This window comes from Sebastes fasciatus, chromosome 9, assembly GCF_043250625.1.
Source record: "Sebastes fasciatus isolate fSebFas1 chromosome 9, fSebFas1.pri, whole genome shotgun sequence".
Lineage (NCBI taxonomy): Eukaryota > Metazoa > Chordata > Actinopteri > Perciformes > Sebastidae > Sebastes > Sebastes fasciatus.
Genome location: NC_133803.1, coordinates 33,251,526 through 33,323,290, shown reverse-complemented (window position 1 = coordinate 33,323,290; position 71,765 = coordinate 33,251,526). Strand labels below are relative to the sequence as shown.

Genomic DNA, 71,765 nt, shown 5'->3' with positions numbered 1-71,765 from the left:
ACAGTATAATATTTCAAACAACATACATGCAAACATTAAAAACACATAAAACACACAGTATCAAAACAAAATGTTCAGAACTGTGTTGGTGACATAAAAACATATTTTCTATTGTATAAAAAGGAAATGATGCTTTATTTATATATATATAACATGTACCTGAGCAGCATGTTAGTCTCCAGAGTGTTAGAGTACGTGAGGTTGAGGGCCGTCTCGTTGTGTTTTAGGAAGTTCAAGAACTCGTTGGAGTCGAGCTCTGAATCCCCGTTATCGTACGTCTGTAACACACAAACACACCGTTAGATTTTAAATATCTCATCAGCTCGTCATTTCTCATTTTGTCCGAACCTTTAAAAACAGCAATAATTATTGTGTATTTTAGTGAAAAGTTGTGACCTTGAAGTACGTCTGCAGGTAATTGTCTGAGGTCACGTTGGAGGTCACGTTGTTAGATTGAACCTCCTCCTTAATCCACTGGATCACTCTCTCTCTCAGCCAATCACGATCAGACAGGAAACACACGACTACACGCACAAATACAATTATTAATGCAAGTTCTCTTAAGGCAGATTTAACATTTCTTTATAATTCTGTAATAAGCTGCAGACTTACTGGGGCTCACATCTGTGTTCGTTGGTTTCTCTGCAAATAAAAACACACAGACGACTGTCACAACTCATATACAGCTTTACCTGTCTGCAGGTGTGTGTATGATGTACTTAAAGGGCAGATTTAGGTTACCAAAGTAAGCTAATCAATAAGGTTATGAATAATGTGAATGCTAGCACTTGCTGAGTCAACATTTGGAAATGACTGAAAGGGTTAGTTGGGATTTTTTGAAGTGGGGTTGTATGTTTACTCCTGTGTTCTGAGAGGTAAAATTACTGTTTTAGTGAATGGAGTCTGGTGGCTTTGAAGTGAGCGATATAACAGCTTCAGTTCTCAGAAAGGGCTGTCTGACGGCGAGGTAAAGCAGCTGTGGATGGGGGCAGCAGAACAACCTAAAAAAATCAATATCAGTTTAAGTGTACGCTATATTTAGAACATTTTCACCGCTTCACCTCGCCTTCAGACGGCCCTTTCTGACGAGTAACTGAAGCCGTTAACTCGTTGTCTTCAAAGCCACCAGACTCCATTCACAAAAACAGTAATTTTAGTTACTGGTCTATCGCTGCAATTAGTTTGTCTGCGCTATTGTGTGACTTTCAGTTCAGTTTTTTATTTGTGCATGTAATAAAATAAAACAAAAGAGAAGAGACATACAATAACATAAATAAATGCACAGGTTGGTTGAAAAAAAACTCTGAGGGCTTGTACAAAAAAAACGTGCAAACATTGACATTAAATTATTATAATTTACAAACAGATTTAAATATTTTTAAAATATTTAAAAGAAAGAAAATTATATTATTTCTAAACAAGAAAATACTAGAGATAAAAAAAAATGGAAGGAAACTCCCAGATTATTTTGTGTGACTTTCTGATCTGAACTAACGTGGCGTCCACGGCAGTACGTTGCTTATCTTCCTGCCGGTACTCCTGTCTGCTTCGCCAAACTGGGAGCACGCCGACCGACATCTAAGCTACCGTATGTAACGTTAATACTGACTATAAGGATGTATATACTGTACATGTAGCAGCGTCATCATGCAGAAACCTACATCAGGTCACCATGTGGGGAAAGACGCTAAAACAGATGCACTTTGACCAAAATTTGGATGTTCAGATTTGAATAGATATGAAACACCCCTGGGAAGATACAGGATGATATAATGAAATAATGGATCCACCCTTTAAAGAGTGTGTATTTGTGTTTGTACGGACCCAAACAGTGTCCTCTGTGCTCCACATGTATCTTGGTCTGGGTGCTGCAGGCGTCTCTGTGCAGCTCACAGTGATTCCTGTAGGATCTGCCATTGCTGCCACACACCCAGTGCTCCTTCACATCACACTGCTGCAGAGGAAGAGGAGGGTCAACACAACAACACATCGATGCAGATACAGTCTCTGCTGAACAGTGGTCAACAGCTACTTGTACTTTAGTGTTTTCTTCTACTCCACTACATCTCAGAGGGAAATATTGTACTTTTTACTCCACTACATTTATGTGATAGATTTAGTTACAAGTTACTTTACAGATTCGATTTCTGTACACAAAACAGTCGCGAGACAAAACAAACATTGTGAAGGCGTCACTTTGGATCATTGTGACAGAATTTATCACTATTTTCTGAATTTTCTGCAGTCAATTAATGGAGAAAATAATCATCCATAATTAAAATAATCTTAGTTAATAGTTCAAAAGTAGCTCCAGCTCAACCAACTACAACAGTAACATCCTGCTTTTATATTAATGCACGAGTAATAACAATCTAATGATAGAATATATAATAGTAGAAGAGTCACAGGGGACATTTTTATACATTTAATACTTTAAGTACATTTTCCTGAAGGACATTAACATGTAACAGAGTATTTTATACAGTGTGGTATTAGAACTTTTACTGAAGTAAAGAATCTGAATATTCCTCCACCAGCGGTATTCAACAGTTTTTACCTGTAAACAGCGACACACTGGTTCTCCTCTGTCGGTCGATACGCACTCTCGACCTGCACCGCAGGAAGTCCTGGCACACACCGACTGATCCTGACGCACACACACACACACACACACACGCACACGCACGCACACACACACACACACACACACACACACACACACACACACACACACACACACAAACACACACACACACACACACACACACACACACACACACACACACACACACACACACAAACACACACACACACACACACAGATTTATCACATTCTCATGGTATTTCTCTTTTATATAGTAAACAATGAAACAAAGTGAGAAGTGTGCGTTTCAGACTCCAGATGGTGACCTTTAACCTCCCACTGAGAGAGACCCACACCGCTTTGAATGACAATGACTCTCTCAACACACACACACACACACACACACACTCACACACACACACACACACACACACACACACACACACACACACACTTATTATTATTGAGGCAGCTGGACAGCAGAGCAACTCTTTTTTTTTTTTTTTAAAAGCTGGATCTTATTTTTTCGTCAAACCTCTCTGAAACAGATTTAACAAATAACTGAATGTTGTAACCTTCATGTCGTATTTATTGCAGATCTGTTGTTTTAGACTTTATTACACGGACCGTTTTTTTTTAATACTTGATTCTGATTGGTCAATCACAGCGTTTTACGGTCTGCTATTTCTTTGCAGCAGACCTGTATATGCTATGTATAACTGACCGTTGCTATGTATAACAGGCCGTTGTATAACAGACCGTTGCTATGTATAACAGATCGTTGCTATGTATAGCAGACCGTTGCTATGTATAACAAGCCGTTGCTATGTATAACAGACCGTTGCTATGTATAACAGACCGTTGCTATGTATAACAGGCAGTTACTATGTATAGCAGACCGTTGCCATGTATAACAGACCGTTGCTATGTATAACAGACCGTTGCTATGGCTGCAGTTCTAATGTCGGACTCTGGAGGACCGTTTTTGTGTCAAATTATTGATTTCCTCAGTAAGTAGCTGTGTAATAAGCGGGATAATGTTCAGCTAGCGGGTCATTGTTGTGAAATAAACCCCTTCAGGGCGATGCAACAGTGACCGGCTCGCTGTATATTATCCCCTACGTAATATATAATAGACTAGGTGTACCTAATAAACTGGCAGCGGACACACTTTAACACACTTTAGATTAGAAACATAGATTATCCTAAACAGATGTTCACATTCCTGTGTACTTACAGGTCAGCAAACCCGACACACACACACACACATGCATGTTGGTACTTGTGAGGACCCTCGGTGACATTTATCATCATAACTACATGTCTGACTCTGACGACTACTTCAACCTAAAACTATTTATAATCTGAAGCTAAACGGCCCAGAGAAGAAGAGATTATAATTTATTAAAACGTCTTAACCCCCAGGGACTAAAACCCAACAGAAAGATGATACAAGAACGAGCACAAGAGAAACATCTGCCGCCTCCAGCTGACATCTGCTGCTCCGCTAACCTGCTGTTAGAGCAACCAGCTGACTGCAGCAGAACACACTTTAGTGGTGTGTTGGTGTAATTATAACCTGACCTGTGAAACTGTTTCTCCTCCTCGTTTTTAATCTTTTGTCCTCTCAGTGTGTCTCTTTCCTCTCGTCCTCCCTCACTCTCACTTTTCATCCCCCATTCATCCTCATTATTCTCTCTACTTATGCTTCCCATTTTTCCCTTCATCACTTCTCCATCTATTCTTTCTGTTGCCGTTTTTATGTTTATTTTTTGGCCCTTTCTCTCTATTTACTCTTTCTCAGTACTCCAATGGCGCGTTGAAGCATCAACCAATCATATGTTTTTGTTTCACCCTGTTCCGTTCCATCTAAAAGAAATGCCGTTAGACAGTTCCCAGTGCTGTTTAACAACGTAATACACCAACGGGCGCTCGAGCAACTCTTCAACGGTGACTCAGCGTCAATGTAACTGGCCACGCTGGCCGTTTAGGTGCTTTTGTCGCTTGTAGTTTGAACATAGCCACAGTATAACCAAAATACCATTACTAACGTTTCTGCTTTGATTTTGCATTTTGTGACTCAAAGGTGATAAAACAGCTGCAGAGGAAACAACGGAGTGTGTTTAAACCTGAATTACAGCTGTAGGGGCTGAGATTAGAGATTAGAGATGAGCTGCTGACAGCCATAATCACACACATACCTGAGGACCTGCTCACCTCCTTTCAAAAACAGTTTTCAATCGTGCAGCCCGTCGACCTAAAGACTCGCTGCAGGCGATGTTCCACATTTATCTCTTTTTCCTCAGAGGTCAGAGGTCAGAGGTCAGACGTCAACATCCGTCTTTTCTACAGTGACAACTTGTGATGGATTTATTTCAATCTTTGATGAAAAGAAAATTGGAAATGCCATTGCTGGAATTATGTTTTAACCCTGACCCCGGACTCATCAGAGCTCCTGAAACACTCCGGTGTTTTCAGACTTTCTCACGGTTTGTCTTTATTATCTGCATTTAATCTTTGTTTGTATTTAATAGCATCCTCCTGTTTTCATGTTTAGCTGCTCAGAGATACAGACATAATGGGAAGCTCTTTATCAACCTGCTCAGCTGTACTTGAATGTAAACACAATGCAGTGAATATTTTAATGCTCATATTGATGGTCATGATTAGTTAAAGTAAACATTAACACACAGTGTTGTACTGAGTTTACCTTGGCCAGAGGAGAAGAGGAGACGGGAGGAGAGGAGAGGAGCAGCTGCAGCAGGAGCACCGAGACGGTCAACATCTGGAGAGGAGAGGAGACAAGAGGAGAGGAAATGTTAGATTAACTAATTAATTAATTAATTAATTAATCATCTATCTAATATAAGGAAAATATTTACAATTTTAACAATAGTTACTACTCATTTTACTCATGCTACCACTACTACTACTACTACATTTGTTACCATGAATACTAATAATACTACTACTAATAATAATAAAGCAGCCGTACCGTGGCAGTTAATCTATCAGTCAGCATTAAAACGAATGTCAGGATCCAGTATCTCTCCTCAGTGTTTGATCAGCTGTCAAAAGTAATCATTAACCCAGTCAATCAATCAATCAATCAATCAATTAATCAATCAGGTGGTGAAGTCATATCCAAATGTCCAAATTATGTCAGAATGGATCCATTTAGATGAAGAGTTTATATCCAGCCAACGATCAGAGAAGCCGTCTGCTTGGATCTGAAACAACGTCTGAGTTACAACAAGAGGAGGAGGAGGAAGAGGAGGAGGAGGAGGAAGAGGAGGAGGAGGAAGAGGAGGAGGAGGAGGAAGAGGAGGAGGAGGAGGAAGAGGAGGAGGAGGAAGAGGAGGGATGCTGGGGGAGAAAGGAGACCAGCTGTCCAGAGTCACACACCAAACCCCCCCTCCACTCTGACACACTCTGGAGCTCTGCTTTATGAAGAAGTTAAAGACACGCGACCAGCTGACATGTTCAGACAGCGTTACAACCGAGGGGAGAGGAGGTGAAGGTCTTTGATGTCATATTTACTGTTACAGTTTTTCTCGATTGTTTACACACATTTTCTGAAAGCATGCCTCATACTCTCAGAACTCTACACACAAATCCAAAAACACACACACAATGGGCAAAACCCCTCAATTCTCCTGCAAAATTAAACTTTACATTCAAAACAATGTTATTTCTTCTCAAAATGGTATTTTGTTTTCAAATGACACACACAAACCATCATATGAATAGACATTTATAAGAACCAGTTGAACACTGATGTGCTCAATGTAAAACACTATGATGAATGGAAAACACTTCTTCTCCATTCATCATAATGACTTAGGCCCTTTTTTTGTTCAGTGTTACACTTACTACAGACAGTACATACATTACTACAGACAGTACATACATTACTACAGACAGTACATACATTACTACAGACAGTACATACATTACTACAGACAGTACATACATAAGTGTGTTGTAAAATATTTTAGAATATTGTTTTTATACTCAGAACACACAAATACACGGTAACAAATATATTTTATTTTCCCCACAAAAACAATGTACACAGTGAACATCCCAACCAACACAAAGTTGCACATACAGTGGTCTACATACAAAACAACAGAAGAATTTACTGTATACAGTTACAGTAAAAACAACTATTTTGCATCCTCTCTTCTGTTTCGGTCTGGCCACAGCACCTCATCCACATCACAAGCAATGTTTTCCCTGGCCAAGCAGCGGGGGAAATATCGCTTAGCATGTCGAATCCAGCCATGAAAAGCATCAACTGATTGCTAATTGTAACACTGTGTGACAGGTGTTTGCCCATGTGATGAGTCAGTGTGCATAGTAGGGCAATTGACTTTAGAATTTTGAATGACAGTGTGTTCCTTGTGAAAACGAGATTTTCTTCATGAAAATTGTGCCAAATGCAGAGAATTGTGTGTAGTGTTCTGAAAAAAGTGTGTTTTAGAACTGCAATTTGAGTGTAAAGCAGGAATTGTGCTTGTAGTTTAGCAGAATTGGTTCAGGGGGTTGGTGCATGAGTTACATGTTGTGGTCATTGTGTGTCAAGTACCAGTATTTGTGTGTAAACAATTGAGAAAAACTGTAAATACCACAATGCCATTATCCAATTTAGGAAAGAGGAGAGGAAAGAGGAGAGGAGAGGAGAGGAGAGGAGAGGAGAGGAGAGGAGAGGAGAGGAGAGGAGAGGAGAGGAGAGGAAAGAGGAGAGGAGAGGAGGGAAGAGGAGGGGTGAAGAGAGGAGAGGAAAGAGGAGAGGAGAAGAGAGGAGAGGAGAGGAAAGAGAAGAGGAGAGGAGAGGAGACGAAAGAGGAGAGGAGGAGAGGAGACGAAAGAGGAGAGGAGGAGAGGAGAGGAGAGGAGAGGAGAGGAGAGGAGAGGAGAGGAGAGGAGAGGAGAGGAGAGGAGAGGAGAGGAGAGGAGAGGAAAGAGGAGAGGAGAGGAGGGAAGAGGAGGGGTGAAGAGAGGAGAGGAAAGAGGAGAGGAGAAGAGAGGAGAGGAGAGGAAAGAGAAGAGGAGAGGAGAGGAGACGAAAGAGGAGAGGAGGAGAGGAGACGAAAGAGGAGAGGAGAGGAGAGGAGAGGAGAGGAGAGGAGAGGAGAGGAGAGGAGGGGAGGGGAGGGGAGAGGAGAGGAGAGGAGAGGAGAGGAGAGGAGAGGAGAGGAGAGGAGAGGAGAGAGGAGAGGAGAGGAGAGGAGAGGAGAGGAGAGGAGGGGAGACGAAAGAGGAGAGGAGAGGAGAGGAGAGGAGAGGAGAGGAGAGGAGAGGAGAGGAGAGGAGAGGAGAGGAGGGGAGAGGAATATATATAAATATATATATTGTTGTATTCAGGCGTTTAGGAGCATCATATTTTTTTGGCTGCCATACCACTGGAAAAGAGACACTTGTAATCATTCAATTGTTAAAGTATAAATGGGATTTAAACCCTCTAACAGCTCTGTTGTAGTGTCGCCCTGTAACCAGCAGAGGACGGAGTCACCATGTTTATTCCCATCAAAACTTTCTCTCTCTTAACACACATGCATTTAAAGGGTTGATTAATACGGCCTGGCCTCAGGTTCATCTTTCGATAAATTAAATTGGCATTTATTTGATTAAACATAACCACAATATAAACACAGTTTTGAAAGTCTTTGACACAGGGCTCCTTCTACGAGATTAGGTAGTAACGCAGTAACGGCTGCCTTATTTTACAGATGTTATCCTCACACATCGTCCTTCAATGACTCTCTTTGTCCTCTCTCTGTGTGTCGTCTCTGTTTCTCAGTTTGTCGAGTCAAGTTCAACCTCAGAGCGTTTTTTCCTCACTTTTGCTCTCTGGTGTGACAGTCAGCTGTGTGTCAGACAATGAGGCTCAGATAAACCCACCCGTCTGGTGTGCGCTCTGACACCAATGGTGCGCTTCCTAAAAATAGATCAGAGAGGTCAGCCAGAGTGTGTGCACGTCTTCTGCTTTGTGTGTGTGTGGGGGGGCTCTTTTAAGGGAAGGTATGTTATGAGCTTAATGCAAGATGATAACAGAGGTGTGATGCATGCAAAGACACTGAAATGTGTCCACACACACACTTAGGTGAGGTGTGAGAGCAGTAGAGGAGATGATGACAAGAACTTAAAGTCTGCTCACACTCTCTTTGTGTCTCCACATCGTTGAATCTCTGGTTCAACGAGTTTCAGAACACAAGACATGATCCATTATTGTCGTCGTATCGAGTGAAATAAAACACACACATACGCATAAACTGCTGCAACGTATCCTCAACGGTTCATATGATATCTTACGTAAAGATATTCCTCATTGTTCTGTGCATTTTCCAAAGAATGTAGGTTAGTTAGGTTTAGGAAAAGATGGTGCTTTGGGCTGAAATATCTACGGAAGTTACGTAACTTAAGAACGGATGTTACGTGAGAAATAAATCAACTTTGACTTCTGGTTTCACATGGGAGAGAAAGTCTGGTGTTGTTTCTCCTCCCCTCCTCCCTACGCGGAGTTTGTCACTCTTTATACTTCCTGGTACACACATTGATTTCGTGGGATATATATGAATTATAGTGCATTGCTTTTAGTCGGTATAGCTACGAATGGTGTATGAGAACAGCCTGAGTGCTGCAACATCATTTAAAAATATATATATAATTTTTATTACCAATTATTGTTTTATCATTCTTCTATAAAGCTAGGGGTGGTAATCTCACTAGCTCCAAAAGTCACTAAATCTTGCAAAAAGAAGTAGTCTGTTGCTTCAGGCCTCCCTCCCAAAACACTCCCCCACTATTATTAATATGAACATAAACATATCATAATGAACGTGAACGGCGAACACGGCTATTGTTAGAACTCACAGCTGTTAAACTAGCAGCTTGTGGAAAACTCTGGGCACCCTAGAGGGCACCTTATCATGTTTTATCTACCATGTGGGCATCCCTATTTATTACTGCTAAACTGTCATCAATTATTGCAGGTTCTGAATGAGTCAAATATTCTAAATTCTGCATGATCAACCTGATTGTACAAATAACAAGAAAATTAAAGTCAACACATTTGTTGGATCATATTTCTTCCAATTTCACCTCCAGATGCTAAATAGTTTCACACAGAGTTTCATTGTGACGGTTTTATGAGTTTGGCACAAGCTCCTTTCACCGGAAGCTGTTTGGAACAAGATGAAGTCTTTTTTAAAATCAATCCTGTGGTGTCACGCACTTCGTGATGAGCGTTAACTGCTGTTTAAAAGTCCCGCTTTGTTAAAAAAAAGTCATGAGTTGCAAGAAGAACGTTTTTTTTTTTAATTACAATTAAAAATGATATAAATCTTTCTAAGAATAATTCCCGGTGTTTTTTGGTGTCCTCAATTAACCCAGACGAGGGTCACTGTGTTCATGTTCATTAAATGTGTTAGATTGTTATTATGAGTTTCATGAAAACCTGCTGAAGTGGAACTGAACCAGCAGTTCGTTAGTTCAGTGTTTGACACAAATTCCTTACATCTGAAAGAAACTAAAGTTATTTATGTATTGTTCTTCATCTTTGGTGTCACATGGTGTAACCACAGATTCACATGAATTGAGAGGAACTCTGCTCTTCACTACAACACACACATAAACACACACAAAAAAACACACACTGATATTGGCCCTGAGGAAACCAGAGCGCATTTGACACTATCACAAGTTCTCTGGAAAGAATACAGAGCCTCCTCAGATTCTCCATGCTGATAAAAGAAGCCTAGAGCATCTTAATACCTCATAATCAGTAACCCCTCTGTCATCTTGCAGTTATGAATGGTCGGAACTTCACTGCACAGTAAGAGTATTATATATTCACTAATACTTTGTTAAATAACTTTCTTTATTTTTAGGAAATAATAGAACTTTAAGTTCTAGATTAACTGAACTGAACTTGAATTGAAGCAATAAAACCCTGCTTCTGCAGGTGCTCTGACCAACCAGCAGGAGGAAACAATCCCTCACTGGCTTCCCACATTATAACTGACGATTGTGTTTGCTGGAATCACATGTGGCCTACTGCAGAACATACTGCATACTGCGTTCCTCAGTAGTATGCAATATGAAACAGTAAAAGCGATGTATTAAGCAGTATGCTAGGTCAGGCTTTAGCCTTTAAACCAGCTCTTAAAGCACTGGACAAAAAAAACAACTTGTACCACTATTACAATATTATTGAAAAATACAACTTAGATTTTTTTTCCGTTTTTGACCAGTGTTTGTTTACTTTATAAGATACTACAGGTTTGAACTATTTATTCTAACAGCTCATAGTGAAGTGAGACAAACAGGATCATCAACGAGGGGAGACGGGAAATATAACATATTGATCCACAACATTTACTCAAACAGCTTTTTCAGTTACAGCAAATAAACAGTGGACTGATCTCCCTCCAGATATTAGAGTCATGTTAAAAAGGGTTGTGTTGTCTCAACAGGTATCTCTTCCCTCGCCACTCTGCTGCTCTGTAGCCGGCTGGCGAGCGAGCTACGCCGGTGGGCGATGTGGAGCTTTTCATCTCCAAAAAGGCAGATAATCACAGGTTCCTGTTAGTTTTATAATGGAGATTTGTGTTGTGATATTTAAACAAACCATGCAAAGTAGATAGAGCAAGAGCAACACGACCTCCCCTCCACACTAAGTAGATAGAGCCAGAGCAACACAACCTCCTCTCCACGCCAAGTAGAGCCAGAGCAACACAACCTCCTCTCCACACTAAGTAGATAGAGCCAGAGCAACACAACCTCCTCTCCACGCCAAGTAGATAGAGCCAGAGCAACACAACCTCCTCTCCACGCCAAGTAGAGCCAGAGCAACACAACCTCCTCTCCACGCCAAGTAGAGCCAGAGCAACACAACCTCCTCTTCACGCCAAGTAGATAGAGCCAGAACATCAGACAGTCTGATTCTGTGGTGGCCTTTAAATCCAAACTCAAAACCCATCTTTTGCCCTAACTTTCTATTAGTTAGCTAGTTATTCTTTTATTATTCGGCTGGCGGGTCGGTCTCAGTCTCAATATATAATTGAAACCTAATAGTCTTGCCGACGAGAATAATATTAATTTTAGGCCACTGCCTCTCAATAACCCTCTGTTGTTATGTTCCACAAGCACTGCTGTGTGCCTCATCTGTTTCTTGACTTAAATGTAAGTTTCTCACACCAATAAAAGTGACCAAACAGGAATAGAGCGACACGGAGGAATGCATGACTGGGACCTGCAGCCATTGTGTCCTAATACAATATCTGACTTCCTTTAGATGGTAGACATCACAAACACACACATGCATGCATAAGAGTTGAATAGCAGGCAGCGAGGCACCAGGCCCACTTCCTCCGCTGTAGGGGACAAAGAGAGGGAGAGGGAGAGAGAGAGAGAGAAGGAAGGAGGAGGCTGGTACAAACTAGAGTCTCACACACATTTCAGGTCAGTCCTCTGGACACAAACTGCTCTCATCTGTCTGCTGCTGCTGGACCGACTGTCTCACCGTCAACCCGACTCAGTGAACTCTTCTCAGTGCATCTGTCTGTCTCTCAACATCTCAGTCAGACAATTAACTTGGACAACAACAGACAAACTTGTGACTGGAGGAAGACGAGTAAACAACTGGAAGACATCTGGACCAAAACCACCTCACATACAAACATCTACTGCTGCTGGTCGCTGAGGATCAGTGGAAGGAAGGAGGAAGTGCCTTGCTCAAAGGCACCTCAACAATAGCTGCAGACACTTTACCAACATTGTCAAGATTTTCTCAGGTCAACTGTCATCTTAAATCAGGTAAAGTGTGTGAATGCATCGGCTATATGTCGCACTTCTCTTCTGCCTTTCTTCTGCTTTTTTTTGGACATTCTTCAGAATTATATATTCTCTAATTTTAGGGTTAAATATGTACCTACATTTAATATCACAAATTTCAAGTCATGTTCGTTTTTCCTCATAAACAGCAACCTCTTCACTGAAACTCTCCAATGCTCAATGGCATACGGTATGAGGCCTATAAATCAATGCTTTACTATAAAAAATATATATATTTTACGCCAATAAAAACATTTAATTGCAGGAATAAGATGATAGAAAAGCATCCTAAATCAGGTAAAGTGTGTGCACGCGGCAGACATATATGGGACTTTTCTTTTCTGCATTTTTTCCTGAAATTCTTCATAATTATATATTCTCTAATTTTAGGTTGAATAGTTACTCATATTGAATATCACAAATTTGTTTTTCCTCATTAATTTTATCCCGGCCATCTGAAACAGCAAACTCTCCACTGAAACTCTCCAATGCATCTTTCAATGCTCAATGGTATACTGTGTGAGGCTTATAAATCAACAAAAAATGACATTTTACTCTTGTAAAAACATTTAAATGCAGGAATAAGATGTACAAAGAAGATAGAAAACAATCAAGGTAGCTATAATCAGGAGGGAGCCGCTGTCATAATAAACCAAGCGCACCTTAAATATCTGATATTCGATCAAAAAACTGATTAATTTCAGTGACAGACAGGTCGTTTTCACAACATATAATGTGTTAAAAAAGGCGCAGGTCTGAAAAACAAACCTTGTGAATGTTTCAGGAATTACTGTTAGAAAAACCGGCTACTTTGGGTGTTTATGAACGAGATTTAAGAGCTTTACAGAGCAGACTACGTCTCCAAGTTTGGAGTAAAATAAGGAAATTAAAAATAAATAAATTCAACTATTTTATTTATATTTGTTGGTTTTGTTTCTTTTGATTAATGTCACACACGTTTATCAGTTTTGCCAGTTTGCGGTTGCGGAATATTAATAGTTATAGGTTATAAATAAAGTTTATTATCAGATTAAAAACATCCTCAGGTCTGAGAGAAGTCAGTTGAAGTCATTAATTATTATTATTAACAAGTAGAGGAAATATGTGTGTGTGTTTGTGTGTGTTTGTGTGTGTTTGTGTGCACGTTATCGAGACAGGATGCAGAACAATACTGAGCGCTGGATAATGGGCACGCACACACACACATGCACGCAAAAGGTCAGGCGAAAGTCTATACAAGGAAGTAATATTGTTATTAATGATGCTGGGAGCACTTGTGAGGACATAAATCCACACACACACACACACACACACACATAGTTTGTTCAAAGCCTTTGGGTTTCACAAAAACAGGAAGGGAAGGGCATTTACGGGGCGTTGAATAAGGGGCACGCCAAAAAATATCAGAATTTACGCTCTTAAATTCTCTCAAGATAGTTTTCTTTACTTTCTTTTTACTGGTGTTTTCAGGTTAAAGAAAAATAAAGAACTAGCGTTGGTTTCAGCCGAGTAGATTTTCTTTAACTACAATTTGTCATTTTTTGTCTGTATTTCAAAATGACAGAAAAGAAAATACAAAAAATAACATGTTTCATTTGTGATTTATATGTAAATGGTCTTAGATTTACAGTATTTTTTGTAATCACAATCGTAATTATCTGTATTTAAGCTTTTCTTGATAATTTTTAAAGATAATTATTCTGTTTTTTAGAGGTTTATTACTCTATTTCAACAATTAAACAATTCATTTATGTTATAAGAAAAGGATTTCATGGAATTCTAAAAATATTTCTTGTAAAAATACAGATTTTTTTTGCAAAACTTCTGAATTAATGTAAATTTGGGCATTTGCAACATGAAATTACATGTTTCATTTGTGATTTATATGTAAATGGTCTTAGATTTACGGTGTATGACTATTCTAACAATAAATATATGTTAAAAGTAAAATATTTCTTTACAGTAATAAAGGCTAATTATATAAAGATAATTACTGTTTTTTTTACAGTTTATTTATGTTAATTAACGGACAGTATTTTCCTGTTTTTTAACAACCGCCCCTGCTGCCGGAAAATTTCCGTTATTTTACACCTTTTTTTTGTTACAGTGTAGCCAGACAAGTTACATCCTTTAAAGGGATAGTTCGGGTGTTTTTAAGTGTGGTTGTATGAGGTACTTATCCAAGGTCAGTGTATTACCTACAGTAGATGGAGTTTGGAGAAACAGACAGGAGTAGCAGCACGGGAGCAAAGTAACGTCCTGCTGTGGATGGATTTTAGACACCTAAAAAAATCTATATCAGGTTAACCTCTGAAGCCCTATAGGTGCTAGAAGGTGTGGTTCACCTACAGACATACCCAAAAATAAACAAGAATAGCTCCACAACTACCAGGTCTATCTGTGTGATCCTGGTCTCTATGGAAAGGTAAGACCTCAGAGAATTCATCCCCAGTGTCAGTAACATTGAGACTGTTACTATGCCTATATATAGTATACTGTGATGAACCAAAGGACAAATTGACATTTTTATCCTGGTCTAAAATGTTTTCTAGATTAGACAGTGGATAACACCATTATAGCAATGATGCCACTGAATTCAAAACACCCAAACTATCCCTTTAAAGTATATAATCCATTTGACCGTTGCTATGTATAACAGACCGTTGCTATGTATAACAGACCGTTGCTACGTATAACAGACCATTGCTATGTATAACAGGCCGTTGCTATCTATAACAGATCGTTGCTACGTATAACAGGCCGTTGCTATCTATAACAGATCGTTGCTACGTATAACAGGCCGTTGCTATCTATAACAGATCGTTGCTACGTATAACAGACCGTTGCTATGTATAACAGGCCGTTGCTATGTATAACAGACCACACAGTTCAGATGTCGGACTCTGGCGGACCGTTTTTGTGTCAAAATATTGATTCAGTAAGTAGCCGTGTAATGGCTGGATAAGCGGGATAATGTTCAGCTAGCGGGTCATTGTTATGAAAGAATCCCCGTTGTATATATCCCTTACTTCATTGACAGTTGCGATCTGGTCGCTCTTTGATGCCGGGTTTGCCTGCAGCCACTTCCGTGTGACGGCTTTCTTGCTCTCAACCAAAAGTAGCATGAGATTGTTCGGGATTTTTCCCAGGCATAATGTGACCCAAGATAAAGTTTTACGACTTTTTCTTTTCCCGCAGGCAGGTTAGGCTCATCTTATCTCATCTTGGTTTTTCCATGAGAAATTAGGACGGTTTGTACAATGCATCTTCTGAAACAGACTTTAAAAACTGAACACCACAGTAAGAAGGTTATGAATACAAGTTGAAGACAAGACAAGATGTTAGTATGCCACTAAAACAGTGAATAATTCTGCTGCAGCCTGTTAAAGGGAGTTAAAAAAACCTTTTCCACCGCAGGAACATTCCCCAGGAACTTTCCCCAGGAACTAGGAACCTTTTGAGGAACTCATTGCACTTCGACCGCAGGGATCAGGGTCTAGGAAGTACTCTAGTATCAGTTTAGGACGAGGAGAGAGCATTTCAGTAAAGTTAGGCTCTGCTGTCAGCTTCCCGACTCACTTTAAAAAAGACAGAAAAAGAGAGAGAGATCGCGAGAGGTGAGCGGTCGAAGAAGGAGACAGCACGGCGTTTTTTATTTAAGTAAATTATTATCTGATTGTTTCAAGGAGGTATCAAACGGACGCTCTTAGTTTAATTTCATTCATTACATCCAATGTGCATCAGCATATCGAGGACGGAACCTGCCAAAATAAAAACATAAATGAATAAATGAATAAATAAATAAATAAATACATAAATACATAAATAAATTACTTGATAAATAAATAAACAATTATTACTTTAAAATTAGAAAAAATAATATTAAAAATAAATGTTGCCATAAATTAATTGATAAAATGTGACATAAATTTATATTTCTGTTTTAATTTGCTTTTTTTTATTTATTTTTTTTATTCTTCCATTTGTTTATGTCACATTACAAGTCATTATCAGTTAATTAATGACTCAATTTATTTTAAATATTAATTTATCAACTTAAAGGCATATTTATTTATTCATTTATTTTTTATTTTGGCAGCTTCCATCTTCCATACATCAGTAAATATTATGCAGCAGTAAATATCATCTCAGTGAGACAAAACTTAAGGTTTATTTTGTTTTAGATAAAACGTGCAGACACAGTGAACCGCAGGCTGCAGAGTGAGTTTACCGCTGTGACCACCAGCAGCACTCGTCTCATGTCATGTTGTTTTTAATCTTTAAAGGTCTTTAGACCGCTTTTAGTTCTTTGAAAAGAAGTGCCGGGACTAAAAATTCTTGGTGGAAACCCGGCTATAGTCCCACTCCACTGAAAAATATGTTCTGCTTATTGCTGAGTCACTTGGTGGTTTGATCTTCACTCTGCAGAGTTTGACATTCATCTGCTGAAGGAGGAAACTTTAAGCCTCAGTTCAAGACGTGCACGTACAAGCACGATTTTATCACATTACTTGTTAGCCGATCATGGTCCAGAATGCAACACACACAAGTGTGATGAGGAAACTCGAAACCTCCTGTACACACAAACACATAATTGACTTTTCAGTGAAGTAGACATGTTGAGTCCGGCAGTTAAATATGTTCTTCTCGACTTTTTGATGAGGATGACATTTTAAATCAAGATAACAAGGTAAATAAAAAGACACAAATTATTATTCAAAGCAAATTATTTTCATGACTTTAAAAGGTTTATAGTGGTTTGATTAGAAAGAGAGTGAGAACTGCAGTTTAGTTGTTCAGTGAATGTAAAAACAAAATGAAAGAAATAAAACAGCGCTAAACAACTAAGTGGAAAAGAGCTTAATCACATTAATATCTGAGTATGTAATTGATTAATTTGATCACACCGATAATAATTTTGTTCTTTGGTTTTGTGCCATTCTTTCGCCTCTCAATAATCTAAATAATCTACCCTACGCTGGTGTGTTGTCCAGGTATCTCAAGAGACTTCTTGGTTAAATAAATAAAATAAAGAAACTAATTAAATTATGGGGCTGCTTTAAAAACGTTCAGCTGTCTTACAGAGAGAGTTGGAATCTACAGGACATACTCTGCAGTAAATCTTATTTCAATACATTTAACCTTTTAGTCTAAAAAAAAACCCTTAAATCTATATAAAGAATGTATGCATTTTTTGTTTTGTTTTGTTCGACCACTCCGACCCTTCAGGACTAAAATGTCCCCATTGAAACCACAATTTTAGATCCCACGGCCGTTACAGCATCATGCGTTCTATTATATCAGTTTTTTAATCTAGAGCTTCAACATTGTATTTTTTACTTTTTTCCACAAGATTGACTCATTTTCTCCTGATTGCCATGTGGGGCTAATAGGTGCTATTTTCCTGGTTTCCACGAAGGGGCATCGCTGCTGTATTATGGAGCGCTGCAGCATTTCATTCAATGCATCAAATTCAATGTTGTTGCTAATCATTGACAAATCCCAGACAGTGAATAAAAATCCCCCTAGTATTTAATATACAGAAAATAATTCAATGTGTTCTTCATAAAAACCAAAGAGCGACATATAAGGAAGGAAACTGCATCCTCGATTACGTTTCTAGGGAAATATATTTTCTCCAGGATTACGGTCACATCTTCAAACTGTTGGTTAACGTTGTAAACTGAAACAAAACAAAACAAAAATGCAACAAAACTACTTGGTTAGGTTCAGTAAAAAAACATCATAGTTTGGCTTAAAATGACTAAATAAGTGAACACTGACTTTTAGTGTCACACGGGGCACGAACAGCGGCGTCCTGGGGTAAAGTACTGTGTTTGTTTGACCCATCCACCACCCTTGTTATACTCGTTATTAAACCACGTAACTTTCAATAACAATATTATTCCACATAATTCATTAACGGACGCTCGATATACTACGTCACTGGCTCTGCGTGTCGCTCGTTGTAATACGTAATTCGCTGTGATCTTCCGTGGACTAGATAAGAGTAAATAAGAATGCAGTTTAGTTGTATGGGAACAGCAAGAGCTGGCTTGCAAGTGCAACTTTGGCCAATTGGTAAAGGAGACTAAATGCTCTGTTGGATTATCTGTCTCAAACAACTTAAAAAAAAAATCTGTACGAGAACAAGAGAAGAGTAGGCAACATAATATATGAAAATTTCCTCTTACGTCGTCATGAATACCAAACACAACGTCACCAGAACGTCACATACAGTCAGATAACCATGACATTTACGGAGCACATTCACATCCCCAAAGAGACAAACTATTTAAATTGTACTGACTCATTGCACTTTGTCTCAGGACAAACATTTATTTAACTCTATCTCTGTTTCAAAAATATATATATATCTATATTTATTTTATCATGATTTTGTTTTTTTCTTACCATAACTTTCACATTGTTCGGTGTAACAAACATTGAAGCCTCTAGGAACTGCTGGCCAAGACTTCTAGTGTTGTTTGTATTTCACAGAGAAAAGAATAGTAGTAGTGATACACACTGCATGCATAAACATACCCATATATATCCACATGGACGGAGACAGACTGTGTGTGTGTGTGTGTGTGTGTGTGTGTGTGTGTGTGTGTGTGTGTGTGTGTGTGTGTGTGTGTGTGTGTGTGTGTGTGTGTGTGTTACAGTAGACGTCTAGTTCTCCTTCCCCGGAGACGGGCGTAGGGGAGTGTGGGAACCGATGGTGAAGCTAAACTAAGACGTGGGCACAGACATATTTATTAATGGGGTCAGGGTCGGGCTGGAGAGAAGGTCACGGGGTCAAGATAAGACAAGAACACACACACACACACACACACACATACACTTGCTAACCACCATCACACACCAACTAGCAACAACCAGTACTAACTATATTCTTAAATAGTTTGTTCACTTCTCAAGTTTCAACCAAATTTCGTGTACATTTCTAACGCATTTTCAGAAAATTGGCACAAGACAATGCAAGTTAACGTGTTTCCATCCACTATTATTATGTGAGTATTAGGAGTTCATGGAATAAACAGCTGGTGGAGCTAATTCTCAAGTCAGGTGGCTTTAATTCACTGAAGAAGAAGAAAAAGAAGAGGGCACAACGAGATGACATAATCAAAAGCGCATCTGACAAAACCTCGAACGAACGAAAACAACGTGGAAGACGAGATGGAAATATGACGTCTACGTTTGTTTCATGTGTTAGTTTGAGGAACGTTACAGTTTCCTGATTTTTTTTCAAACTTTTTTTTCAGACATTTTTCGGACTTTGTTTTTCAAATTTATAATTCAGACATTTTTTCAGACTTTTTTTTTTTTACCTTTTTCAGATATTGTTTAGACTTTTGTTTTCCAACATTTTTCAGACATTTTTCAGAATTTCTTTTTCAAACTTTTTTTCAGACATTTTTGAGACTTTTTTTAAAAATATTTTTTCAGACATTTTTCGGACATTTTTTTTCAAAATATTTTTTAAAACTTTTTTTTCAGACTTTTTTCAAACTTGTTTTTTTCAAACTTTTTTTTCAGACATTTATTTCAGACTTTTTTTTTTTTTTTTTTACCTTTTCCAGACATTGTTTAGACTTTTGTCTTCCAACATTCTTCAAACTTTTGTTTTCAAACTTATTTTTCGGACTTTTTTTTTCAAACTTATAATTCAGACTTATTTTTTTTTTTTTACCTTTTCCAGACATTGTTTAGACTTTTGTCTTCCAACACTCTTCAAACTTATTTTTCGGACTTTTTTTTTCAAACTTATAATTCAGACATTTTTTCAGACTTTTTTTTTTTTTTTTTTACCTTTTTCAGACATTGTTTAGACTTTTGTTTTCCAACATTTTTCAGCCATTTTTCGGACTTTTTTTTTCAAACTTTTTTTCAGACATTTTTCGGACTTTTTTTTTCAAACCTTTTTTTCAGACATTTTTCGGACATTTTTCGGACTTTTTTTTCAAACCTTTTTTTCAGACTTTTTTTTTTTTTTTTTTACCTTTTTCAGACATTTTTCAAACTTTTTTTCAGACATTTATCGGACATTTTTTTTCAAAATATTTTTTCAAACTTTTTTTTCAGACATTTTTCAGACATTCTTTGAGGGACAACGATCTTACAAGTTAAAGGCGTTTTCTACGAACGCTCTACACACATTTCTAGAAGCAGTAGTTCTTAGTGAGAGCACACCGTCCGTCTGTGGTGGTGCTCAAGATGACGCTGAGTACGCTTTAAAGTAACGTATGCATATTGAACCGTCTGTAAGCCGTGCTTTAAAAAATATACATCACAAAGCACAACGACACAAAGAAAGGTTTCACAATGAAAAAGAAGCTGAATGTGCAATAAACTCTGTACAGCTTTCTGCTGGGGATGTTAATAATTAACCGTTAACCACAATTAAGAATATTGACTGATCAATGCTATCGGTTAAACGGTTAAAAGAACCATTAAAAATGTAATAAAAAATTGAGCAAAACTCAGAGTCACTTAAAGGAGAATAGCTGTATATAATAGTAGTTTATAGCTAGAGTGAAGCTACTTTTTCTATGGTGTTCCTCAAGGTCTTGGTGTCTTAATGTGGTATTTTGGAGGGATTATTGATCATTTTGATCAATCATCGATTGGTAATTTTTTCTTTAATTTAGCATCAAATCTGTGTAACACATGATATCAATCCAAAAATTGCTGCAACAACTTATGAGGTATAATAGAGCATGGGGATGACCATCATACAGTATACTTTTATCATAATGTTCTAAGCCCTTATACACTTTCACAATTTATAATAAATTAATTAATCCATGTTTATTTCTGATTTCTGACTAGAATAACTTGCCACACAGTGCTGAGCAGCATCTCAAATTAATCACCATGTTCGAAGCTTTCAGATGATGTACACCACTTGTATGTGACGTCTGCTGTTGACCTGCTATCTCCCACTAAAGACTCCCCTTAATCCCCTAAAAAAGACAAAAACGAGTCTATTGTGGCTCTCAGAGGGTTAATAGTTAATATGTACACCTCTTATGCTTAAAAAGATTGGCAAGATGGATTTTAGGGTTTTATTTTTATTTTTTGGTTTATGATTTTAAGGTCACTTTAAGATGCTTTTAGCTTTAGTCTTTTTCAGGAACATTATCACCTCATACATACAATTTTGTCTTTTGTTAAAATAAACCACACATGAGATTACGATAAATCTTAAATCTGACCCCGCTGCAGACATGAAACCTGTCTGTGCTCTGTGTTCCTCAGGTGAATCGTGTACCTGCAGAGTGACTGCTGAGAGATAAATAATAACAACAAAGGAGCTGTAAGCGGTCATGGCAGACTGGAGCCTGCTGGGAAACTTCCTGGAGGAAGTTCAGGAGCATTCTACCTCTGTTGGCAAGGTTACGACACACACAGACACACATACACATACACACATACACGCATGTACACACTGCACACAGTGCATGCCAGCCAGGCTGCACGGCACCAGTCTGACCTGATGTATACACACATATTTCACAAATCATCCTGTTTATTTTGTGTATCCTGACCCATGGTGTCTGTACTCCTCCTCGAATAATAAGCAGATATAAAGTTTATGTTAGTAGACTAAGTCTTAAAATAATGTAAAATAACAACATTTACATAGATTTTATGTAACTCTCTCTAAAATAATATCAATAACTATTCATCTTATCTTAAATTCATATTTTAAGGGTGTCACAAGAGTCCTTAATAATTTCTCAGTATGCATTATTTCTAAAAAAACAAACAAAACCTTTTCCTGCACATCTACACTCACATTTTTTCAGCTTTTTATGACATTTTAACATCTTATTACAGAAGTTCCTACACAAAAAGTCCTGATTATTATCCATATTTCCATCTCCTATAGCCTATTATTGTTTCTGAAGGTTTCGTATATCTGTCTGTGTTGTGTTTGGCTCCACAGGTGTGGCTGACCATCCTGTTTATCTTCCGTATCCTGGTGCTCGGGACCGCCGCCGAGTCGACGTGGGGAGACGAACAGGAAGACTTCAACTGTGACACCGAGCAGCCGGGCTGCGAGAACGTTTGTTACGACCGAGCCTTCCCTATAGCTCATATACGATACTGGGTAATATACCATCTTATGTCATGTGATGAAAACAGAGACAAAATGATCTCAACTGATTTAAAGGGTCGTCCTGGTTGTTAACTACAAGTCACATACTCATTACTTACCAAGTTTTAAGACTGATTTGCTTCTCTCCTTGCAGCATGTTCTCCTTTCATTTCAGTACAGAAAATGAACATGTAGCTACTGGGTCCTAGTTTTTGTTGCTGTTGTTGTTGTTGTTGTTATCACTTCTAACATTAAGTCCTTTTTTTCAAACGTATGCCGGGTTCAGACAACACAAAATTAGATGGTCGCTGTATCAGATTAGGTGATTATGTAAGGGATAATGCCCATTATCAGGAATTAATGGACAACGGCGGTTGTTTCTGCAAAGTCCATTAATTCCTGATTATGGACACCTCGAAGGGCATTATACCACTTATACCAAGGTCACTCGCCAAAAAAAACAAAAATGAAGACCGTTAATTTATATTTTCATGCGTTTTGCAAACAAAATGTAAAGTTTTTTACAAGCCATAACTCCGTTTCCCTGGCAACACCTGAGGGTTTGCTAAACAATCATTTCCATTCCATAATGTTCTTATGCAATGGGTCTGTAAAAAGGGTCTATTATTGGGCTGATATCGTGTATCTGAACCTGGTATTAGGCTATCTTTGTGCAGGGAATCTTTCATGAAGATGCATTTAAACAAACTCCAATATTTCCAATCTTATTTTCAACAGAAAAACAACCAAATTTAATTTTTCAACTTGCACCAGTATTGCCACGCGACTGAATCCTCATGTTAAACCCTCTGTAAGTGATTTTCATACTAAACTGGCTGCAATGAGAGACAAATCCTCCTCTAATTGAAACATGAAAGACCGAAACATTAACATACCGAACATGAAGCAGCGTGGTGAAGCGTTCATTCAGTGTCCTGGAAGTTGGAATCTGGACATCATGAACAAACAAAAAGAACAAAACAAAACAAATTTGCAACACAATTATTATCAGAATCTGGGTGTAGTAATTACACAGTGATGTAAAGTAGTTTACAATTGTAGTTCACAATGTAAAATTGTTGGTTTAGTCCTTTAATTTCAATAACCTTTAATTAAACTGTGTTTTAAATCATAAATCTGTCTGATCTCCTCCCAGGTGCTCCAGATCGTGTTTGTGTCCACTCCCAGTCTGATCTACATGGGCCACGCCGTGCACACTGTTCGCAGAGAGGAGAAGACGAGGAACAGAGAGGAGGAGGAGGATGGAGAGGGAGGAGAGAGAGAGGAGGACACAGGAGGAGGTGACGGAGGAGGGGGAGGAGGAAGAAAAGAGAAACAGGGGAGGAAAGGAGAGAAGGACAGAGAAAAGGAGGAGGATAAAGGTCAATCAGCAGGTCGGGTCCGTCTGAGGGGAGCGCTGCTGCAGACTTACATCCTGAGTATCCTGATACGAAGCATCATGGAGGTACATACGTCATATCTGTTCCGTATCCGTCAACCAAAACAAACCGCAGCGAGCCGACACGAGAAAGTAGAAGACGTTGGACGGTCAGCGTAGATACGACCTGCACCCTCACATGTTATATCCAGCGTGGTAAACACTACACATCCAGTAAAGGATGGAAACACTTTGGGTTTCACACATTGACAGGAAAAGCAGAGCTAGACTTCACGGCTAAAGCTGCATGCTAACTCTGTCACGGACAGGAAACGATATTGTATCGCGGTAACGTGCGGTCGAGCCGGCCGTCGCTCTCGTCTCCGTGGTCAAATGGGCCGACGCTTCAACTGTAGAGCATCCATATACTGACTTTTATGTTCTCTGCATTGAAACGGCCCCGATGGAGCTGACCATGGATGGATAAAGAGAACTGGGGTGACGGGAGAGCTAGAGACCACCTTGGAGAAGTTAGAGGAAGTAGACATGTGTGACTACGTTTGCTTTTCAAAATAAGGTGTTAACAAAGGGAACTGTTTATACAAAATACATCTATGGAAACAAGATTGATGGATTATATTCACCAGAAGTATAAAACATTACATGTCCTTTATAAATTAAAAAGAAAATACCACTAATTTGTGGAAGAAATGTCTTTATTCTTTGCCCGACAACCATTTTTTCAGTATTAATTTATATATTTGCCGAAGTAAAAGTCCCTAGAAGTGTATGATTCAACTTTTTCCCATGGTCTAGTGTTAAAAAAGTTAACAAAAATCACAATAAATCGCAATATTGAATTGCAATACATATCGAATCGGCACCAAAGTATCGTGATAGTATTGAATAGGGAGATAGGTGAATTGCCCGAGCCCTACTATTTCTACATATAAAACTTGCAGTAAGTGAAAGCTGCTGACTGTGATTTGACCTCCATACAGGTGGTGTTTCTGATTCTCCAGTACTTCATGTATGGAGTCTTCCTCCATCCTCTGTATGTCTGCAAGGTAAAACCAGAAGTCCAAATGAATTCATTCTACGTATAAAACACTGATATTCAGGACCAACATAGTCATATTATCTCCCTCTCTCTCTCTCTCTCTCTCTCTCTCTCTCTCTCTCCCTCAGGCCTGGCCGTGTCCACATCCAGTGAACTGTTACGTCTCCAGACCAACAGAGAAAAACGTCTTCATAGTGTTCATGATGGCCGTGTCGGCCGTCTCTCTGGTCCTCAGTGTGATCGAACTGCATCACCTGGCGTGGAGACACTGCTGCAGGTACGTCTATGTGTGTTGTTCTTGAACACGTTTGGGAGAAGTTTACGTTTAAAAGACCAAAATATATATAAAATAATAATGTAATACAACGTTACTGCAGGTGTTTTCCAGATGAAAACTAACTAATGGACCCGCCCTTTAAGTACCATTTTTTAGGTACTTGAGTCCATTTTCTGCTCCTTTGTACTTCCCTTAACTACCGTTTGGAGTGTGCATGCTCTTTATTGATTGGTCAACGTTACAGTATTGTCATGTTTGTCCATATTAACTTATTGAGGTTTGAGTTTAACAACAACAAAACAGCCTGCGGTTGCAGCGCTTCACAGCTTCTCACACATTATTTATATAGCCAAGTAATAACAGCTCCCTTTCTTTACTGAACAAGCAAGCATTGTCTCATTTTGATCAAGAACAAAATATAAAAGGTTCAAGCCTGAAAGCTGACTCTCAAATTTAACCAAAATAAATGAATAGCTTCCTTTAAAAGGGTGAAATCAACAGTGATGAATATGCAATATTTAGAGGAAGGGGAACTCCACAGATTTTACACATACAAGTCAGTTTACTCACCATGAGGGGCACTATTCAGTGAAGACAATTGTTTAATGTTGTCTGTCCCTCTGGGGAGGCTTTGTTAAGTCAGAGGAAATAAATAAATCTGATGATGGTTATCAGGGTGATCTTGGTTTGAGCTTTGAGAGTTCAAATTTATAACAGAAAGCCTGTGTTACAAGCCGAGCCATGGGCATTTATCAGGCAGGGAGGGTCCAACAAAAAGACACTGTAAACTTTATTTCAATCAGTAAACATAATGTGACCTCTGCATGTAAGTATGAGGGGCAGTGGGCTGCTGTGAAGCGCCCGGGGGAGCAACTCGGGGTTCAGTGTCTCGCTCAATAAACTTCGATATGCAGACAGGAACCGGGAATCAGAACGCCAACCTTGTGATTAAACAGCCCAGTCGCACAGCAGTTTGTGAAATAGTCACGAAATTAAACGTATTGATTCGTGCACATAGACACGAATTAAAAAAAATTTTTCTCGTGATGGTCAGCATATAATCAATTCTGATGTAATCCACATATGTGAACCGGGAAGTATAGCGAGCAACGAACGCCGCATAGGGAGGAAGTTGAGGTGGATGCGTTGGTCAAAAAACACAAGACTTTCGCCCAGGAGGAGTGTTTGTGTACCGCGTGAAACTGCAAGTCTGAGTTGATTTATTTGTCACATAACTTCTGTACTTAAGTTACAGCTCTTCCGGAGTTATTTTAACCCAAACCGCGACCTTTTCCTAAACCTAATTTGTCTTATTTTGAAAAAACTGGAACAGAATTTGACAGATGTTTCAAAAAACACAGGACTTTGCTCTATCCTGAGCAACAGCCGCCCCGATAGTGTTAGTTGTATGAATGGACTCTGTAGTTTTGCAGTGAAGGTCAGGATGCAGTGTAGTATAGAGGGTAGAAAGGCTCTTTTGTAGAACTGGATAACAAAAGCTCTTGCAACATCTTTTCCCACAAATATTTTAAGGCTTCAGTGATTCAGCTTTTACTTCCTGTGATTAAACGTAAAAGCCCAACTGTCCGAGAATAAAGAAAAAACCCTGAAGAGCTGAAACGTGACGCTTCTTCTGGGAATGAAAAGCCAACTTTGTGTCATTAAAGGGATAGTTTGGGTGTTATGAAGTGGGGTTGTATGAGGTTATCCATAATCAGTGTATGACGGTTGGGTTCTACAAGAGCACAGACTGTTTCACAACCTCTTGTTTCAGTTCATATTACAGTTAAAACATTATGTTTACTAATCTAACTGTTTATGTTGAGATCTGCTGACTGACTGAATCTCTTCGTTACAGGCGCCGTTTCTTCAGGAAGAAGGCCATCGCTCGCGCTAACGCGGCGCTGGCCCGGCAGCTCTCTCTGTCTCCTCCACCGCCGTCAACCCCGCCTCCAGACTTCAACCAGTGCGTTATTGGCTCCACACACTTCCTGCCCCTCCCGTTCCCCAACCACCGCCTCGCCAACCAACAAAACTCAGAGAACATGGCCACCGAGAAGCACAAGATGGCCACCGCCGCCGCCGAGGAGGTGAACCACCTCCAGATGAGCTGCTACTCGCCCGGGTGGCAGGCGACCGCTAACAATGCGATCCAAGACGGCGGATACCTGAGGACGGACAGTAACTCCTACAGCCCTGGGAGCCGGGACATCAGCTGCCCTCCTCAGGTCCAGAACGGCGGCCCAGACGGGCTGGTGCTTTGCCCGAACGGAGGGCTCTGTCAGAAGGACAAACGGAGATTCAGCAAAACCAGCGGAACGAGTAGCCGAACGAGCAGCCGAACGAGAGCAGACGACCTCTCTGTTTAGAAAGAAAGAAACACCTGCTAAATAAACTGAGACATGTTTTACTTTTTAATGCCTGAACATATGCACATAATACACATTTAAGACAGCCGGAGGAATCATCCAACCCATTTAGCATGAACACTATCTCCATCTCTGAAACGCTTTGCCGATATTACACTTTCTGACTGACTTTACTGGAGGATAGTTAACTATAGGCATCCAAAGATTTATACGCCCTCATTTTATCTTTACAGCGCTGCCGTTGGCCACCAGCCCAGCCAACTTTCTCAACTAACACTGGTGATCCTGGAGAGTGAGTGACAGCAGGCTACATATTGAGAGAAACTAGTATTTAATACAAGCCAACACTAGGGATGTTAATAATTAATCGTTTAACCGTTAACCGACATTAAGCATTTTAACTGTCTATCGGTTAAAACGGTTAAAAGAAATGTTAATAATTAATTAAAAAGCTGAGAAAAACTCGTCATATAAAGGAGAAAAGCTGGTCCACCTTAAGAGAGTCTGAACCGGCGTTACAGATACAGGAAGTTGGCTCCCGTCTATAGCTCGCTTGAGCCTCGTAGCATTTATTCACCGACAAATAAACTGTACACACCCTGTCTGCTACACCTACGTTCACAGCTAGAACGCCACCGACAACACACACACAGTCTGTCGGAAACTCGCTGAAGTTACGCTGCGCTGACAGACTGTATGTGTGTGACTACGGGGAGCTTGACTCTACCGGCAGAGCTACAGATACTAACATAGCACAAACACACACATGGTTTGTTGGACAATCGCTATCGTTACTCCGGGCAGACACACAGCGGACAACCTGCTAAACTAAACTAAATGCGCGGTGGACACTTTTACTGGGAAAGTGGCTGCATGTCCGCGACACTACACAAAGCACCGTGGCTGCTAAGTTAACGCTCCCGGACGGTGAACTGGGGACTCAGTTGTCTGTTGTGCTCGCTCATTGTGCACGAGGGTCGGTTATCGGTTAAGAACATTTTTCAAAATTTGCATCCCTACCAACAATACTTGCTAGCCAGCGTTAACTAACGTGTTAAGAGAATTATTCTGCCGCCACTTAACGCCCCGCCCACAAAATTACACACGAAAAGCCTAAAATCATGACACACAGAAATGTCACGCTATTTATAGGCCTACGCCTTCCCATGAGATCCTGTTGGGTTGCAAAATATTTGACTCATGCTGTACTAGATCATCTGCTGTAATGTTGATGGAGGCTGATTTTAGCAGATAACAGTGTTTGCCGATCACTCTGTTGCTGAACTTAAAGCAAATGTTCTCTCCAAAGGACGATTTCTGACAAATATTCCTTCATGTGAAGGTTTTTGAGGTTGTTGTTGTTTGAGCTGTTCCATAGCGATGTTGTTAAGCAAACTGTTATTTACATCTGATCGACTGATTTACATATCTTGAATCTACCCAGGAAATTAACAACTGAGCCTCATCACATGTGTGGAAGTCACAACACACTGGAGGATGTTGGGAACTTTACGACCCCTCAAGCAGCCGATGTTTTACCTGTGGACTGAGCCTATAAACTTAATGATTTACTGGCTGAACTTCACTGTCGTTGGACAGCGTTGACTTCTTCATTTTCCAGTGAAGTAACTGGTATCATTTTGTTAAACTGTTGTTGTTATTAGCGCTCAGTAAGATTAGTTTATCACAATTTTCACCGTATATCCAAGATTCTTGTTTTGAGTTTTAATGGTTTTACTGGATGCAGATGTTTCGTTTCATATTGAATTACAAATGCCGATTGCATCTTCACACCAGCATATTTTTTACCGTTTCTTATGTTATGTCTAAAAGTTATGTTCAAATATCTCATATGTGACCTAAGATTTTACACTTTAGTCAGTTTGGATGACTACTGGTGAGTTTCTACTGCACTGTATTATGGTATCATTACTCATTATGGCTATGAACACATCTGGAAACACAACAAACTACAATCTGAAATGCAGGTTGTGTGTTTTAGTTGCAGATTGTACTGTAGTGTAACAAATGACACTGAATACTATTATCAGTGATACTTTTACAATGTTGGATATTTCCTATATATATTGTAGTTTTATATTTATTATTCCACTTCAATAATGTGAATGTTTTAAAAGCTTTGCAGATAAAACTATGCTAGACCCGTTGGACCTGTTCTGTCTCTAAAATGATTATTTGCACTTGTGCTTTTCCTACTGTAACATGTCGAAATCTTTCCTGTGGGAAAAAAATGCCTTTTGCTGTTGCATCAAACACGGTGTTATTTAAACCCAATCTTTTTCTAAACCTAACTAGGTAGTTTTATTTTGAAAAGACTGGAGCAGAAATTGACACGTGCTTCACGTGTTGCTGTACATTCGTAGGAAAAAGCATGAAAATATGTTGCTGATAGTCACTGAGCGTCACGAAAAAAAGGGAAATTCATGTCTATGAACAAGAATCAAATAGATTAAATGATGCGACTATTTCACGAGCTGCAGTGAGACTGTGTTGTGTCATTTGACATGCAGTTTGAGGGGGGTAACGACGCCCAATTAATCAGCTGTACGAACAATGATCTGGCTTTTGGACGATCAGATGGATTTCTGGCAGGTCAGAAGTTTTGGTTTGCTGTCTTGCAGTTCCACGGTCAGATTTCCCGCATGACCGCTGTCAAAAGATCTACAACAGTGTAGTGTTGTGATATTTGTAGATCAGCCAGTGTTAGTGTGGAGCATCATTATGGCCACTAGAGAGACCACACTGCATCACCTGAAGCTTCATATTTCCTCTTCTGACTGAGTGACGAACTAAAGAGCTGGTTCTCATGGCAGAGGTCCAGCGTGGACCAGCATCTGATGGGAGACTTCCCAGTAAGGTCATCTGGATACGTCAGGAATGTTTGGGAACTGCAACGCTGATTGGTTTTCTGTTTTCTTTCCCTTTTTTCCTCTCCTCTTCTCCCATCTGTGGCACACCACAATCCTCTGTATGGGCGAGGGGACTCTCCACATGATACTGTATGTTGAATAGTGAACCATTATCATGTTTGACAATTGATGAAACCACCAGCTAAAATTAACAACATAAAATGACAAGAGGTCAATAACATTATAAGTGAAAAATAACCTACATAAAATTAAAAGTGAAAGAGAAAATGGTAAGTACACTTACAAAAAAGAAGTGTATTCAAGTGTTCCATTACTTTTTTAAACTTAAAATAAGAGAGTATACTGTACTTTCAGTTTACTTTTTATGTACCTATCAGAGATATACTTAACAAAATTATACTTAAGTATACATGGCTTGTACCGGCAAGTATACAGAAAAGTCTAAGTGTACTTGGCTTATACTGAAAAGTTTACAGAAAAGTATATTTGGCTAAGTACTATAAGTTCACTTAAAGAAGTATACTTGCAGTAAAAACTATTAAACTAGTAGTTTACAGAGAATTTACCTTAAAGCGTACTTTCATAAACTAAAAAGTGGGCTACAAGTATATATCTAGTAAACTAACAGTATACCGATAAGTTCACTTGTAGTATAATTGCAGTACAAAATATAACTTGGATGTAAACTAGTTGTGAACTCAGAGTTTACTACTCTAAAATTTAAAGTATACTTAAAAGTGTACTTTTATAAATTAAAAAGTGGGCCAATTTAGTCTCAAGAAGTATTCAAGTAGTACACTTACAAGTATACTACTAGTGCATTGATATAAGTATACTTATTACATAAAGTATACTTGGGACTTGAACTATACTTAAGTTTACTTCATAAAATAAACTTAGTATACTTCTTTTTTGTTCTTTTTAATTATTCATTTGAGGAAGAATAATCATTCAATATTTAAAAAAGAAAAAGGAAACTTTGTATAAAATGATAAATGAAAATTGTGAGATGGCAAAATATGGCAAAGCTTTAATTTAAAGTGGCAACATGAATGGAAAAGAAGACCATATGTAATAGAAATGAAAAATTAACTACTTAACCTACTTGGAAAAGCTTCAGTTGAAAACTATAATATAATTTCAGTAGTTAGATAAAAGATGTAAAACAAGAACATTAGTGAAATTAAATGAGTTATCTGAGCTGTAATCCTCCACAAAAACTGCTGTTAGGTCAAATTAGTTCAGTTATGTGGACAGCGGTGTCCTCTGGTGACCGAATATATAACTGCAGCATTAAAATGACCTCCTGTCATCCACAGTCCTGTATTCTGGTCATGTGTCAGCTGTACTTATATCTCAGGAGGGAGACCCTTGTTTACAGCTGGCTCTGTGTGTGTTGACAATGTCATTTTTGATATCATATGTCATATCAGATCTGAGCCACACAAACATAACACGCTTTCACCTGGGATGCTGGGACCTGGGATATCTATATTTCAAAGTAATAACATACATTTTATTGTGAAACACCCACTTGGATCACTAAGTCCTCATTCTTATGGTCCAATTTGTCTCCACGGAAATTGTGAAATCTTGGAAAAAAAAACTCACTTCCTTCATTTGTCTTATTTAAAATCCCTTATCTTAAAACAAGTAATGCTATAGTAATGTGCTTTTCTTTACATTGATATAGTTGTTGTTGCAGGTGTCTGGTTTGTAAATGTGAATTAATCCTGATATAATATATTTGACTGAAGCTTATCATCACCTAAAGGTTATTATTCATCCTGAGCATGGCTGATTTCTCTCCTGTCCTTGGTTCACTCTTGTTTTGCAGACTACCTTTATTTTTATCTGTCGCCACCTGTTGATCTTGTCTTCCTGATGATGTCTGTGATCTTAACTCAACTGCCTCTGGGTCTTATTTCCTGCTAGCTCTGAAAACACAGTTATTCTGTCCTTCATAACAATAGAGTCAGTGCTAATGTGTAATACCCATTTTTACCACCTGGTATCAGTAACTCTCCATCAGTCTGGTTGCTGTGTGTAGAAACCACTGAAGGAGAAAGACCTTTAACACCACTGTGATCCTCAGAGATACTTTATAGATATAATAAACTGCAGTTATGGCTTTGTGCACATGGAAAAACATGTAGAGTAATTACAGGTATAAAAAAATTATTTACCCAAGTACTGTATCCTACTTTCTGCTGCGCTATACCTCTACTCCACTACATTTATCATTTATTTGATAACTTGAGTTACTAGTTAAATTATACAAAATATATATAGTAGTAGTAAAGTATATATATATATATATATATGTATATATATATATATATGTTTATAGACTGAAGCTGTGCGATTGTTTGAAATAGTTTCTGTGAGCCGAGTGGACGCACGACTGAGAAAAGGACCTGGAATTTATCGCTTTGTTTTTCTTTACTTTACTTTACTTTACTACTACTACTACTTTAGTTACTAGTTATTAAATAATACAAAATATAATCACAAATACTATATATGTATATATTACACATACACACACACATATATACACATATGAATTGAATTAATTAATTGAATTTAATAATACAAAATATAAACATAAATAATATATATACTAGATATATTTTATATATATATATACATATATGTGTGTATATATACATATATACACACATGTTAAATAAAAATAAATAATAACAAATATTATTAATATAATCATTATATATATATATATATATATATATATATATATTATCAATACGAATTTATTGATCGCCAGGGGGGAAATTCTCATAAAATATATAGATACATATTCACATATATACAGTATGTATTGAAATATAAACTAGCCCCACATTTACCTGCTGCAATATTAAAGTGATGTAGACATTAATACATTATAATATTTATAATCCAATAATATAATAAACTAAAATAAATTAGTACTTTTACTTGTAATTAAGTATTTTACACTGTGGTACTACTACATTTACATTACGTCTTCCACCACATATTAAAATTGAAAAAGGAGGAGCATAATAATCCTCAACAGCTGCTTATCTTAATTATAGTTTTCTGCAGATTAGATCCTCATATATGTTCATGAGTTTACAGCCTGACAACACAAACATTAACGTTTACTCTGCAGCCAGGCAGCCAGGTAGGCGCTGTGTGTGAAGACAGAGCCAGACTGATCCGGTCACGTCTCTGCTGCTGACCGAGCTTTGATCGACGGGGAGACGTGAACCCAGACCGCCTTTAGCTGGCTCAGTTCCTAGAAAGACTTCATGGAGGATTACATAACGGATTCGGTGTATGACCAGGTGTGGCTGTCAGAGAGCGACTCGAGTCCAACTCAGCCCGAAGGGATGAAATCAACTTTGCACTGATTGTATTTACACAGAACAAAGGTGCAACGTTAAACAAGGTGGAGCTCTAAGCTTCTTAACCAGGAAACAATTAAGACTCCAAACAGGTTTATCCTGTTTAAACAGTCAGTGGAGGATCAGATTTATCTCAATACACAACAATCAGGACCGGCCAGTCTGGAGGTCAACAAACCCTAAACTTCAACAGCTGCAGAGACAATTGCAGAGAATTGCTATTTGTAATATCAGATTTTACTGTTTAACACTTAACAAACACGTTTAAATGAAGAGAGAGACAGTCTTGTTTACATTTCTGGACGTATTTTCCTTTTAATTGATCCTTCATCCATCCTGTCCACAACCACACAACATAGCATTTATAGTATTGTTGTTTCTGTGCATACAGTGTTTTTGCTGTGTACATCGACAGCAAGCAGCCCCATCAAAACATTTTACAGATGCAGTCTGTCAGATTACAGTAAAATAAGTTAAAAAGATACGACTTCTTTCAGGCCTGTGAAACCAGGTAAATAACAAAATCTTCCTTCACTTTCAGATGGCGCCCTCCATAGTTTGTCTGTGTGAAACGGCAGCTCCACGACGTTAGGCATGGTGTGCGTATGCCAGCTGATTTCACACTCAGCATGGTGCTGGTTTTGAAGGCATTCATATATATCTATATACCCCACAATTCTTAGCTGTACGGAGAAAGATAACAGTGTGTCACTCTTAGCACAAATTAAAAAACAACTCGTACCGAGTCTGATGACTGACGGGAGGTTAAAATCTCAGAGGGGCTGCTTCAGTAATTAACAGATCTGTTTGGACGCAACAAGAGGTTTTGTCCAAACATTTAATGTAGGATCTAAAGAGCATTCATGGCAAATGGCAGTTTCTCACCATTAATATATAAGTGTAGACGAGAGGGATTCACCTCTTCTGAGGTTAGGAACTCCAGTTGGCATGAAAGCTGGCAGTAGATAGAGTCAGCAGCAGTTAACCACCAAATATCCAAAAGATTTCCACCCTGTTTCACTCTGATGTAGCTAATATTAGGTTACTTTTTTATAGTAATAGTTTTAAAAATGACGTTGATGGCGGATGGCTCTGCTAGCAGAAAGTACCAGACATGTGATTTCACGGAAAAACAGAATTAAATGAATTAATTAAAATAAGGAGATTAGATTTTTTTCTCCTCATAATACAGATTCACAAAAAAAAGTAGTTTTATGTTTGGCCATTTGAACGATTGCTAGCACCCTGACCTTAAAGAGGAAGTGACACCAGCTGTGAGCTCACCGGCTCACAAGAGGCGCCACTTTTCTAACCTTAGACGACATAAATTAACCTTTAGTGCAAATGACTAAACATAAAACCGTATATATTTAGCATGTGCAAGCCTAAAAATAACAAAAAAATAAAATATCACATTAAATATTCAGATTTTAATGATTACTTCATGATGTCGCCGATTTTAGGTATGCGACGAGGTCCGTGCGCTCGCCCTTCTTTTTGATGCCGGCGAAGATCATTTTGGTTCCAGGAATGTACTTCTTGGGGTTCTCCAGGTACTCCATCAAGGTGGCATCGCCCCACTCAATACCTGAGAACAGACAGGTGATCAGTGATGAAAGCAGGATTTAATCAGGTCAGCTAAGAAGAGATCTGACCTCCATGCTAGGGCTGTCAAAGTTAACAAGATAATAATGCGTTAACGCAAATTTGTTTTAACGCAACTAATTTCTTTAACGAAACTTGCAATTCTTAGGTTGAAACTAGTAAACCAGATGAATCCATCGGTACCAACCATATCGTACTAGCTTGTTGAGAAGGAGGTTAAATAACGCTCCAAACTTGCATTCAATTTTGGCGAGGAAAAACTGTCATGTCCATTTTCTAAGGGGTCCCTTAACCTCTGACCTTATTCGATTGACAGCCCTAATAAGGATAAGAGACCAGATATCAGTGGCTAAAGCGCCACCAACATGTAATCTTTAAAAGCCTTTAAAAACAGTACGATACAAAAGTAAAACTAAATTATTTCTATTGTCATATTTAATGTCTCTACAGAAATGACTTGTGTTGAACCATAAAAATATTATAAATATACATACTATTATAACTATTTACTTATTTATTTATTACATTTTTTAGCCCGGTAACTTATTAATTAAATAATTACATTTAAGAAGCTGGAATCAGAGTTTTTTACTTTTTTTCTTAAAACATTACTGAAACCGATTAATCGATTATAAAAATAGTTGGTGATTAATTTAATAGTTGACAACTACTCAATTAATCGTTGCAACTCTCATATGAGTGTTAGTCGACTAAGAAGTTTTTTAGTCGAGGACAACAACAAACATTTATGTACCATTATTACACAGAAAGTTTTAAACTCCAGACAACCCCCTCTTCTCTTGATCTATATCCAAGGTGGAGGGTTATTCAACGCCTCATTTCACCACTAGTGAACTGACCTTTACTCTTGTTGGCGTCTGTGTACGAGTAGCCCTCCGCCTGGCCGGTCTTGCGTCCGAACAGACCCCAGAGGTTTGGGCCCACCTTGTGCTTGCCCCCGTTCTCTACTGTGTGGCACTGGGCACACTTCTGGACAAAGGCCTTCTTTCCTTTAGCAATGTCTCCCATAATCAGCTGCATAAACACACAAAGTGAAAGAAAAACAAGTTAGTTATGACAATGTGTAATAGTCTAAAATGTGTGGTCCATAAATACAACTGCCTCCTCTTCTATTCATAGACCTGGCAGGAAGCTCATCCACTGCCTAAGTCTGACCGACGCCATCTTGTGAAGGTCATTTAAGGTGACAACTTTTATCTGCACCTGTAGCAGCGCTTTCTTTACACTACATACTCGTGACATTCAACATGAGCACTGACTGGCAGCCTGCCGAGGTCATTTCAAGGAAGTCTAGACCAGAAAGCTGCAGAGGAAACAGACTCATTCAGAGAGACTCTCCCGCTGTATCATCGGTAACAGAGTCTCATTCCTCCCGAGCACCAGCAGCCTCAGCTCGGGTTACTTCACTAGAGAAGCTGCCAGGCTGGTGGAGTAAACACGGTGTGTTTTAACAGTATGAGGGGTTTAGCTTTAATGTGTCAAAGGGGAGCAACAACATTAATGGACTTAGCTAATGATACAGGTGTTACACTAAAATGTGTTACCTTGCTGTTCTTGACAGGGAAGCCTTTACAAAGCGTGAATAACTAGCTAATAAAGGCTCGTTAAATGAGCTTGATTTCCGTCTACAATCAGTGGACGTTTCCAGTGTAAAACAGTTAATTGTTTTATATAAAAATAAAAGTTTCAATGTCCCCAGGAGTCATTTAAAAGGAGTACAAACTGTTACACCTGCTGTCCTAACCCGACTGTCAACTCTGACACTGATTTCTAGGAAAAGCTTGGACCCAAAAGCCATTTACAACATATTTTAAATAAAGAAACTAAGTTATAGATAGATAGATAGATAGATAGATAGTAACTTTATTGATCCAGAGGGAAATTAAAGTTTCCAGCATCACAGTTCCATAGAGCAAAACATGTTAGTAAAAAGGCACAAGTAAGTAATACAGAGTATACAAAATACACCAGATATAAAAATACAAGGAGATGAAGAAAACTGTTAAAACTGAATATAGTGCAGAGTAACAGCTGTGATACACGAATATTAAAAAAAGTGAGTATAGTGCAGAAGAGACTGTTAAAAGTGAGTATAGTGCAGAAGAGACTGTTAAAAGTGAGTATAGTGCAGAAGAGACTGTAAAGGTGAGTATAGTGCAGAAGAGACTGTTAAAAGTGAGTATAGTGCAGAAGAGACTGTTAAAAGTGAGTATAGTGCAGAAGAGACTGTTAAAAGTGAGTATAGTGCAGGAGAGACTGTTAAAAGTGAGTATAGTGCAGGGTAACTTCAGTAGCTTAGTCTATGAAAGTGCACTGTATGCATTATTATCTGTCCTGCAGACTGTCCTCTTTATGTATAAATAATGCTTTATTATGGACAGGTAGTCATGTTAGCTGGTCGTTATCTAGCTGACAGAAACAGTTATAACATCTATCTAACTGTCATTTACTCATCTTGCATCTTATAAACCACCACAGGGCTCAGAGAGGCTCATATATTAAAGAGGCTCCACTCTCAAATGGGAATGATTTAATAAGAAGGTAAAGTTAGTAAAAGTACCATATCCTTATAAACCATAAAGCACATATAGGCTCATATATTCTACCAGTTTAAATAAAAGAAGGTAAAGTTACAGCCCAGACAGCCTCTAAACAGCCTGACTCCCATCCTCCTCATCAAGGACACACAGCTCAAAGTGAAAGCAGCTCCACTGACAGCTAGCTTCTATTAGAGCTCACTGATACCGTTAGCTCAGCATGCTAGCAGGTTAGCTTAGCATGCTAGCACCGTTAGCCCTGATGTGTCACCTCTCCAGGCTTCAAGGATGCTTCAATGTCGGCGTCCTGAATATCCACACAGACACACCTTAACCGACTACAGTATACACCAGGAACCAGCTTAAATATATACACATTTACACTATGATTAAATCACTGCATTACTCTTAATAACAGGTTAATTAACCCTTTTAATTAACGCAATGAGAGCAGTCAGCACGCTATTCTCCAACATGGACGCGACCGTTAGTAACCCGTAGTAACCGTTAGTTAGTAACCGTTAGTTAGTAGCCGTTAGTAGCCGTTTGTAGCCGTTAGTTACCGTAAGAGCTCAGCATCTCCTCTGTTTTAAACACCTTCTGCATCATTTATAACAATATAACCACAACACCAGCCTCTATTAGATACAGCAGTTTAATATGTAGTTTAATACTCTACCTTTAGATTATAATCCTTGGTGTTAGAGTGTCTCCGGAGCGGTGACAGACAGCTTCTCTGGCAGGTGATCTTAGAGTGTGTCTGACGGACTGAAGAAGGTCACTATATGAGAGGCACCGGCTAATGACGTCATCATCCAGTCACGCGTCGGAGCGCGTAGTCCGTTAGATTCCGGGCCGAGTCCCATTTCTACAAACATGTTTCATCACCCGACTCCTTGTACTTACATTTCTCTAAAAATCGCTTGATTTTGAGGACACAAAAGCTCAAATACACACTACTACTGATAGTTTAGAATTTAATGTTGCATATACGTCGCTAGTCTCGTAGAAGATGAGACAAGGATCCATGTTAGGAAGCGGTAAATGTGTTTTGGAACTGGTCCCCGCATCTTGTCGCATTCCCCAGCTTCCTTTGTGGAGCAGAAGGCACCTGCTGCTATAGCAGCCTTATAAGGAACTATATAACCCATATACATTAAAATGTACATTTATTTACTGTTATTATGGACAGACTGAAATATATCATATTTAAGCTATACATAACTTTTAGGTTGCCAATTATATTTGTTGAATATATAGTCTTTAATGCACATTTGTATATTATAATTTAGTCTTTAATGTACATTTTTAGATTAAAATTGAGTCTTTAATGTACATTTTTAGATTAAAATTTACAGTCTTTGATGAACATTTTTAGATTATAATTTACAGTCTTTAATGCACATTTTTAGATTATAATTGAGTCTTTAATGTACATTTTTAGATTAAAATGTAGTCTTTGATGAACATTTTTAGATTATAATTTACAGTCTTTAATGCACATTTTTAGATTATAATTGAGTCTTTAATGTACATTTTTAGATTAAAATTTACAGTCTTTGATGAACATTTTTAGATTATAATTTAGTCTTTAATGTACATTTTTAGATTAAAATGTACAGTCTTTGATGAACATTTTTAGATTATAATTTAGTCTTTAATGTACATTTTTAGATTATAATTTAGTCTTTAATGTACATTTTTAGATTAAAATGTACAGTCTTTAATGTACATTTTTAGGTTATAATGTACAGTCTTTAATGTACATTTTTAGGTTATAATGTACAGTCTTTAATGTACATTTTTAGATTAAAATGTACAGTCTTTAATGTACATTTTTAGGTTATAATGTACAGTCTTTAATGCATTTTTACATTATAATTTACAGTCTTTAATGCACATTTTTACATTATAATTTACAGTCTTTAATGTAATTTTTTTGTAATATGTACCTATATTCAGTCACGTTATGCACATATTGTAATATGTACATATCTGTCACTGTAAATATAAATCCTACTCAGTGTACATATAGTATATAGACACCTTCACATGTACATACTGTACATAATCATCCAGTCCATGTATATCCATCCAGTATGTATTTCTTTGCACTATTTGTATTATTTACAACTTCCATAACTCTTGACGTGTTTAATGACATTTTATTTTTTCATTTTTATATTCTGTGTAAGTACATTGAGAGAGCTGCATAAAACCAAAGTCAAATTCCATGTATGTTTATATTTGGCAAAATAAACCTGATTCTGATTTCACATAAAATAACTTCAGAAATCTGTAGTACGTCCCCATAACTAACCTTTTAAAAGCAGGAAGAGACATTTTGACTATATCACAATGACAATAATGATAGTGTAATAGTACTTCAGTAATAGTAAAATAAACATGTATACATGCAGCACCACTCTAGAGCAAAGTTCTTCACAATAAAAGACACTAGTAAGACATGAATTACAGACAACATATAAGAGCAATAAATATGATTTAATAAAACTTAACAAAGGCGAGTCTAAACATGTCTTTAAAGGTGACCACTGTGTCTTCAGACAAAAGGGAGACAGTTAGGAGTCACTAAAGCCCTTTAGTTTTCAATCTGGGTAAGAGTTCAATTGAGGTTTTTGGTAGGATTGTCTTTATAAAACCTCTTCTGTCTATAGATTAAACTGTGCTTCATACACTTTCACTGTCATTTTTTCTTAATGCAGTTGTTGGCAATATTTTACTTTATATATGTGCCACTAATCACAATAAAGATATAATCTAAACACATGTCCTCAAAGAGGTCACTCAGAACTAAACACACACACAAACAAACACACACACAGACACACACACATGGCATATGGTGGCACAGATATAGATCATTCCAGACCCTCACACGACAAACAAGTCACGAGCCTCTGACGCCATATCATCAGCTGACTGCCTTATGTATGTGTTAGTGGGTGAATCAATGACGTAATATCATTAATCCAGTATATAAGGGTGTGACAGCAACTATTTGTAAGTCCCAGCAATTAAATTTTGGATTTATGTTAAAATTTTCAGTGCAATGCCACTTTTTGTCATGTCCCACAACTGTGTTCTCAATGTTGAAACACATTCCTTACCGAGACACTGACAAATTCAATATTAAAAGTTTTATTCAAAGCCAACATGGTGACCCTCAAAACAAGGTTAAGATCACCTTTTCTTCTTCTTTTTCTTACCATACAGCTTAGTAACATTTAAAAAAATGACTTAATATTACTGTTGGATTCAAATATATTAGATACTAAGAATCAAAGCTAACGTAGCAGACCTTGCTAGCTGCCATTTATCTGCAATATATTAAAAATGACATTTCCAAAACATGTCTTTAAGGACATTAGAATTGTAATATCTGTCATAAAACACAACATTTTTTATATATTTTTTCTGACATCTTTGGTTACTGTCTAAATTGTTCAGGGTGAGAAAATCATAAAATCCCCTATTTTTAAAAAATGTTTTTAATATTTATAATTTACACACAGCTTGATGAAAATGAAGTTATGTCTTAAAAATATAATAGAAATTAAAAATTCTAAATGCATAAAATTAAGTGATGAAAACCATAAAAAATATACATGTTACAGATTAAAATCTTAACTTTATGTACCTGTTTCTATTTATTACATACTGATTGCTAAAATTGAAATTCATAGAGGTTGATTTTCTATAATTTGGGAGACAAAAAATTATAATAATAATAATAAAAAAAAAAAATATATATATATATAGTGCTTATATATAGCCAATTCATTAAATGTATTTATTTGACACAGACATACACTATTTTCTTACCTGTAACCTATTGTAAAATACCCTGTGATAGGCCTATGGTTCAGATACTCAGATGATTTATTTATTTAACATGAGTTACAAAAGCTCTCTGCAGCATCCTTTTGTAACTGAGGACAGCAGAGTGCAGTTATATATCACTATGGCTGCTGCTCTCCCTCCAGTCCACCAGGTGGCAGTAAACCTTCACTAGCTTATATAGAATGTTCGCGGTCTTCTAGAATCAGCTACAGTGACGGCTTCAAAACTATGGGAATTTACAGAACTAACTTACTACACATTGCCAAGATACAGAAGCTATTCGTGAAATGTTGTAATCACCATATTCTCCTTTCAGTATATTACCTACATCCTACACATAACGTTTTCTAATTCACACCTAGCTTTTCATTTGAAAACGCCATGATGATCAGCCACAGTTCAGGAGGAAACAGGAAGTTCCGAGGTGTACATGAAGGCAGCACCAACGGCCGGTTCAGTCCAGCAGGAAGAAGAAGAAGCAGAAGAGGAAGAAGGAACAAAGATGGAGGAGTATCCAGCCAGCGCGAACACTAAGCAAACAGAGAACCTCGACGACCCGCCCAACAGCCGGCTGTTCGCGGTCACCAGCCGCTCCATCACGGAGGATGATATCCGGGAGAGCTTCTCGGTGTTCGGAGAGGTGCAGGGTGTCTGGGTGGTGAAGGATAAACAGACTAAAGAGTCTAAAGGGATCGCGTATGTGAAGTTCTCCAAGTCCTCTCACGCCTGTCTGGCCATGGAGGAGATGCACGGCAAGGTGGTGCTGGAGGGGACCAAACCCATCAAGGTACGGGTCAACTGAGAGGTTATCTAGTACCAAAACAATGTGATGTTAACGTTTAGAGAGTTTCAGGTTAAACGATGTAATTATAACATATTAGCTTTAGCTTCTGTACCACTGTGACGTATCTATCAGGGAAACGCTGTGATTGGTGGAGATGGCTGTAAATCAAATCCCTCGCATTTGATTGGACCTCTAATGAAAAGTGGGCGGGCTTAAGAGAGCTACAGAAGACTGCTGTTGGTGCAGTTTTGGGTTAATGTTTGTAAACATCCCTGTGCAGCATTAAAACATTAGAAACTGTTTTACAGAAGACAAAAGACAGGGATTAGATATAAATACTTATACTGATCTTTTAACACATATTTAGCATATGATAAATTAACAAGTAACCCAGGGACACAGGATTAAAACTATGAAAATATATTTTTCATGTCACTGTAAAATCAATATTTTTTTTGTATACGATAATACCATAATACTTTATTGTCAGAAAAGTCTGAAATTTGTTTTGCAACATCACAAAAAGGACAAAGACAAAAAACAAGGATATATACATTTAAACATTACAATCATAGAAGACGATATTCAGGGCCCTTCAACGTACATTTGATCTGGGATTAGGCTCCATATTTAGTTTTAGGATTGACTGGTGTACAAAAGAGTGCTTCAGTCTAACCTTATTAAATCATGGAACCCTCTATCTCCGATTTGATGGTAACACTTCATATTCACTGTTCAAAACATGGTTGGGGTCAGAGACGATGGTGTTAGCCAGCCTTAAAATGTTATTATGATAGGCTGATTCATAGAATTTCTCAAGGGGTTGACCTACAGTATCTTGCTGAATGTTTAATTAAGTTGCAGTTGTAACCATTTGCTTTCCTTCTCTGCTTGGTTGTGTAGGTGTTTATCGCCCAGTCACGGTCTTCAACAAAACACAGAGACGTTGAGGATGAGGAGCTGACCAGGATCTTTGTCATGATCCCCAAGTCTTTCTCAGAGGAGGACCTTAAAAACACATTCAAAGTAACTATACCCATTTTCTTTCTGCCTTTACCATCGTCTTTATGTTAAATAAAGACTACAATGCATACTTGCCAACTCCCGGGGGACTCCCGTTTTTCATTGCCCTCTCCTGGTTTCCTCCCGGGATCACAATCCTCCCGCATTTCTCACAAGTCATTTTTTCCACCATGATCCCACATAACCAGTTTAGCAGGATAAATACAAATCTATTTATCTCTGGCTTTGTTTGTCTGTCTCTTTCAGGAGTATGGTGATATTGAGTACTGCGTCATCATCAAGAATAAGACCACAGGGGAAAGTAAAGGACTAGGCTACGTGAGATACTACAAACCCTCCCAAGCTGCCATCGCTATAGAGAACTGTGACAAAAGTAAGATGGTGTTAACTTCTCTTACTGGTTCATTATTTGTGGTAGAAGTAGCCGCAGGAAAAAAAGTACTGGGAGACTTTATATGTCTACATATTTATAACTGAATTTATACTCTACAGTTAACATCATATTTAGTGTTTTTCTCACCGATGTGGACGATTTAGTCTCTCAGAACTGTGTGATTGATGATGATGATGGTGGTGTTATTAGGTTACAGAGCCATCCTGGCTGAGCCTCGCACCAAGAATACAGCACAAGAAGACTACTCTGGTGGAGCGCCCAGAGGGGATTACATGGGCGGCGGCGGTGGTGGCGGCGGCGGAGGCTGCAACGACCCAAACCAGTATGCCTTCCCTATGGGTAAGCAGTTTGACATCCTAATTCAGTATTTCTTTTGTTATATCCTTTTGTTCATCTCTTTCAAGCCCATGACCAACACTTTAGTCAGTCAGGCATAAGACACATCATTGCTGTATTTTGTGTCTGCTGTCAGATGAACATTATACTTAATAGCACCTGGGCATTATGATGAGTAGCTCTTATTTAAATGTACCCTGGTGGGGTTTCTTTTTACCTTAAGCATCTCTGTGGAGCAACAGTGTTTTTATGAGTAGCTCCCTGTTTTCCTGCCAATTACTTCACATTATTCCACTGATCTACAGGTGGCGGTAACGCGCCCAGAAACTCGGCAAAGACGAGGCTCAGGCAGGAGAGAAGACTGCTAGCAAGTAATCATAGATATAAACAATGTAGGCTACAAATGAGCACTCTGTTGGGGAACCGGAACATGAATAACTAGAAGTGAAAGATGTTACCATAGATGTATATACATAGATACCGGTTCAACCCGTTGCTGCGATACGTCAGTGTCACTGCCATATTCTATGTAATCAACAGAATGTTGTAGTTTATTCTGAATTCTTCAGTGGAGGGATGCAAGAACAGGGCTAATGTGGGACCGACGGCTAGTTCTAGTTAATAACCTGGCAGCTACATTTTGAACCAACTGTAAGTGTGTAAATCAATAATTCAAGATCCGTAGAAGACGAGATACATCGGATTTTTGGGATATTTTTTAGCAGTGGAAAACAGGATTGGATGAGCTTAGTAACACGACGGTCAAAGGTCATTCTTATAAGAGTCCTAAGCGCCTCTAGTGTGAATCCATTTGGGAATCCCTTACTGTAGTCGTCTCCGTCCTGTTCTTGACCCTGGTGTCTCCCTACAGCTGACCCTGGCAACTACCAGTCAATGGACTACCGCTCTTCCGGTGGTGGTGGCGGCGGTGGCGGCGGTGGTGGCGGCGGCGGCAGCGGTGACTTCACGCGGTGCCTGATGTTGTCAACGCGGGCTGCGCTCACCCAGGAGCAGATTTTTGCTCTCTTTGACCTCATTCCTTGCATGGAGTACTGTGAGCTGCAGAGAGACTCTTATGGAATGAGCAAAGGTTAGTGATTAAACACCTGGGCGCTACAATCTCATAATTTAAATACATTTTCCTGACAGGTCAAACTTTTTTTGGAACAAAAAATGACTTTCTTGATTGTAATATAAGCTCAAGTCATTTTTATAGTTTGTAATTAATGCAGTCTGTGGATGTTGATGTGTTCCAGCTGTTTATTATGCTGACTGTAAACTTAAAACTTCTCCTCAGGTCATGCTTTGATTCGCTACGGTAACCTTGGATCAGCGGTTTACGCCAAGGAAAAGCTGAATGGCTTCGAATATCCACCTGGCAACAGACTGGTAGTCAACTTTGTTGACGACGGAGAGGACCGCGGCAGGTAAAAACACACACACACACACACACATGCATGTATATACACCTTACACTTACTGTGTGTCTGTGGAAGTTAATGGAGGCATGCAGCAGAAATGACCTTTTAAAGTTAATATATTAATATAAAAATGATTAACTGTAACCTCTTCCCGTCTTCTGGGTCAAGTTTTATTTGTTGTCAAATATTCCTGAGTGAATGTGACGCTTATCCCCGTGGGCCACAGTGACCGGCCAGTTGTTTTCCAGGAACAAGAAGTTTTTATAGTAAACAAGGAAGTACGTAGTGGAAGAAGTCAAAGTTGTTAAGCCGTAGAGGAAAACCCCACATAAACTGTTAACCGTGTTAACAAAATATTGTTCAGAAAGCATCCGGGGCAGAAACAGGAGTCAGGAAAATATCACTAAATGTACACTAAGATTATTTTTATGGTAATTTTAAACCCCTCACACAAATGCACCACTTTAAATCTGGTGTTTACCAGAGATGTGCTCATAAGTTTCTTAGAAAGAAAGAATCATTCTGCATTAAAAAAGCATAAAATAAACGACTAATCGACCAAAGAAATCTCAGTCAACTTAAACCAAAACGACCGATTAGTCTACTGAGAAGGGGCAGCTCTAGTTAGTATACAGCCCAGTTTGAAGTAGTTTGGTTACACGACAACAACTTCACCAGTACAAACCGTTGAACCTCAACTTGAAACATACTTTGTGCTTGTGTTTGTGTGCAGCCCCGTAGGTCGGATGGCCATGCAGTTTGTTGCGACTCAGATGATGTCTGCACCGTGGAACGCACCCTCCTCCAGCCAGGGAATGAAACCTCCCGTAAGTATATTAAATCAACGCCTGGTTTACAAAGTTGCATCAGTTGTATTGTATTATCCTGAGTTAGATCAACTCGGAAGTTATTTTTAAGACTATTACAGAGAAAAAGGAGATTTCTGTACACAAATACCACATGTGCAATGTTTTTTTATTCATCTGCAAAAAGACCTATTGATTATATTTCATTAGAATTCGGTCAGATTTATGATAAAGAAAAAAAAACTACTGCAAAATTTGACTAATTGTAATAATTTTTTTAGAAACTAAACTTATCATAGAAAACAACTCGCCCTACATACAGGAATAACAACTCAAGGTTGATTACTGCTCGAGGTCATTAATGATCCCCCAGGCCTCCTCCTTCCACCAATAGCCTTTTTAAAGATTAAATGATTAATGAAGTAAAAGTTGGTCATTACACAGTGTTTACCACATTGAACCGATGTTCATGAGGATCATACAATATATGACCAATTATTAGGTGTAAAAAACTAAAAATGTTGAAGCTGAATCATTGATCGTGGGTGTGTTTGTCGGTATCCTCCAGAATTTCTCCGTCTCCCCGATGCCCCGGATCCAGACGGACGTCAGCCTGCCCCCTCTGAAGAAGCTCGCCCCACCTGAGAGCAAGACGAAGGAGCGCTTGTTTGTGGTGTTCAGCCCCTCCCCGCTGCCCCCAGATGTGCTGGAGGACGTTTTCTGGTAAACCTCTCATTCACTGACTCAGAATTTTACTTAATTATAACAATATAGGTCTAAAAATAGGTTCAATTGATCACGACTCTAAACTTAGTCGCCACAAATGACTGTGGATGAGCGCATCAAGCTAAATGCTCTTAAGCTGTGTTCAGACAAAGAGCGAAGCAAATTTTCGCCTCGCCTCGTGAGTTGGAACATCGGTATCATTTGTGTTCATTCGCACTAAAAAACCAAACACTGTCTTGTCTGGGTTCATAACATCACCCGGTCAGTACCAGACTATGCAGCTGCTCCATCAACCCTCAACATAAAGTCATCTAGGCATAAAAACAGCAGCAACGTTGTTGTTTGTACCACAGACAGTCTGTGGTTTCTACACAGAGTTTGGTCCGGTCTCTGTACAGATAAGATGTACTATCGTAGTACTGGGTGACCGATATTATTTTCTTCCATGACTGATTCAACAACGTCCGTGACGACAGGAGGAGAATCTCAACGCTGATAAGCTTTCACGACACAGCATTTCTCGCTTGAGTTGAAATATTTAAACTCCCAAGAATACGTGCATTTTGCGTGTTGCCTGCCGTGAATTTGCGTCTACTTGCCATACTTTTTATGTAATTGCATGTGCAAAAAGTTCACTTCGCTCTTTGTGTGAATGTGCTGCGCTGACAATATACTTACAAAATGATGCTCCAGACAATCAGCATTTACTTCCTATCTCCCTCTTCCCTCTGTAGTCGCTTCGGTTCCCTTATTGAGGTCCATTTGGTTCCTGGGAGGAAGGTCGGATACATGAAGTATGCAGAGAAACAGGTGAGACTCTCAACTGATTGAGGATGAACACACCAGATACAGAAAAATAGGTAGCATTTGATGTAATAATAACAAGCAGGGACGGAGGTTTAGTAAACTGGTTGGATAAATGCAGCCTAGAGGTAGTCACATGTTAACCTCAGTCTCTCTCTCCCTCAGTCTGCAGATGACGCCATGGCGTTGCTCCACGGCCAGGTCATCAATGGAGTTAAGATGAAGGTGATGCTGGCTGATCCTCCCAGAGAGGAATCTCACAAACGCGCTCGTACCTACTAGGACCACGTGACCGGTAAGTTTTCTGCTGCAGGAGACAGTATTTTAGTATTATACAGTAAATGTATCCTGTATAAGGCGTGTCGACGTGGTTTGTGAACGACACACATACACTGAGCAGGAAAAGGAACATTTCTCACATTCGTGCCTGGGAAAATATGAAGTCTCCTTTCTTTAATGCAACCTCAGTGAGTGTTGCAATGTTCAGATAGACGTCTAGCATATGAAATGTAGTACATACTGTGTGAGAACGTCTTCTGTGTGGACAGTCCTCCACACACCTGTTCACACCTGTAAAACGGTGTCTGATGAGTTGTTTGTCTTCCTGTGAATAACACTGCAGCTTCTTGTTCCCTAGGCGACTGTTGTCATGACACAATGACACCTGACCTGACCCGACCAACCGACCGACATCGAGACCGTCTCCCGACCTCTGACCCGACCTTTGACACCTGTCTGACCTTACTTCTGGTCAGTGACCTTGCTGTGACTCACGTATATAATAAGTAGCGTCCACTGCTTAAATGGAGTCTTAATCATATACAGTCTGTGAGCAGCAACAACAACATGAGCAGTGTCTGTAGTTTGTGGTCAGCGTCATGCTTTTTATGCTTTTTCTTTTTTTACATCATTTCAACGTTCACACTGCTTTTGGCTCTTGCTAACTGGACTAACCAGTTCGACAACTACAGCAGTAGCACGCCATGTTTTATCTACAGACTACTGAAAAACGCAAATTGATCTACAAATGGTCATTTTGTGGGTGACGTAGTTTAAAGATCTCACCAGTTACGCTGTAGTTCAGCTGGTTGGTAGCATTGCTAAAAGCTAAAAAATAGGATTTGTTCAGATGGATCTAGACGGTTTAGTTTTTCAGATCTAGTCCTTCCTTTTTTCTCTTACTGTCACTCCATGTTGAGCTGTTCATCAGACTAACTGTACTGTTTTTTGTCTCAATAAAAATCAGTTAAACCCCACTCAGCCTGTCGTCTCTTATTCTGTAGCTGCCTGATGAATAACTGGACACTTAACTCTTCATAATGATGTTTTAATCATATTTTATTTATTTGACTCTGTAGTCTCTCAATGTTCCATTTTCCTGTTTTACTTTGATTTCTTGTTGGATGTTTTTCCATGTGATTGTTTTTCTTCAGAATAGTGGTGTAATAAAAATCATCTAAATCTGCTAAATAAAATCAAAGTGAAAATGTGGCTGTAAATGAGAAACAAATTGTGAAGCTGGGGAGATGGAGGATGATCACCTGCCTGTGAACTTCTAATTTTATATAGATGGATAGACACCTACTGTCTGCCTACAATATCAGGACAATACATACGTCTACAGCTACTTATGTCTTTACAGCTTCACATTACGTGTTTTACATTTCAGCTGCACCCTCTGTATGTATGTGTAATGCCAATAAAGCTTATTGAATATTGAGAAATAGATGGATAGATACGAGTCTCCCCTTTACAGACATGCCCACTTTATGATAATCACATGCAGTTTGGGGCAAGTCATAGTCAAGTCAGCACACTGACAGCTGTTGTTGCCTGTTGGGCTGCAGTTTAACATGTTATGATTGGAACATATTGTTTTATGCTAAATGCAGTACCTGTGAGGGTTTTTGGATCAATATGTTATTGATTTGTGTTAATTGATTTACAATAATACATATATTTGCATAGAGCAGCATATTTGTCCACTCCCATGTTGAGTATTAAATACTTGACAAATCTCCCTTTAAGGTTCATTTAGAACAGATAAAACGTGTGATTAACCTGTTATTAACTATGTATAGATATATAGCTTTAAAACAAGGTCCGCTACAACCTAAAAATTGCAAGTTGTGTTAATGCGTTAAAGAAATTAGTGGCATTAAAACAACTTTGTGTTAACACGTTATTTCTTAACTTTGACATCTATAATATATATATATAGATAGATACATCTATAGCTCAAGCCTCCCTTGATAGGTATAAATCTGTGACAGTTTAAATGATGTATTACATGTAAATATGGGCCACTTAAATCATATATATACTTTAATTACTCTCATTATGCATCAGCCGCAAAATTACATTTTGTAAAGCAGAACTTTGGGTTTAAAAACCCTAAAAGCATCTTTAGAATTAGAAATGCAAGAGCAGTGAATGTGTACATTTAGACCTGCAATAACTTATTTCTTTAAGTTGTCCAAAAAGAGACACACACTGGATGTACAGTAATCTTTTATTTCTTCAGGAGGCAACTCATGAGAATATTATTTACAATTGTGGGCTGGCAAGTGGACCGTTTGGTTCCCCTGCTGGGTCTTTATTATAGTCTGGTCTCAGAAGTATTTTTAAAAGCTTGGTTCCTTCAGAAAAGTTACATGAAATTTCCTTAACATAAGTTTCAACAGGGCTTTAACTTCAGCTAAATGAAATGTAAACTGGAGCTTTTGTTTTGGTACGAGAGCAGGTGAACAGATTCAGTTTCTTACAACAGAATCACTCCTGTTCATTTCCTACGTTGTAAAACTTCAGTTCTCTTTCAAACATCCATCGATGTTATTTTGATTTATTGAAGTCTTCTCACGAGTATAGTGCTTTCATCTCTGCAAATCACTATTTAACTGATCAGGAAGCCTAATTTATTTCAGAAGTAATATCAGTTTTAAGCCAGCGAGGTTCGTCGAGCAACAAAAAAGTGCACAACAGCAGCCAAATTCTCTTTTAATGGAAATTCTGCTGAGCATCGATCATGTGGATCCGGCCCTGCTGTGGAAATTTGGACACCCAGCGGACAGAAAGCGGAGGACGTGGTGGGATGTGAGAGGGGCGATACAGAAAAAACAGAGGGCGGCAGAGACAGGCAGTGATGTCATGAAATAATCAGGCTTTATTACCGGAGTCTCTGAAACTTAAAATCATTCAAACGTCTGGTCTCTTTGTTGTGTAGCTCCATGCATCCGTCGGTTGATCCCTTCGTCACTCAGTCCATCCTAACTCCTCCTCTTCCTCCCACCTCCCCTCTCACGCTCCCTCTCAGTCTTCCATCGCCAATGTGTTGAGCTCCTCGTCCAGTTCCTCCAGATCTTCTCCCGTGAACAGGTTCTCATCCACCGGTACCTCCTCTTCTTCCTCCTCTTCCTCCTCGTCCTCCCCTACGCCGTCCTCCCCCGAAAGCCCGTTGGCCTCGGCGCCACCGCAAGCTCCGTTCAGCTGCTCCTCTGTTGAGCGGAAGAAAAAAGATTTTTTTTTTAAAATCATGTTTTGTTATTTGTGTATCAAAAGTACTCTTATTTATTTCCATTTCTCTCAGGTCATATTAACGTCCCAGTGAAACAGAAGTTAGAGCGTCTTTCTCTTCTGTACTGTGACGTATTCCCTAGTTAAACTGAATATTTGAGTCGTGTACACGGCAATATATTCTTTTGTATATGGAATGTGATGCCATTTTTGGAGGATAAAGGGAAAGAGTGCCGTCCGCTGGCTGTTTACTGCAAGTGTCAAAAGATAACAAAACACTGCACAGTGAATTAGATTTAAAAGCTGATTTGTAGTATATCTAGCATACAGTCAGACACACATTTAGGCTAACGTTATGGGTTTCATTTTGCAAGATACTGGTATGTTAAATATGCAGTATTATCCGACGTTTTGTTTTTTGGCTTGTAGATCTTAATGTCATATACCTACCCGTTAGTAAACCAGACATCGGCCCCCAAAAATGAACATATTTTGAACTGTTGCCAGGTGTTCACTAACACCAAAACACATCAGTGACTGTAATGGGTGACAAACTGTCAAGATCCTCCTAATTCATAAGGATCGATATCATTAACTCACTTCAATTTTGTAATATATCCAAAAATGCCGGCGCGCCCTTGAATGCTGCACGATTCCGGGTTCCCTATTGTTGTTTTTATCATGAATACTTTCACACAGAACGTGAATATTACACAGTGAAAAAGCGTCTTTTGGAACCAGGTGGATTATTCTGAGCTTTCGCACAGCAAGTAAAAGGCGTCAACCAATCACGTTGTGCCCAACAGGTTTGAGTTGCGCTTTTATTTCTGAAACAACAACACAGAGGCTCCGTGGTGCGAACCAAGACCCCAAACTTTATTACTCTTTTTAACCTCGACAATTGACAGATCCACTCCTTCCATTCGTAGCTTTGACAATAAGCCTGAGACAGATAATATTCGCAGGCGAGTATTTAGCATTTTCCTGCCGTTTATTCGTCAGGCCACCCCGATGTGTGAAGGCCTTTCGAGTGTAGCGTGGTACGGAGCCTCCACACACATATAATTGATTGATTGTTGATATTATTGGTTATTGGCTACTAGCTTACGTAAGCACACATATTCTGTTACGAAGAAATTGATTTTTCTATTTTTGCATATATTGTTAAATAGGTCACAATATGACCGAGGATGTGATCTAAAAGGGTTCAAAAGGTATTTTCCATTTCATCTGGACTCTAAGTGATTGACTTAATGTATTGGCTGTTATAAATAGTGGTTACGCCTCTGAACTGACCACAGAGAACTCACTCATCTTTACTCTTACCGTTGTCAGTTACCGTCGGCTGAGCCTTTTTCCTCGAGGTGAAGCGGTCCATGGATGCTACGGTGATGCCTGTGTTGTCGACCTCTTGTGGAATAAATCGGGATACGTCTATGTCCTGGATCTCTGTAGAATCAGTCTGAAATTAAAATAGTAAAAATAAGGTTTAGACAGAAGTGTGACACAAGACGGCAGTTCAAATGACACGTAGAGAAGCAGGTAAAGTGTTATGGTGAATAAATCTGTTATCTATTTAGTTGCATTCTCTAGTAATTTAAATCCTGCTGGATGCAAATTGAAAACTTCATAATTATTCGCTACCTGAGACTTGATTTTCCAAAAACATTTTAGTACAAGAGAGAAAGAAGCAACCAGAAAATGAATTAAGGGACAAAATTACTAAAAACTTAATTAAGATGAATTAAAGGAGTAAAGGAGAAATGTTTTCTTGTTGCATTAAACTTGTTTTACAGCCTGAATCTACGAAGCAGCACACAAGTATAAGAAACAGCTGCAGACAATTAACGGGCGAATCATTCGCTGTGAGAAAAAAGGCAAACAGCTGCAATGAAACCATTTAAATACAGAAAAACCCTATTAAAGTCTGCTTTAAACCACTCTGCATCACCTGTCAGAAAGCTGGATTATAATTGCTTATAGATGAGATGTCTCATCTCTGAGATGTGGAAGCTGTAGATTACGTATCGGTGTATTTAAAATATTGAAATACTTAACGGTATATTTAAGTATATAAAACATTTTCAGAATATTTCAGGAGCTGCAGAAAACTGCCTGACGCCACCGACCTCGCAGTAGAACCAGAATAACTTGCAGATATGTTGTACCAACGATGTAAACTATATTAGACACCAAACAATGCTGAAGTGCGGTTATTGTTCCGAGACGTCTCACCTCAGGTGTGAACATAAATCAATATGAAGTCCTACGCAGCCAAACTAAATAACCATCGACTGTAGGAGGAGGGTGTCGTCTGCTCTCCTTCAGACTCAAACTGATTCTGTGACCGTGTGCTACGATACATTACCTCTTCATCCTGGTCTTCATCTTCATCGCTGGCATACCCGACATACTCGGTGGCTTCCTCGTCGTCCTCATCGATCAAATCTGGACGGAACTCGAACACCTCGCGCCCGCTCACCTACAGACACACGTGATTTGAGTTAAATCCTGTATTACTGTGGAAATGTGGGCTATAGCATCATAAAGAGACCACAGAAATCTATAAACAGACTCACCACTAGCGATTTCCCAGCCTTGAAGTCGGCCTTCTTCTTCTCCATCTCCTCCCTCGCTTTGTCAACCTGTTAATCAACAGCACACACAGGGAAGGAATCATTTCTGACGCTGCTCCGACAAAACTGATGTTAATAAAAACTGATTGAATTGAACACGTTCCAACCTTGTCCTGCCTTTTCCTCTTCTTCCAAGCAAGGAAAGTCTCCAGGGTGATCCGAGTCACGTGAGCGCCCAGAGCTGCTCGCTGCGGGGGGGGGACGGAGAGACGGACGTCAGCTTCCAACGGTTATACATCACATGGAGCATTTACAGACATCAGGATGTGGAGAGTAAAGAGAGCTTCCACGGTAATACATCAGTCACATTGTAAGTATTTACAGACATCAGACCTCGCGTGGAAGCCATGATGGACGTCCGACAATATCTGAAGACGCCATTTCTTTATTTTGTCCGTCTCAGACTGGATTTATTTCTGTTTTGTTTTGAATTGACCAATGATTGTTCTTGTGTTTCCAGTCTATCTGTATAGACGGGCATTTTACTGTTTTATTAAGCTCTATGTAACTGTTTTTAAAAGGTGAAATAGACAATAAAGTTTACTTACATAAGTAGCAGTACATCTACTGTCAGAATGGTAAGCCGACCACCACTAACACAGCTGATTTAAACACTAATATTTCTATTAGAAGATAGTTGTCAGAGCTCAACAATAGCGATTGCCTGATTGCCCAGGGCAAGTACAATGCCACATTGGGCCAGTAAATCTAGCGACTCATTTGCCCGATCGGGAAAGTGGTAAGAAAGAATGAAAAACAGTTTTTTTCCCCCGGAGCTGATGACGGAAGTAGCTAAGGAGTGAGACATCTCACTTCCTTCTCATCTCTGTTGAGAGTTGTGCAGCAAAGAGACGAAACTCCGGTGTTATTTTTGACAGCCTCTGCCGCCATTTTGGACTGAAAACGCTTATTAGATTTATAATATTTTATTGTTAAACACAAGCTAATTTCGGCAGAATATAATAATAGAACAGAAATAATTCAGTTTTACTTTTGTACGGCACTTTGTAGGCGGACGTTTTACTGGCGTCCGGTAGTCGCTTTCAGTTAAAAATTGCGGAAGCGTAGCTCTGCGTTGTTGGACAGTTGACTTTCACATCTTGGCAATATACGTTCTTTGTGTGTAGTACCGATCAGGTGAGAAAAAAGCGGCATTAGAGAGGATGTGGGCGAAACTCCATCTATGTATTGTGCAGTTTGTCTCTGCGCTTACTCTGAAATATATTTGAATATATTTCTTGTTTTTCCCGATGGTCTGAATGAGTCGCTAAAATGTTTTGCTTTTTAGAAGTAAGCTTGCTAAGAGGATCTGAAAAAGTTGCTAGATGTAGCGAGAAACTTGCCGGTGTGACTGTCGGCGTAACATAAAAACATCATGCCGCACATGAGACAAGCAAAGAAATGTGATATACGAGGCTGGTGGCCGACGAAGTGAGCTCACTTTTGAGTAGCGGCTCGATTAAATGCTCCCTACATTTAATTATTCTGCTTCATATCACCGATCTATTCTGATAAACACATTTCTTTAACATTTGTGCCGCACATTATTCACCTAAAGCCTCCAGAAACACCACGGCATTGGATTGTAGTTATTTTTTCGATGAATCCCTCCCTCCCTCCGTCCTTACCTCGTTTTCTATCAGTTCCTCCAGCGAGATCTCGTCCTCTTTCTCCTCCTTCTTCTTGTCTTTCTTCAGTACGAAGCCGGGCGGCAGAGCGTGCCGGTACATGCAGATGTCGCCCCCCATCGGACACGACCAGAACCAGCCGTACTTATTGTTCTCTATGGCGTCCAGGAAGTGCTTACACACCTGCAGACAACACCACGGAGTAGATAGTGTTAAACACAGAGGGGACAGCATCTTGTAAAATCACTGCATTTAGCTGACTGAAGTGGGTCCGTATGTTTGGAGACAAACCGTCATGAGATCAGATTAACTGAATCAATCACCGGCCGATGTTTTTTTTTGCCATTTCAAACGACCCTGATGGTAGTTTCTTGCTGACAGCTGGAGCCCAGGGGACGGACCGTTTGGCTTTAATTCATTCATGACCAACCTGACTCTGAAGCCCCCAGCAATAACAAGAACTCATCAGGGATCAAAGATTTATGTCATGATTGATCGAATCCAATACCTCCACACTGCAGATGCTTTTCCTCGATCAACAGACAAGACTGAAAGACCGTTTTGGACGTTTACGTCTCTCTCAGCAGTTCTTTACCGAAACAATCGGTCATATTATCAATTATCAAATGAACCATCTGATGAAAGTTTCCCTCCGTGCATCGACCTCTTCATCTTTCCCTGTCTTCACTCATCGTTCATCATCCGGACAGACTTACGATTTGTGTTTTGGCTTTCTTCTTCTCCGCCTCTCCGTGTTTTTTGTTGATCACCTCCTCCAGCTTCTTCTCGTCCCAGTTCTCCATAGTGTCTGAACACAACACAGAAACTCATTTAATGTGGAGTAATGAAGCCTTTTACAAATAATACAAACTAATACAAATGGAAAAAAATTCTACAATTGTATAATATGAAGTTTATATATATATATATATATATATATATATATATATATATATAATATATAAAAAATCACTTCCAATGACAAATTTGTTTCAAATTTAGATAAACAGAAAAAAGAAAAAAAACAGTAACATGTAATTGTCAAATTAAATGCCAAGCAATTCCCCAAATTAGGGGTGTCGCGATGTACCAGTTCTGACTGTGAAATTGACTGTGTCTCCACCTCCACCTCCCTACACTCACATTTTGAGTGTAATTCAATTGCCAAAACAGAGAGGAACACTACACACTGACCTTTCTCCAGCTCGTCGTCTCTTTCATCCACGTAGAGGCTTCTCTTCTCACATTTCCTCTCCATCGACAGATCGTGGCTGAACTTACACTTGTCTCCTTTAGTACACTGACCCTGCTTGAAGAACGCACACAGCACCGACTTTGGGTCAACACCTGCAGAAAACAGACAAGATTGATTAATTAATCTGCTCTACTATAACACACACACAATCTGCTAATTATTTGAAACTTTTGAAATGAAAGAGTTAAAATGTGTTGGTTACCTTTGGCGACTTTCTGAGCAGCGACCACGGGTTTAAACAACTCGTTGAGTTCGTCCAACTCCTTCTTCTTATCCGTCTTCTTTCCATCAGTCTGGACAGCCGATACACACAAACAGAGATGGTATAGATATATTTATAAAGATGATCTGATCCAATGAAATCAGCTGAGCACATAAGACAGGTGGGAAATCTAGTCAACTATCAGTTTTTCTGGTTCTTCGTTCTCTTACAAATGTGAGTTTCACAGCTGACATTTAAAATGATGAGGTGGAAAGAAAGTAGGGAGAGAAACAGCGAGGCAGAGAGATGATAACGTTTGAGACAGTCAGAGAGAGAAAAAGAGAAACACAGACACTGAGAAGAAGAGTTGATACTGACCGGTTTGGGAGCTTGTTTGACTTGCTGAGTAACGTTCTTGATGAACTTCTGCTGTTTGGCCCCCTTCTTGTTCTTCAAGCCAAATGTCTTGTCCTAGAAAAACACAAACAAAACAAGTCAATCGATCGTATAACCTCCGATATCATCCCCCGGAGCAAGCAGCTCCAGCTGAACAAGAACAAGTTTCTGCACTTGTTTTTCTTTATTACACATCCACAAAAGGGGAACCCACATATAGCAGCACAGAGCTTAAAGGTCCCGGTACACTGCGGTTAGAAGCAGGGGAATCTTGCATCCACCAACTAGGACTGGGCAATATATCGATATTACACCGATATTGTGATATAAGACTTGATATTGTCTTATATTTTGTATCGTGTTGTCTTTTCCTGATTTTAAAGGCTGCATCGCAATAAAATTATGTCATTTTCTGAACTGTTCTAGCTGTTCTATTATTTGCCTTTTTACCCACTTAGTCATTATATCTACATAACTGATGATTATTTATCACAAATCCGTGGTCAAATGGGCCGTCGCTACGACTGTAGAGCACCCATATACTGACATTTATGTTAAATGCATTCAAACGGCCCCGATGGAGCTGACCATGGATGTATAAAGAGAACGGAGCTGACGGGAGGGCTAGAGACCACCTTGGAGAAGTTAGTATAAAACATTACATGTCCCTAATAAATTAAAAAGAAAGTACCACTAATCTGTGAGGGAAATGTCTTTATTCTTTGATTTTTGGGTTGCTGGATAATAAATAATTCCAGACAATGACTGATATATTTGACTTCAGGACATCTCTGACTACATACATGCTGAATATCAAACATTCTTACTGTATTCATTTAGATATTTTTCAAAGTAAAAGTCTATAGAAGTGTATGATTCAACTTTTTCCCATGGTCTAGTGTTAAAAAAGTTAACAAAAATCACAATAAATCGTAATATCGAATCGCAATACATATCGAATTGGGACATAAGCGTATCGTCCCAGCCCTCGTGGTTTTCCAGGAGCAAAAAGACAACAACCAAGATTCATAATGTGACATTACTATAATCTATAACGGCTCAACAACAATCTGTGTCAGCAATTAAACAAGTCTGCAAGAGGAGGAAAGAGCTGAAAAGAAATCCGGCGTCACAACTGTTTTCCTGTTAGATTCACTAAACAAGTTTCACTGTTATATTGACGGACTCTTATCCAACTGTGTGCACAATGTGATAAGGTATTAATTACTTCACGTTTAAACAGCCTTGTTTCTCTGGAAACTTAAGGATATGGCTGGTGTTATGTAACAACGTCAGTCCGTCCCACAATCCTCTCTGACTTCCCACCTCTGTGGCCCTTAACCCCACACTGAAGATGTATATATATATATATATATATATATATATAAATAGGCTCAGCTATTTCCCCAAAAAGGAAGAGCACTGTACTTTTTAACAAACATTCCTCAAACAGAAGTAACTACTAATGTGTTTTAGGGACTTTGTTTAGCCACAGATTAGAGTTTTCAATAGTTTGTGGACAACAAAGGAGATCTATGGTACAATGACCAGCTCCATCAGGCTGTGGATACACCAACAGTACTTGTTAATAATGAAATAAATTATTTTAATGGGATTTATAGGCAATAAATCTCATCCTTAAAGCATCAGACAACATTTAAAGAACTTGTTAGACAGGTGATAGATACTTTGCAACTCTTATGGCAGATAAAACATTACATGTTTTATGAATTAAATCACCTATAAGCAGTAATAACCCCTCTGGTACATGAGCACGTTGCAGCAAAAGGGACTATATTCAGCCACAGATTAGAGTTTTCAATAGTTTGTGGACAACAAAAGAAGTCTATGGTACAAGAATCAGCTCCATCAGGCTGTGGATACACCAACAGTACTTGTTAATAATGAAATAAATTCATTTAAATGGGATTTAAAAGGCAATAAATCTCATCCTTAAAGCATCAGACAACATTTAAAGTACTTAGTAATGTAATGTTTTATCAGCCTGATAAAACATGACCTGATTTATGAATGGAGTAATAACCCCTCTGGTACATGAACACGTTGCAGCTAAAGGCGGCTAAACTCTGACCAGCCGGTGTAAAGGGGCACACTGACACTAAGACATAAGATCAGTTTGTGGTTATCAGAATCAACACAGCTGCTGTTAGAGAGCCACATTAGCATTGACATGCTCTCACATGTGTCAACACACAGTTTAAGTTAATGAATGTGTAACTTTTCATTAGTTTATGGGTCAGATCTGGTGTCTGATCTCAGTGAGGCCGAGCAGCAGCAGCAGGCCCACCACTTTAAAACATGCTGCTAATGTAGCTGTAGAAACAACCAAGAGAATCACACATTCATATATACATAAAGGCTGGTATTATTATCTGTTGTTGTTAGGATCATTTATATAAATGACTGTGACACGTATGAACAGAGAGAGAGGAGGCTCGGCCTGCTAGCAGCCTCATTACATGAACACATGATCAGTTAGCTTCCTGCCAGGAGGCCGGTGAACTCCAGCTACTCGTGTTAGCCTGTGAGCTAACATGCTAACCGAGGCTAACTCGTGTTATAGATTTAGTTTTACCTCTATAATCTTCTCCTTCTTCTTCTCCTGAGTCTTTTTATTCCCCGTTGGCTGGGCGGCGGGTTTCTTCGGAGGCATGTTGTTGTCTCAGGTTGTCTCTGTGGGGTATCTTTATTATAAATGAGGTGTTTCTGTTGGTAGAGTCAGCGCCACATTAACAACCCGGGTGATGCTAGCAGCAGCACAGCAACGGCGTCGCTAGGCCACATGTGAGTTGTTGATGTCCTGTGACGTCATCACGCATCGCGAGAGGCATGATGGGTACTGTAGTCTACAGAGAAATGACTTTATCCATGCTGCTGACTGAAACCTGCTACGTTATGTTGGTTTTGTTTCATTTCTGTTGTCCTTTTATGTTTGTCACAGCTCTTTGTTTATGTTTTCGCAATGCTTCTTTTGTATGTAAATGTTTTTAATGTTTTCTGCTGTTACTATGGATACTGTCATTTTGAAATAAATTTTAAAAAATTAAAAAAGGGTACTGTAGTCTACAGAGAAACGACTCTTTCCATGCAGCTGACTGAAACCTGCTATAACCAATGGTGGGAGAAGTACTCAGATCTTTAGTAGTTGGAATACCACAATGTAGAAATACTCTGTTACAAAAAGTACAGTAGCATAATCAAAATATACTTAAAAGTAATACAAGTAAAAGTACTCATCATGTTATTATTTTTATTCTTTTATTGTGTGTTTTTTTTTTAATTTCTTTTAATTTTATGTTGGTTTTGTTTCATTTCTGTTGTCCTTTTATGTTTGTCACAGCTCTTTGTTTATGTTTTCGCAATGCTTCTTCTGTATGTAAATGTTTTTAATGTTTTCTGCTGTTACTATGGTTACTGCCATTTTGAAATAATAATAATAAAAAAAAACTTTTGCACTGTACAATCAAAATATTATATTTGGTTGCTATGGTTACATTGACAAAGACAGTAATGCATTTTTTCTTATTAATTTAATTTTAATTCTCGTGAAGTTCCACATTCACAAGTTTAAATTTACCAAAAAAAAAGCCTAATTTCTTTGTATTTATGAAATAAAACGGAATTATATCTGTCAACAATTTCTTCCTCACAAAAAAGCAATGAAAACAATGAATAGTTGTTCTTATGCAATATCTTTAAAGTTTTTAAGTGAAATTATTGTCATACTCTCACATGGTCTTTTTTATTTTATGTTGGTTTTGTTTCCTTTCTGTTGTCCTTTTTATGTTTGGCACAGCTCTTTGTTTATGTTTTCGCCTTGCTTCTTTTGTATGTGAATGTTTTTAATGTTTTCTGCTGTTACTATGGATACTGTCATTTTGAAAAAAAAAAAAGTCTACAGAGAAACGACTTTATCCATGCTGCTGACTGAAACCTGCTGTAACCAGTGGTGGGAGAAGTACTCAGATCTTTTACTTAAGTCAAAGCAGGAATACCACAGTGTAGAAATACTCTGTTACAAAAAGTACATTAGTATAATCAAAATATACTTAAAAGTACTAAAAGATGTCATACAGAATGGTCAGTTTCAGAATAATGTAAGCTATGTTATATTATTGAATTCTAAGTATTGATGAATTAATATATACATTATGTTAATGTTGCAGCTTTTAGTAGTAGTAGTAATAATAATAATAATAATAATATAATATAATTAATAATAAATACAAAATTAATAATAAATATATATATTTTAATAATAATAATAATAATTACATATATATGTAATTATTGTAATCTAGTTTTATATATATATATATATATATCTTGCTGGGTAGCTTGTGAATATCACAACGGTGTCAGTAAAGTCTTATGTTTATCCATAATAATACATTATAATGTATTTGCTGGTAATATTCAGGCTAGTATTATGAATCTGACTCTGCAAAGTAACTCGTGACAAAAGCTATCAAATAAATGCAGTGCAGTAAAAAGTACAATATTTGCCTCTGACATGTAGTGGAGTAAAAAATATAAAGTAGCAGGAAATGGAAAAATACTAAAGTAACAAGTACAAGTACCTCAAAATTACTTAGTTGCTCTCCATCACTGGCTATAACAAAAATTTAAATTGAACCCTGATTAATCCAGAATGTAAGTTTTACATTCACAGTATATTTAAAAAAAATATTTAAACATTTTTATTTTTATTTAACTGTAGCGCAATTTCTATTCCACTGATATTACCTCAGCTCAACCAGTATTGCTATTTCTCCTGTTTCTGAGCTGCTTTTTATTCCATTTAGTTTGATTCTGCAGCATCTTTGTAACATGTTTAACCTTTAACCAGGTAAAAGTGTAATTTAGGTTAAAATCTTGTAATTAGAAGTAGGGTTGGCAAAGATTTTAGAAAAATGTTTTTGTTATATTAGTTGAAATTCTCCTTACATCCCGACAGCAATCAATAAATCAAATGCTCTGACAGAAAAAAGAGAAATAAATGTCTTTGGAGGGAGGCCTGAGGGGACGGACTTTCTCTCTAGATTTAGGGATTTTCAACACTGGGCTCAGTTTTTTGGTTGGATCATTTAAAAAAATCTAGTGTACTCTTGCTAGTTTCTCAAGATCAGCGACCCTTCCTTTATGACAGACCTGGCCATAACAATAAATAAAGTCACACAGAGCTCAAAAGATCATATACATTACACAATTAAAAGAAATATACCAGCTTTAAAATCTAATATGTTCCTTTATATTATTGGAATTATGTGGATGATAGAGGAGGAATGGTGTATCTGACTGATGTACAAGAAAAGGATCCTCAGTATTATATTATAAGTCTAAGTATTTTTATTTATAATATTTTTTGTTTATTATTTTGAGTGGAGGCTCCACTATAATGTCGTTGCAGTGTCAGTATTGAACCTCCAGGTGTCAGTGTTGCTGCATCTGCCAGCTGAGCTGAGGAGTAACAGATGAGAGAGGTTCTGACTAGTGTGGTGGTCAAGAAGTACATCCCAACATATATTCTTAGAAAGCATCGATATCAGAATGATCGATATCAGAATGAGAACAAGAAGAAATGTAGAAGTAGCTGGGAGCTCCAGATCTCTCTGGTATGGAGCCTGTTGGAGACGTTTTATTGAATTTTGATTGAACTGATTTTCTCAGTGTGTTAAGTTTTAGATCTGATTATTAAAGAACCACCTTCAAGGAAAATTCCATCAAATACATTTAATACAGTCAGCAGAGTTAAAGTTATAAAATGACCAACTATGTCAAGTTTCATTAAGATTCTACTTTGTGTTAACACTTTATTTAATCAGATTCACCTGTAAAAAATATAACTGAGTGACCTGTAGCACAAAAATAATCAAGACAAGTGAGTCAAAAAAACATGACTTGAGTCCAGAAGAAGAAGAATGCTTGAAAGTTGGAGATGATTGGATGAATTATATATATATATTTAATACTTTATTGAAGGAGTGCACGTGTTAACATAAATATTTATAATATTATTATTATAATATTAAATATTTATATATGTATAGCGAGAAAGTTATAATGATAGTAAAGTAGAAAAATAAGAAATAAAGAAAATAATAACCACAAGAATAAACAGAAATAAAATAATAAAAATAAAATAAAAAATGTAATTAAATTGAAAAAAATAGATTAAAAAAGAGAAAAAAGAAGAAAAGAAAGTAGGCTAATATGATGTGTGCATACATATACACACATCTGTACATACATAGGAAACAAATAAACTCTACAAACTTCAGAATGATTTAGGAGGAGTTTACACAAACATATATCATTAACAAAATTAAATATAAATGCAATTAACAGTTTGTTTGACATAATTAAACGGAAACTGCGAGGACATTAAGTTCATTGAATCAGTGTTTATTACAAAAGCATCGTCATTCTTCAGTCTCACAACAGAGTATAATTACTTATAACAATTTCATGGATGTAATATTTGTAACATGAGCGTATTTAAACAACAAATTGTTAAGGTTAATGAGTGATTGATCCTGTTTGATGAGTATGAAAACGACAATTAGGGCTGTCAAAGTTGACGTGATAACGCGTTAACGCAACCTGTGATCTTTAGGTTGTAGCGAGCTGAGTTTTAAAGCGAGATTGAAGATACTGGTATCATATGAAATGTCATAATAGCTTGTCGGGAAGGAGGTTAAATAACGCTCCAAACTTAACGCTACATTTTAGCGAGGAAAAAGTGTCATGTCCATTTTCAAAGGGGTCCCTTGACCTCTGACCTCCAGATGTGTGAATGTAAATAGGTTCTATGGGTACCCACAAGTCTCCCCTTTACAGACATGCCCACTTTATGATCATCACATGCAGTTTGGGGCAAGTCATAGTCAAGTCAGCACACTGACACACTGACATCTGTTGTTGCCTGTTGGGCTGCAGTTTGCCATGTTATGATTGGAGCATATTGTTTTATGCTAAATGCAGTACCTGTGAGGGTTTCTGGATCAATATCTGTCATTGATTTGTGTTGTTCATTGATTTACAATAATAAATATATACATACATTTACATAAAGCAAGCAAATTTGTCCACTCCCATGTTGACAAGAGGATTAAATACTTGAGAAATATCCCTAAAATGTGCGATTCATTTGTGATTAATCGCGATTGATCAAATGACAGCCCTAACTAAAATAAATGTAAAAAAAATTAAATATGTTGCAGACTCCAGTGTGGCAGAAACTAATGTGTGCAGTCGATTCATGAGAAAAATAATTGTGTTTCTACGATACAAATGATTGTCCTGAGCATAAAAAAAAGTTGTTAATGAGCCGCCATCTGGCCAGTGGACATAAGACTGTTTTATTAGCATTTTGCTTCTATTTAATAGTTTGATTGCAGAGACCGCTGGTCAATTAAGACACCCCTGGTAGGACTTTTACTGCCTGGATGAACCTATCTACAAACCTCGGCTGTGTAGGTCATCTAAGGGGGGGAGGGGATGTTAGGGGAAAGAAGAAGAAGAGCATCAACCTCTGTAACACCAGAGTCCTGCAGTCCGTTGTGTGTTTGAGAAGAAACCCCTGTTTTTGTAACCAGAAGCGTGAGATGGTGTCATGGCTGCAGGGCGGCGAGCCAACCAGCAGCAGCAGCAGCAGCAGCAGCAGCGTTGGTTTCACCGCTTCAGCTGCTGATTCAACTTGATTTTAATTCGATTTCACTTAAGTTACTAATGTGATTTCATTTGGCACATTTGACATGTGTGGCCTTCCTCCACTTCCTGTCTCAGTTCCCTGTTCAGGACATGTGTGTGTGTGTGTGTGTGTGTGTGTGTGTGTGTGTGTGTGTGTGTGTGTGTGTGTGTGTCGTACAGCAAACAAAGCCAAAATGGGTCACACACGCCTGCTCCTTTTGGGCGCTCATTTGCTCTCGTGTGTTTTAATGAGCCTTTGGTTTTTCGAGGGTAAGGGACAACATTGACTCAGTTTGGGTGCCCACATAATGACGGTACTAGTAGTGTGCTTTAATGAGTCCCAGAGTGAGACAATGAATTTATTCTAGTAACAGCATCCTTGGCTGCAGACGTGTCGCCGAGCCATGTGTTAGCAGCATCCTCTCTGCTGTCACGCTCTGACTTTATTTCATGTCATCGTATGCAGAGATATTTATTTATAACACGTTTTGTCATGCACGGCGCCGGCTCAGTTAACCGGCAAATGCATGTGTGCATATATAATAGCCACGCCCATAGCTGCAGTAACTCCTCACCATGGATAAGTGACGGCGAGGGGTCGTTTTAGAACATGTTTAGTGTGACCAAAAAGTGGCGACGAGGGGTTGTTGTAGCACGTGTTTAGTGCGACGAAAAGTGACAGCAAGGGGTCGTTTTAGCACGTGTTTAGTGCGACCAAAAAGTGGCGACGAGGGGTTGTTGTAGCACGTGTTTAGTGCGACCGAAAAGTGACAGTGAGGGGTCGTTTTAGCACGTGTTTAGTGCGACGAAAAGTGATGGTGAGGGGTCATTTTAGCGCGTGTTTAGTGCGACCGAAAAGTGAAGTTGAGGGGTCGTTTTAGCGGGTGTTTAGTGCGACTGAAAAGTGACTGCGAGGAGTCATTTTAGCACGTGCTTAGTGCGAAACGTGACTTGCTCCCTATGTAGACATTTATTTATAACGCCTTTTGTCATGCATGGCGCCCTTTTACCTCGCAGCTCAGTTAGCTGGCAAATGCATGTGTGCGTCTATACACTAACCTTTAACTCCTGACTGCATGGCTAAAGGCTTTATGAAAACAGAGGTGGGTTACATCGCCTCCAGCTAACTTCCTCTCTTTCTGAGAGGATCTTTGTGAGAGCAGTCTAATAAATCACTATATCTGCTACAAGACCATTTTTCTCCATAACCGCCTTCTTCATATTCACACAAACATCGATCTTTTCTGCAGAGGGCATGCATGTCATGTACACACACACAAACACAAGCACACACATGGCTGCACATGAGTCCACTAACTGCCTGCAGATGGAAAGAAAACATCTCCTGCCTAATTAGGAAAGCACAACAGTCGATCTTCCCGTGGCATCTGAGAAAACTTGACACCGCACAACAGCCCAATTTTTCCGAGGCAATAATCGAAAGCGTCCTGGCTCGGCCTCCTCCTGCTTCCAAGGACAAACTGCAGCACCTCGTCTGCACCGCTGACTGCTGAGCGGGTCATCGGCTGTCAGCCGCTCCCCGTCAAGGAGCTGCACGACACCAGGGGCAGGAAAGGGCAGCAAAGATTGGCTCCAGCCAGGCCCACCCAGGCAACTACCTGCTCCGAAAGAATAAAAATGGAAAAAGAGTGCTGCTGCATGAAGACCCAGACCTCCCATCACCTCGCCGTCTCTTTCCCCGCTGAGATCTCATCAGTCTGTGATGCTCCTCGCCATCCAGGAGTTATTTTGTGCTGAAGTGGTTGTAATTATGTGAATCCCCAGCCTGGTCTCATTCCCAAGGCGTCAAATAGAGACGCTTTGTCACAGCTGTCGGCGTTCGATACTGCCACACAAAGCACACTTTAGCAGCGGTAGGAGACGTACCATTAACTACCAGCCAAGATGCACAGCAGTTTGTGAAATAGTCACGAAATTGAATGTATTGATTCGTGTACATAGACATAAATTTCAATTTTTTTTCATGATGGTCAGCACGAAACCAATTCGTATCCACGTAATTATGGATTGGGAAGTATAGAGAGCGACGAACGCTGTGTAGGGAGGAGTTCGGGATGGATGGTCTTGTGTTTGTCTTGTGTTTCCACCTCAACTCCTGCTCTGAACGGACTCTCATGCTATTAATACCACGTCACTTGGTTCAACTGTCGAAAAACGAGACGGGCGGGTTTTCATTGGAGTTAGTTGAAAGCCCGGTTCGTCACAAACTGTTCGTCACAAAAGTGACAGCGAGGGGTCGTTTTAGAACATGTTTAGTGCGACCAAAAAGTGACACTGAGGGGTCGTTTTAGCGCGTGTTTAGTGCGACCAAAAAGTGACAGCGAGGGGTCGTTTTAGCACATGTTTAGTGCGACCGAAAAGTGACGGCGAGGGGTCGTTTTAGCGCGTGTTTAGTGTGATCGAAAAGTGACGGCGAGGGGTCTGACAAAGCGTCAGTATTTGACGAGTTGGAAATGAGAATGTGTTGGCGAGGGGTCGTTTTAGCGCGTTTAGTGTGGCCGAAAAGTGACAGCGAGGGAGGGGTCGTTTTAGCACATGTTTAATGCTACCGAAAAGTGACGACGAGGGGTCTGACAAAGCGTCAGTATATGACGAGTTGGAAGTGAGAACGGGTTGCCCATCCCTGTACGCCGCTGAGATCTCATCAGTCTGTGATGCTCCTCGCGATCCAGCAGTTATTTTGTGCTGAAGTTGTAATTGTGTGAATCTCACCTCCTCCTTGTCTACATTTACTTTAGATGATTTCCTACATTCCCATCAATGACTTCCACAACCCCAAGAGAACAGGTGTGAACTTGTTGTACTTAGCTTTGTGCTTTACGTTCAGGTAATGAGCAATAAGCAGGAGCAGCAGTGATACTGACAGCAAGAGAGCACGCTGTTTCTTCATCCTAAGAGGGAGAATCGGATCCTTTTACTGATAACGCAACTTGTCTGCTGGATGCATTGTACTCTCGGTCCCTCGGGGCTACCGTCGGCGGAGAGATTGCCGCGTATTCCTCCTCTCTTGGTGGATTTCTTTCTCCCTGTGTGACAGTCGAATGTGCAAAATGAAGAGTTTAGAAAGGAGCGCTTTGCTCGATAATCCTGAGGGACTGACACCAAAACAGGATGTTTAGCCTACTGTTGATGTTCTAGATAACTGAAAGGTTTTGTGCTGCATTTGTAGTTTACTTTTTTATTCCATTGTAGCTGCACTGGAAATACCTCATGATATCCACAGAGAAGCAGAGCACCGAACAACAAGACTTTGAGATGTTTTCCAGTTGCTATTTTTAAACTGTTAAACTGTTTTCAAGAGGGTTTTTTCTTTAACTAGCTGTCCCATTATTCACTCACAGTGCAGAGAGAAATGTCTAGACTCCTTCTCACAACTGAATAGAGCTGTTTGTAAACCTTATTACTGTCAGTCATACGTCACCTATTCATTCTGCTGGATGCACCGGTGTGATTTTTATAGCAGTATATTCAGCTATTGACTCCCTGCAGGGTTTTATCAGCGTTGTTTGTGCTTTTACTTGTGTTCCTTTATTTTATTGCATTCATACTTCGCCTTTTTATTGTGTATTTCTATTTCATTATTTTATTGTTAACTCCGTCTGCAATCCATATTCATCTCAAGGGGCAATAAAGATTGGATTGAACTGCACACAGTGGAGGAGTGGAGGATGATGGGATACTGGGTGATAACTGGAAACGATGGGAACATTAATGAATGAGGTCATAACAGGAGAGATCTCACCACAAGGTCCATTTAGGAACGTCTGGGCTTCCGAGCACATCATGACGACATCGTCCAACTCTATCTGCTGATGAAGATCAGGTGATATGATCGACAGCTCCAGAACCACTACGAAATGGACCTGGTGCTGACGTCATTTTCTAAACGTCTGAACTTTGGACCTCAACATCACAGACACTTCTAATATTTAATGTTTTTTTGCGATGCTTTGTGTAAGAAAATACAAACAGGTTCAATCATAAATAAATCAAAATCAGAATGTTTATCTTGGTTCCAGACGTCTTCCAGATGATTAAAAAAACAAAAGATGGCAACGGCCAAAGTTGTAAGACGAAAACACGGACAACTCCCAGAGCGGACAACGCCGTGGTAGCGACCTGTCAATCACAAGGTAGCCCCGCCCTAAAGCATCCCCTGCTTTATGGTCTATCTGACTCTAAATGGGACCATAATTTACTAAATGAACATCATGCTGTATTGAAGAAGACTTGAAACTAGAGATTGAGACCATAAACTCATGTTTACAATGTTTACTGAGGTAATAAATCAAGAGAGAAGTAGGCTCATTTTCTCATAGACTTCTATACAACCAGACTTCTTTTAGCAACCAGAGGAGTCGCCCCCTGCTGCTTTAAGGGACTATCGCATTGGCTTCACTTCTCAGACCGCAGGTTGCCGCCTGATAAAGATCATGTGACATAATGAAAATCTAGTATACAGCTACTGAATGGAGTTTGTAGTGAGATTGTTTTCTCAACTGATGTTTCCAAGGACAGGAATACACTTTGAACCTGCAGCTTTTAAACCAACATGGATGAGAAGTCTGTAAAGTGCTCAAGGAAAAAAATGGAAATATGAACGTCTACTGGGCAAATAACCAAACGGATAACCAATCAGTCACAACTTTATTGATTAGGAGCAAAATGACAAACAGGAAACCGCTAAAATAACCATGATGTCAGACTGAAAGATGAAGTGAAAACAAAATGTCTGAATATCAGCCGACAAAAATACCATGTACATACAATTAATATGTGATTAATATTTTACTAATGTGGTTTCCCCACTCATATCAGCCTTTAGTCAGGAGGACTATAAGATTATGTGTGACAGATAACTAAATGTCTTCACATTAAATATGCATATGTAGAATGCAGCCCTCCTTCATTATTGATACCAAAAGACACGGTTAAGGATCATGCACCAAAAAACTACTGAGCACCTCCTGTGCACATGGATTTAGCACAGGAAGTGTTGCTGCAGTGAGAAGGGTGACGTAATTATGAGTCTCGTGTTTTAGTTGGATTCACGGATTACAAATTGAACCCTGTGAACTCTGCAATAGAAATGATCCGACTTTGGTATTTTTGCTTATTGTGATGTGATTTCTTTGAGTATCTTCAAATGATTGATATCCCTAAAAATCTGTACAGCCTCAGCTAAAAGGTTATGTAAGTCATTAAACCATAATAATTGACAAAAGTGTTGAAATTGTGTCATAAATTAAAAGAAATATAAAAAAATCAAACATTTTTTTCATTACATTTTACAAATAAACACACAAAACATATTGATCCAAAATATTTCTAAATGTAGAAATATGGAAAAAATATTTCCTAGCACTCTATTAGTTATTTGAACTATGCATTTTTGTTTTGTTTTTGAGATATGCTTATTTTAATAACATTATTTTGATAGTTTAATCTGCAATAGAAACATTTCCCCAGTGCCTACATCCGTATTTTTTTTGTTTATTGTGATGTAATTTCTTGGACTATCTTCAAATCAGATTTTTCCTAAACAATTCGGACATTACATTATAACATTATTTGAACTATGTACAATTTTTATTTTCTGATAGTTGCTCATTTTTATAGCAGTGATAGTTTTGTCAAAGAGTCTAGAAGCAAAGAGATGAAACTCTGCCGCCATTTTGGACTGAAAACACCAACGAGTCTATGTCCATGGATGTATAAAGAGACGTCTGTAAATCAGAGGATCATTTATTTTTTGAGTTAAACCAACTTCCCAGTAGGACACTTAAATATCCCTCATTTAAATCATGATTTCCTGAAAGTAGTAACAGCTGAATCCAGAGTTATTTTCCTCGCCATAATGAACGTGCATCAGACCAACGGGACCGCACCGTCCTGCACGTTTATATGACATATCCGGTTCTGCCAGCTTCCTGCCAGCTATATCCGGCTGTAGTAATGGATATATTGGCTTTAATTCATCACTTTTATTATCTTCTGTTGGACCCTCTTCTACATCCATGGTCTGTGGTCTGTTGGACATCCAATTTTGGATCCTTGACATGAAAAACTTTGAGATTGATCTCAAAATCTGTGTGCTGAAACTTCCATTTATGTCCATCGCTCACTTTATGCTCCTCTGGGAAGCGGCCGGGCAAAAAGTTTAATAAATAATTAAGTAAAT

General features: G+C 38.7%; 5 protein-coding genes across 6 annotated transcripts in view; 2 read left to right on the top strand and 3 right to left on the bottom strand.

The window, feature by feature from the left end:
* Positions 1-5,889, bottom strand: part of LOC141774590 (follistatin-related protein 1-like) — a 7,788-nt gene extending 1,899 nt beyond the window's left edge. For both annotated transcript variants that reach the window (XM_074647368.1, XM_074647369.1), the window contains exons 1-7: positions 5,580-5,889; positions 5,295-5,369; positions 2,558-2,647; positions 1,825-1,954; positions 613-642; positions 397-524; positions 160-278 (exon numbers count right to left, since the gene is read on the bottom strand). In XM_074647368.1, coding sequence (XP_074503469.1) covers positions 160-278; positions 397-524; positions 613-642; positions 1,825-1,954; positions 2,558-2,647; positions 5,295-5,369; positions 5,580-5,606 — 599 coding nt within the window. In that variant the 5' untranslated portion in view covers positions 5,607-5,889. The remainder of the gene's footprint in view (positions 1-159; positions 279-396; positions 525-612; positions 643-1,824; positions 1,955-2,557; positions 2,648-5,294; positions 5,370-5,579) is intronic.
* A 6,066-nt stretch (positions 5,890-11,955) lies between these two features.
* LOC141774589 (gap junction alpha-5 protein-like) lies at positions 11,956-29,785 on the top strand. The gene is made up of 7 exons (XM_074647367.1): positions 11,956-12,406; positions 21,689-21,825; positions 22,380-22,544; positions 23,689-23,997; positions 24,912-24,977; positions 25,099-25,247; positions 27,106-29,785. The coding sequence occupies exons 2-7, from the start codon at positions 21,757-21,759 to the stop codon at positions 27,614-27,616; spliced, it is 1,269 nt and encodes a 422-aa protein (XP_074503468.1). The 5' UTR covers positions 11,956-12,406; positions 21,689-21,756; the 3' UTR covers positions 27,617-29,785.
* Positions 29,786-34,185: 4,400 nt separating this feature from the next.
* LOC141774587 (cytochrome c) lies at positions 34,186-38,886 on the bottom strand. The gene is made up of 3 exons (XM_074647366.1): positions 38,742-38,886; positions 36,365-36,539; positions 34,186-35,487 (listed from the first exon to the last, which is right to left on the bottom strand). Exons 2-3 carry the CDS (start codon positions 36,531-36,533, stop codon positions 35,342-35,344), a joined length of 315 nt encoding a protein of 104 aa, XP_074503467.1. The 5' UTR covers positions 36,534-36,539; positions 38,742-38,886; the 3' UTR covers positions 34,186-35,341.
* Positions 38,887-42,341: 3,455 nt separating this feature from the next.
* Positions 42,342-49,476, top strand: rbm45 (RNA binding motif protein 45). The gene is made up of 12 exons (XM_074647365.1): positions 42,342-42,713; positions 43,614-43,736; positions 43,980-44,106; positions 44,317-44,466; positions 44,769-44,834; positions 45,335-45,553; positions 45,761-45,890; positions 46,618-46,711; positions 47,259-47,413; positions 48,151-48,226; positions 48,386-48,515; positions 48,858-49,476. Exons 1-11 carry the CDS (start codon positions 42,357-42,359, stop codon positions 48,500-48,502), a joined length of 1,614 nt encoding a protein of 537 aa, XP_074503466.1. The 5' UTR covers positions 42,342-42,356; the 3' UTR covers positions 48,503-48,515; positions 48,858-49,476.
* Positions 49,477-50,718: 1,242 nt separating this feature from the next.
* Positions 50,719-60,655, bottom strand: zc3h15 (zinc finger CCCH-type containing 15). Its single transcript, XM_074647364.1, has 11 exons — positions 60,447-60,655; positions 57,833-57,925; positions 57,455-57,545; positions 57,192-57,344; positions 56,714-56,805; positions 55,998-56,180; positions 54,477-54,557; positions 54,313-54,378; positions 54,102-54,215; positions 53,060-53,195; positions 50,719-51,714 (listed from the first exon to the last, which is right to left on the bottom strand). The coding sequence occupies exons 1-11, from the start codon at positions 60,522-60,524 to the stop codon at positions 51,530-51,532; spliced, it is 1,272 nt and encodes a 423-aa protein (XP_074503465.1). The 5' UTR covers positions 60,525-60,655; the 3' UTR covers positions 50,719-51,529.
* Between the last annotated feature and the right edge of the window lie 11,110 nt (positions 60,656-71,765).

What these genes read in the sequence shown, in the direction of transcription:
- LOC141774589 (XM_074647367.1), top strand. Translation starts at nt 21,757, where the DNA reads ATGGCAGACTGGAGCCTGCTGGGAAACTTCCTGGAGGAAGTTCAGGAG. An exon ending in TAGCTCATATACGATACTGG is followed by an intron (nt 22,545 to 23,688) that starts GTAATATACCAT and finishes ATCTCCTCCCAG; the next exon opens with GTGCTCCAGATCGTGTTTGT. An exon ending in TGATACGAAGCATCATGGAG is followed by an intron (nt 23,998 to 24,911) that starts GTACATACGTCA and finishes ACCTCCATACAG; the next exon opens with GTGGTGTTTCTGATTCTCCA.
- LOC141774587 (XM_074647366.1), bottom strand. Translation starts at nt 36,533, where the DNA reads ATGGGAGACATTGCTAAAGGAAAGAAGGCCTTTGTCCAGAAGTGTGCC. An exon ending in AGACGCCAACAAGAGTAAAG is followed by an intron (nt 35,488 to 36,364) that starts GTCAGTTCACTA and finishes GTCTGTTCTCAG; the next exon opens with GTATTGAGTGGGGCGATGCC.
- rbm45 (XM_074647365.1), top strand. Translation starts at nt 42,357, where the DNA reads ATGAAGGCAGCACCAACGGCCGGTTCAGTCCAGCAGGAAGAAGAAGAA. An exon ending in AGGGGACCAAACCCATCAAG is followed by an intron (nt 42,714 to 43,613) that starts GTACGGGTCAAC and finishes TTGGTTGTGTAG; the next exon opens with GTGTTTATCGCCCAGTCACG. An exon ending in TATAGAGAACTGTGACAAAA is followed by an intron (nt 44,107 to 44,316) that starts GTAAGATGGTGT and finishes TGGTGTTATTAG; the next exon opens with GTTACAGAGCCATCCTGGCT.
- zc3h15 (XM_074647364.1), bottom strand. Translation starts at nt 60,524, where the DNA reads ATGCCTCCGAAGAAACCCGCCGCCCAGCCAACGGGGAATAAAAAGACT. An exon ending in AGACGACGAGCTGGAGAAAG is followed by an intron (nt 56,806 to 57,191) that starts GTCAGTGTGTAG and finishes TGTTGTGTTCAG; the next exon opens with ACACTATGGAGAACTGGGAC. An exon ending in AGAGGAAAAGGCAGGACAAG is followed by an intron (nt 54,379 to 54,476) that starts GTTGGAACGTGT and finishes GTTGATTAACAG; the next exon opens with GTTGACAAAGCGAGGGAGGA.